The sequence below is a fragment of the Bactrocera tryoni genome, chromosome 5 (assembly GCF_016617805.1).
Source record: "Bactrocera tryoni isolate S06 chromosome 5, CSIRO_BtryS06_freeze2, whole genome shotgun sequence".
NCBI lineage: Eukaryota > Metazoa > Arthropoda > Insecta > Diptera > Tephritidae > Bactrocera > Bactrocera tryoni.
The window spans coordinates 6,383,410-6,455,498 of NC_052503.1; the positions used below are offsets into that span (position 1 = coordinate 6,383,410).

Genomic DNA, 72,089 nt, shown 5'->3' on the forward strand with positions numbered 1-72,089 from the left:
TATTTAAATGTATTTAATATCAAATAAAATATTTAGTACACCAACAGTTCTTTTTAAATACATATGTACTAGCTCAAACATAAAAAATAACGTGGTTATACGTATATACATACATACATACATACACAGTATATGATGACCATATAAGAAATTACATTTACTGGTGTAATTAGGCTGCTGCTGCTTTGGGACAACACTCCAGCGTAGCACGTAAAATATATTTACGTTCTCCGTCGACTCTTATACGTGCCGGAGTAAAAGCAGAGAATTTATAAAAAATTGTATATTCTCTCGCAACTTGTTCATTGTTGCCACACATACGCAACCGCAACATGCAACTAAATTTGTTGCAATCAAACAGACAACATGTTGCGAGTAGTTCTGGTTGTCTTCCGACTCACACCAGAGAACATAAAATGGTTCTCAAGTGCTCTCAGAGCAAGAAAAACTGCGCCGGCTGACTCATTCATTTGGTCTTCGGTGTTGGCCAAAGAAGTGAAGAAGTCAGCGCATATTCCTAATTGTAAATGTTGTCCGGCGGCGGCTCAGCTGCGAGCTCCAATATAAGCGTTTGTGTGGTTTTGGGGAATGTTCTTGTTGTTGTTGTTGAATTGGCTAAATCTTCATTGTTATGCAGCCGATGTAGCAGACTTTAGTATTGTTGTCGTTTTATTGTGGTGTTGCTCTTTGATTGCCAAACACTGGCACACGCACATACTCACTCACGCAAACTGCGCACACACATATTTAGAAACCTGCAATGTCTTTTACTTCCTCTTGGCCTTTCCGTTTTGCGGCAATGCGACTGTTATTTCACATATGTATGTGAGCAGCCCCTCGCCGCTGCGCTCGCTCCACACACTGGAGTGGCGTGGCGTGCCTTCGGTGGCGCAGTGCACCGCACGCTCGCCTGTTTGGTATTCCTTTTGTGCGCGTGCAGTAAAAATGCGATTCGAATACTTTGGCTTTGGCTTTGGCGATGTTTGCCGTTTGCAGCTGCTGCTCCTCCATCCGCTCGCTCGGCAACTGAAAACTATCGACCGATGGCTGAGCGAATGCACGACGCAGCGACGTTTCGAATCCGCATCCCCCAACCCTCCATGCAGCATGTGCACCGCGTCCACGTGTGTGTGTGTGTCTGCGTGCAACAAAGTGCCCACACATACAATCACACCTTTCATTGTTGTGGCTCCTCGTGTTCGCCTGCTGTTATTGTTGGACTTTCTTGTTTTGTTATTGTTTTTGCTTTTTTGTGCTCTTGCGTTCGGTTGCCTTCATATTCATGCACACGTCTTCATCGCCTCCTTTTGGGATTTCGTTTATTTACTGCTTGTTGTAATTCGATTATTGTTGGTGGTTTTTTGTTATTGGCCGTGCCGGATACTTCCGCTAAACTACTGTACTTGTGCGCTAAACACGAGACCTCAAAAGAGAATTAAGCAAAATCAACAACAACAACAACAGCGGCAGCGGCAGCAGCAGGAGTATTTGCAAAAAAGGCAACAACAATACACACTAATAATATTGCCAACAACAACGTCGTGAATACAATTAGTAGCAACAGCAAAAACAGTCATGAGCTGTAATATACGAGTTTGCAAGTGTGGATGTGTGTGTGTGTGTAAAAAACTAAAAATATTTTGCAAGGAAGCAAAACTCGAAAGCTGAAATTCGAGTAGGAAGGAAGCAAACAAGCAGAGGTGCATGCTAAAATCAAGAAGAAGAAGAAGAAGAGACACAACGCAAAAAGCTAGCGGTATATGAGTAGCAAAAGCAACAAAAGTTGCTGCCTCAAGGCGTCTACGAAAGTGCGTCTGTATGTGTAGGGATATATTTGCATTGACTTGCTCTAGAGGGGGATCTCGACCGGATTCGCAATTCAGAGACACACCTGGTGTGAATATTAAAAAAAAAATAATAATGTTTATTTTTTGTAAATTTCGATAGTCTTAATTTTTAAAAGTACCATACTAATATTTTCAATGAATATTTTAAATATTTTTTAGTTCAATCAGCCATATTAGTCTTTACACACTTGATCTCTTATTCATATCTTCTCAAAATTTCCGAAAAATTTCGATGGTTTCTAAATTTTGTGTACACGATAGAGTCGCAAGAAATTCATGAGAAAGACTTTAGCTCGCACCAAGAGTATCAACTCCGTTTCAATTATTCTAAGGGTTCTGGTTTCAACGATTTAATCACATACCGGTTTGCATAGTCGATTATTTACCATCTCCTACTTAGACTAAACTGGTTCCGAACCAGATCCTATTGCTGTTCCTAACAAATTTCGCAAAAACAGCATTGATGTTCAGAAGGCATGCATAGCTAAAAGTCGTTTGAGTGCTTTAACCCCTCCTTGTATGCGTCCATGTTTATGCACCTGTCTAGATATGCACAGCGACCGCTTCACTAAACCAGTCGCTCGTTTATGAGCGCAGTGCCTAACTATGTCCGCAAGGATATTTGCCAATTAAGTATGTATGTGTGCACTCATACACTGGCGAATTTGCATGTGCTGTTGCCTGGCAGCTTGTTTTTTTGCAAATGCTCCGTTAAACGCCACACGACGTGGCGCGAACTCCGGTTTGCCAGTCGTCTGCTCATATTTCATATTTGGCCATGGCGTGTGGACTATCAAATTTTTCACTTAGTGACTTTGGAGTTTTAAAAATTCGTTTGTGCAACATCTGTGCAGTGGTGGTGATTCGCATAATTCTGCATAAACACCAGCACTCTGCTCGTAAATATTTCGAAAAAATTGCGACAGATTAAAATGCGTTGGAATTGTGGTAGGTTTAAGGGGTTATAATTAGTGCAAAAAAAATTAAAATTATAACCCCTTAAACCTACCACAAATTTCTGATTTGCGTTAAAAAATATGAGGACTTAGAATACTAGTTTCTGTAAGTCCTCTGAATTTGTAGTGCCTTTAAGAAGTCATAAGGTCCACTTCTTCGATGTCTTCAATACATGTCCACATCTTCTAACGGATTTCTATTAAAATTTTCTTTATTGGTATGTCGAAAGGATCGAGAACCAAGTACCGTAGTTGATTCAAAGAAAGGGATTTAGAGACGTGTTTAGTAGTTTTCGACTTCTTCGGTTAAGATACAGGCGCTGCAATATTTAATGTGTTCATTCGACACTAAACATGGAGTATTTTGAAGCACTCCTAGGGGCTAAATATCGAGCTCTTTTGTGTTCTGCGTCCCTTTTCGGTTCTTTTGGGAATCAAGTTTCTAGTTTTTTTCGATTTTTTTCGCATCCTTACTGTCAATAATATTAATTAATATATTGATTAAAAATGTAAAATATTGAGAACATAAATATTAATATAAATTGCCGTTTTTCTTCCTTCCACACACAACTGATCCCCTGCGCTTTGTCCGCCGCAAATTGCTGCTTGCGGTACGAGCAATTAATTGCATTATCCTTTGGCCTCTTTCATTCCAATTAACTTCTTTATACTATTGTGTATACATAACTATTTATATAATGTTGTGTATGGGTATGTGTGTGTTAGTGACAAGGGTATTGTTGAGCCATCTGCCCATCTGCTGCCGACTGTTGGCGTCATCATTGCTGCTGTCGTTGCTTTGTTGCTCTTTAGCTGTTGTCGACATTAAAAGGATGCCACCCAAAAGGGTATCACATTGCAACTTTTCAAGCTGCTTTACTCTCTATTGACTTGGCGGCCTGTGTGTGCGTCCGTACACACACACACACGCGCTTGTGCAGCGTAAACACACAGTTGCGCAACACAAGATTCACCTGTTTACTCTGGCGCTGCCGGCTTGTAGTTGTTGTTGTGTTGTTCGTGTGCTTTTTTGCTGCCTGGTGGAGGCAAGCTGCTGTTTGCTTTGGCAAAACTCTGCGCTTAACAACGGCTGACGGCCTGCAGGCGGCTGCCGGCGCATTACTTAAGACCGGCTCCGGTCGGCCTGGATGCAGCTCGTTGCCAACACCTTTTGGAGCCGCCGCCAACCAGTTGTGACTGCATTCGCCAGCTTTTCGGGGCTTCGCCGCTTGGCAAGGCTTTCGATTTCGTTCGTCTGCCACTTGCCGTTGCTACGTGTAGGCAGCTTGCAATTTGCGATTCGGTGTTTTAAAGTAGAATTTCCTGATTCTGGGGCAAGTTTGTGCCGTTTCGAGCTGGCCGCTTGCCACGTTTGGCCAACGCCAACAATGCAATAACAGAATGTGCATTAGAATTTTGGCAGGAAGGCAAGGAAAATGGGCAAGTAAACGTTGAACAACAGAAACGACATAACAACGAAGTAGCGAAAGAGGCAACTAATGACTGCAAATGCAAATCGGCAAAACGGTAAAACGGCAACCAACTAACGGTCGTTGGTGTAGGGCCGGCGTGACGCACTGACTAACAACTCCGCTGACTGCAGCGCAGGTGGAAAATTTAGTAAATGTATAAAACTAACTGGTCGTTGAAAAAACGAGCTCAGTCGTGAACGGTACTTGGGAAAAGCGTGTCCGTCTGTCCGCGTTAAACAAAAACGAAACAAGTGAGTTAGTTTGAAAGAGGCAGAGGAAGAAGGGGAATGATGATGACGCGTAGCGAATAAATGCACTTTAAACGATCCCAGCTAAACGATTGACGAATTGAGCACATATCGGCAACTGAAACAAAATTGAAAACCCATTAAAAGAGAGAAAGAGAGAGACGAAAACTGCTTGTGGGCAATGCAATCGGAAAATCTGTAAATGAGAAACTAAGAGTTGTTGTGTTGTTGTATTGTTGTTGACGCCAACCGGTCTCGTGCTAAGCTCGACTTGGGTGCGTGCAGTCGCCAATCGCAGCGCCAGCGCTTGGAGCTTTGTGGTGCTCAACGGTCAGCAGTAAGTGTAAACAAATAAGTATGTACATATGTATGCAATGGCATGTTTGCATGTTGAACGGCTGACTTTAACAGCTGTGACACAATAAAGTGCAGTTATTGCCAAGTTGAAAATATGTAAATGCTTTGCCAAGGCAGCCGAGCCAACTTGTGCTTGCCTGCATGCAACGAGAACCGCAAATGTGCCGGCCTTTGGCACTCGGTGTGCGTAATGCTGAAGAAATGCGTTACTCGGCCGGGCAAAATTTAAAAAATTTCAACAAAACAAATAAATGAATTGAAATGAACACGAGGGAAGTGAAAAATTGCAATAAAATTAAGTGGATTAGAATGAAATGAAAAACGTGATTATAAAAATAATAAAAATTGAAAAAATAATGATAATAACATAATTGTAGAACAATGATATGTATATTCTATTTCTAAAGCAAAAATTAAGTAATATTTATATAAACAGTTATATGTTCATAATTTTTTTTACCTATTTTACTAAATACAAAAATTATATATTTATATACATATGTATATCTATTTACACACGTGGCCACGCAAACCTTACCACAACTTTTTTTGCAGTACTTTTGCAATTACAGCGATTTAACTTATCACACCTTTCTAAAAATTTAAATATATACGGAATAGGATATAATACTCAACTAATGAGAAGCTTCGTGAGGAAATAATTTTAATTTTTATACTATTTGTTATAAGAAAACTATGAACTTTTATATTTAAAAAAGAGTTTTTATTTTGTATTCTAGTTCTTTCATTTTTGAACAAGTTTTGCATTGTTTTTTTGATATGATAAATTAATAAATATTTAATTAAGTGGTTTAATATGCAGTTGAACCACCTTTGGCAACTATAACTGCTTGGACAAAGACGTTTTCAAGGCATTCCGTTGAACTTTCTTGCCCCCACATATTATTTAGTATTTTTTTAATTCAATCATTGCCCGAGTTGAGCTATTTTCTTTTTCATGGCATGCCAAAGATTCTCGATCGGGTTCAAATCAGCAGAATTTCCTGGTCATGTCATATGCAATATCCCAAAGTCTGCAAATGTTTTCTGAACCAGCAAAACAAGAAAATGTAGACAGATGACATTTTTCTAAATATAAACATGAGAATATATCGGTGATTAAAAGCATATAAAACTTACCGATTTAGTCCGATGACACGGTGCGGAGTAGTCTTGGAAGATGTTCTGCGAAGTATGACCATATTGCTCTTCTACGACGGGCAAGATAAAATGGATCCCAACTTTCGCTATACTTCACAGTATTTATCATTCCATCAATAAAGAGAAAGGGACCCCGGTTATAAAAAGGAAATCATGCGCACACCAGTTGGCTTTCAGGATGTTTAACCGTTCTCATCACACAATTTTTGGCGAAACGTTTACCCGGAAATCGACGGATATGCGGTAAATGGGCGTTGTAGTAGCAAATTAAATTTGCTTTCATCCGACCATATCACCGTTTTCCACTGCTACAAGGGCCAGTTGAGCTGTGTTCAGAAATATATATATAAATATTCCGATTTTAAACGAGCAAGTCTTATTTTCTTCATTAAAAGCGGTTTAGCCGCTGGTTTCCGCGTATTCAAACCATAGTCCTACAACCTCCTCCGTACTGTTGCCGCACTTATTGCCTCATTGTATTGCCCCTCTAAGTGGCGTCTTATCTCTATAAAGTTTTACAGCAATCTTTTAAAGAGATTCTATGGACAACACCATTATTCGAGGCGATGTCCTCGTCTCAACTCTACCGTAACGCTCCAAACGATCTTTAGTTAGTTTTTTTTTTACAAATTGATTCCTGTTGGATGTATTATTATTATTATTATTTTTCAAGCAAATAATTTAATTTTTTCGAGTTACACGTAATCTCTGATGACGCCAAAAAATAACTTTCTCATTTCTATAGCGATTTCGGACTTCTACATGGAAGAAACCTAAAAGCATTCTCGTGAAACTAGATATTGTCCTTACAATGATATATAGTACTTTCGAAAAAATCGAAAAAAAATTTAAAATTGACAAAAGAAAAGTTGATTTTTACACAAAATTTTGGTCATTCAAAATTTGATTTTTGATTAGATCAAAAAATTTAAAAAAAAATTATAGTTATTGAATCATTAGTTTTAACTATTAGAGCTGTTTGACTCAAGGAACTATATTATTTTTGATTGAAAATTTTAATATGTGTTTTCAAAGGGTTCGTCCCGTGTGACCGTTTAAAAAAATCGATTTTTTTCTTGTATAAATCAAATCTAGAAAGCTCGTAAAATTTGAAATGGAATGTTGTTGGAAGGTTACAGAACGGATAAAGTAAAGTTTTTGTTATTGTATCGGCAGAATTCCGCCGAGTTAATAAAAAACCCGCGTCAGTTCCGATTACGTAGACCCGACTGTCGTGGGAGCGGCAGGTATTTAAAGCGCCTCACCTACACAACTGCATCTTCAGACGTATTTTTCTCGAAAATAGGTTTTTTAACTGTCGTCCACGATTTCTCAAAAACGATTCCTTCGACTGCTTCAAAATTTTAACGGTAGAATCAACGCACATGTGCTTATCGTCTGAGCTCAGTTTTTTGAAAAGTAATGAGGCGTTTCTTTCATAAAAATGAGTCTTAAAAAAAGTAAATTTTGGGGTTTAATATTGAAAAGCATTCAAATATTCAATATTTGTAAAAGATGCTAGTTCTGGCGATATTTCTATATACGGCTGTTTTTGATTTAAGGTTAGCCAGTTGTTGCAGCGGAAGAAAACTTTCCTGTAGAAATTTCTAGGCCTGGTAGCGAGTTGAGAGTCCTTGGCCGGACTGTTGTGAGAACGCCAACTCGTTCTGTTGTAATTATGGACGCGATTTGTTTACTTTTTTTCTTAATTGGGTACCATTGGTGCGCTAAATTTTTTAATTAAAACATATGTTTACTTAAAAAATTTTTAATTACAGCTAAAGTGTTATTTAATATGTGGTACAAATTTGGAAGCTCTGTGGCTTTTCATCGCAATTTGAAAAATTCGGATTCATTCGAAATATCAAACAAATATTGGATTGTTTTAAATTTCACAATTTCATACTCTATGTGCAGCTGAAATAGGAAAAGCCCCAAAAATTGGAAAAAAATTTGGCTAAAAGTTAAATTAAAATAAAATACAAAATTAAATTTTTTAAATAAAATAAAATAAAATGGTAAACTGATATTCATTATTTTATACATAAATATGTATATAAAAAAAAGCAAGTTAAAAGTCGTGGGAGAAAAAAAATGTTGGTTAAGAAGATATGCCATTAAGCTCCTCATTAGACATATTCATTGAATTATGGTTGCGTGTGTGTGAAAAAGCGTTTCATTGTAGGTGTGTTGGTGAAATGTGCGCACCGAAAGCTCATACGCGCATCTGTCAACAACATCGCGTGATAACTGATAGATGCAGCATGCCAAATGCTCGCAAAATATGCTACATATGTATGTATTTAAATGAAAATATTCATACGAATGAACGTGTGTATGTATGTATGAATTCACAAGAGAGAAACACAACATTTATCTGGTAATCTATTTTTATCCACTTGTCACTCGTTAAAAACACTTTCTAGTTCAAACGTTTAAATGAATTAGTCAAAATATTTGCTTTACATATGCGCGCTACATGAAAAAATACAATATATACAACAGCAATAATAGCAACAAAAGCCCAAACAGTGTTCGGCGCACTTTTTCTAATGACAATGGCACGTTGTGGCACATCAGGCCACCATGAAAACGACGGCGGCGGCAACGTCATTTGGCAAGCATTGCCAAATTTGTGAAATGTGTGCGTACATGTGTGTGTGTGTGCATGTGCCGACAGTTGTGGGCAGTGAATTTAATAAAATAATGGGAATGAATAATTAAAACAATATACTATATTTATTTACTAACAAGGTGATGAAAATCTAGCAGTGGATAAACACAAGATCTGATCTAATCTAAGATTTGTTATTTTATAATTCAATCACTCGTGTTTGATTTTGTTTTTGTAGGCTAGGCACGTGTAAATTTTGCTAAACAAAAAATAATTAAACATTTCTTATGGAGAATAAGTGTTAGACAACTAAAGGTCTAAGGAAAATTAACAAAAAAAAAAGAAACCAGAAGCGAGCACAAAAACTCGCTTATAATATAAATAACGGTTAACAATTCACATGCGAATAAAAATGACGAAAGTGTTCAAAAAAAGTTTTAAAAGTAAGTAATGCAGCTTCTGGTGTGACTGAGCGAAAAACGGCTAATAACTTGATAGCCTATATATACATACATACATACTTATATATATTTGTACACACATATGTATGTGTACACGTAGGTGGTTAAGTGCATTACGCGGCGGTTTTATTTTGTGCAAATGAGCTGGCAGCTGGATCGTGAATTAGACCCCAATATGGGGTCTGTCTGAACTAGGTTGTTTTGTAAATAAATCTGTGTGCCTACGCATACATACATATTTATTTTTACATACATACATATTTCTATTTAATATTACACGCATGCATACATATTTTCATTAAAATCTAAAATATACATATGTATATACATATGTGCAAACGAAAAAGTATGAATGAATTTCATTTAGCTTTTGCAGAATAAGCGATTTGCTAATATGGTATAAGGAGAGCAGAGAAAAAAAAGAGAGAGGGTGATGGTTTGTGGGAGTTACTAAGTGTTAACTCAGTTAATAAATATTACTATTTTTTAATGCCATATATTAAACTTTTTTAAATATTATGTAAAATATTATATTAATCGATTCTCTCTGACGTTAGAGCTTTGAAATATTTTAAGATGTAACGATAGTTAGTCATTATCTTATATGTATGTCGTCTCATAGATCATTCAAAGATTCAATATATATAGATATATATACATATATATATATCGTGATCAAAATTAACCCGGACTGGTCCATATAAATTCCGTACCGAAAGAGAATCCATAAAATTTGTTTATACATATATATGTACATATGTATTTGAAGTTTGATCTTCATATGCCAACTAGATTTGTTCGAGGAGTGCCTAACCTCGCTAATCAATAGCATCGAGTGTCTTTGTGATAAGACTGGTACGGGTGCCGGGTCATAGCGGAATCGCAGGTGATGAGCCAGCAAGGAAAGGTATCCTAGAACCGCTATTGGTAGAATGGGAGTGGGTCGGTGCTCCTCTATCCTCTTATGTTCTACTACTAGATAGCTGGGTTTCGCGTTTTGCTAATCTATAAGTCGGAACACAGGAGTTCTTCTTTTCTATGGCTTCACAAAGGTCTTCATACTTGTATACCAGTCCACGTGCGATCTTCGATCAGCCATCTAACCTAACCTAACCTAAGTAGAACCCCCACGTTTCAACGAACACAATTAGTTGAGTTACACAAAGTATTCTGTGATGGTCGTAAAGTAATCCAAAACTTATCTAATTCAAATCGGCCATTTATCGTTAATAACGATAATATCGGAAAAGTTAAAAAAGCAGTACGTGAAAATCTTGGCGTTGGCATCAGATAAATAGCAAAGAAGCACCGCATCTCTTACATACAGGGTTTGTCCGGAAAGTAATAGGACTGATTTTCTTCCACCGCTACTTTACTTCGGAGCGTGCATCGACTGGATTCGGTAGAGGGTAGAGTTGTCTCCGAGCACCTGGAGAGTCAGGACAAATATTTTCGCGCGATGTGTTTCTGTGAGTGGTGCAAGTCGAAAATGCAGCAGAAGTACGCGATTAAATTCTGTGTGAAACTCAGTAAATCTGCGACAGAGACGTTTGATATAATCAAGCAGGCTTACCCAAATGTTGCTTTAGCAAGAAGTGGTGTGTATCGGTAGCACCAGGTCTTTTTGGAGAGCCGAGAAGAGTTCGCTGATGAAGACCGTTTTGGGAGACCTGCGACTTCGGCAAACACTGACAATGTGACTCGTGTGCGTAAAATTTTGAACTCAGACCGTCGACTAAGTATTCTTTTAATTGCCCAGATGTTAAATTTATCAAAATGTGTGGTTCATGATATTGTGACTTGCGTAAGGTTTGCGCGAAGGTGGTCCCAAAAGTGCTCACTGACGACCAGAAATTGCGGCGAGTGGAAGTTTGGCAAGAAAATTTTAACATGTGTGAAAGTGATTCCCAATTTTTGAATAACGTAATCACTGGTGACGAGTCATGGATCTTTTTGTTTCCTTGCCTAAAAAGGCTGATTTTGAGACGACAGAGGGGATCCGAGCAGCATGCACCTCGGCTCTCAAGGCTAATCCGGATAATGCCTTCCGTGACGCCTTCAATGCTTGGAAATCGCGCTGGCAGCGCTGCCCCGACGCAGAAGGAGCTTAAATTGAAAGTTTGTAAAGAACTGTAACGATTGGTTCAATAAATTTTTTTAAATGACACAATCCTATTACTTACATATGTACTCACTTAAAGCCTTCCAAGCCGAGCCTCATAAAAAGTGTATGGAAAATTTTATTAAGTGTTAGCATGCTTATAGTGTCCCAAAAGGGGGCTATTTTGAAGACAGTAGTAGTAGAAATTTGTATTAAAATAAGAGAAAATATAGTTCTTTTGGCCAGTCAGTGATATCATAATATCTTTTCTTAAGACTATCATGTAGAGAACCATGTATGCTGATTATACCTCTCACGAGCATACATATTCCGGTATTATTGGTTGCTACTTGGATGCGAGGTTTTAGTAGTATTACGAGAAGTTTTCCCAACCAGTCGCACAAAGTATCACTTATTTAAGTGTAAGGAATGTGTGCGTACTTGCACTTTCCAAAGCGATGCTGCCTGCTGTGTTGTTTTGGCACAGAGAGCTGCATCATTCACTTTATGAATGAACTCGTTGCTCTCTTGCGTCTCTTGTTGAATGAAATTGGTTAAGTTGTGTTTTATTATTATTGCAGCCATTGCTTTTGTTGCTGTTATTGCCGCCTTCAACATTGCTCACCGACATGTGCATTCATGTTTCATCTTGTCAGACACTTTTAGCTAAACTACTTTGTCTTTTGTGGCAATGAGTTCATGTAGCCAGCAAGCACCGGTGTTGTTATTATTTTGTTGTTGTCGTTGCTTGCATTTTATTTTGATTCCACCGCTTTATGGTGAACGCGACGCAGTGCTGCCCACAATCGCCGCGCTACTCTTCATCCTTGAGTTTCGCCGTTGCGCCTTTGTGATGGCAAGTGAACACTTTTTATTTCCACACACTTCCATACATATGTACATACATAGCTATGCACCGTTGTGCTTTTATGAATGTGTTTCCATGTGTTTACAGCCATGCTTCGCTTGCCCCTCTTCAAGTAGGCATGTGATATTATTGTTGTTGTTAGCGTACTATTTACCTTCCCATGCTTTTTGCTTGCTTTGCTTAATAAAGCAACAAAAAAACGAATAAAAAACAGCAACAACAGCTATAAAAATATTTTTAATGTGAGGTGCTCTTAATTTTGTAGGTTAAATGAGTTTGCTTTATGGATGTGAAACAATAAAACGCACCGCTTTGATAGCAGCATGTGTAATAACTACAACAGCATATCCATGAACACGTGCATGTAGGTATGTATGTGTGTGTGTGTACATGTATGCAATTACATTGCGAAAACTGTTGGCAAGACTTAAGTGATTTGGTTTTATGTAAAACATGTTTCTTTTTCGAGTTTGTTTGGGGTGCAAAATGTATGAGTGTGTATATGTTTACCGTTAGTAAGCCGTTAGAGCTATGAAAGCTAAAAATTTTAATTTATTCAATGCCTGAATCACAAGCCTTTATGTTGCTTCTTTAGATACCAATTCGCCATTTGTGGTGCGTGATGATGGGCAAATTTAGTGATAAATTAAAAAAAAAGATTTTCTAACATTTTTTAGGTTATACCTTAAAAAATAATAAATATTTCATAATATGGTATAGTATAGTATAATTTTCAAAACTACATTCTTCAAATTTGCTTGAAAATAATCCGAACTTTATCAATTTTTTTGTGCATGTTCTCCATTTAATAACCTGCCAGTTTTTAGATCTGAATAAAATCAAATTTTCGCAGGCTTTGCGTGGATTCAGACAAAACAATGAAATTTATTCGAAATCCGTAACTTATTACCGATTCACAAAACATATCTACTTGGACATGAACTCCTTGGGAGAAATTTTTTGTTTTGTTACATTCGGTTTTAGCTTATAACCGGTGATCCAAACAGAGGTACTTTTTTCAATAGCCTATTTTTGAAGGATCACGCGTGAGTGGTGTCAAGCGGTCGTGTTACATTTCATCGTGGAAAGACTTTCACCCGAACAACATTTACAAATCGTTCAAGTTTATTACGAAAATTCACGTTCTGTAGAGAAAGTGTTTCGCGCTTCGTTAAACTTATGGTCAACATAATTATTCTACTGACCGCTGAGCGTACTATTCGCAACACTATCACCAATCTTGAGACCCACACATTCATTATTGATTAATATTCGACAGAATAGACCACGTCCAGTATGCAGTGAAGAAAATATAGCAGTCGTAGTTGAGAGTGTACACGAAGACCGTGAAGAGTCGATTCGACGTCGTTCGGAATGACTTGGCTTATTTTACGTTGAGATATTAAATTGAAAGCGTACAAAATATAGCTTGTGTAAGGATAGAATCCACTCGACCTTCACAAGGGATATCGCTTATGAGCTCTGTTGCAAGAAGATCCGACGTTTTCGAGCCAAATTTTGTTCAGCGATGAGGCCCGTTTCTGGGTCAATGGGTATGTAAACAAACAAAATTGCCGCACTTGGGGCGAAGAGCAACCTGAAGAAATTCAAGAGCTGCCATTTTATCCAGAAAAAACAATGGTTTGGTGTTTGTTTGTGAGCCGGTGAAATCATTGGTCAGTATTTCTTCAAAAATGAGTACGTAACCGTCAATGACGACCCTTATCGCGCCATGCTTACTGATTATTTGATGCCTGAAATTGAAGCTCGTGATCTCGACGACATTTGGTTTCAACAAGAGGGCTAGATGACTGACATCGCATCAATCAATGGATTTGATGAGAACAATTCGGTGAGCAGATAATTTCACGTTTAGAGCTGGTCGATTGACCACCAAGATGGTACGATATCATACCTTTTTCCTGTAGGGATATGTAAAGTCTAAAGCCTATGCGAACAATCCCGTTTCGACTCAAGCCTTGGAGCAAAACATCAGGCGTGTCATTTACCAATAGAAATGATTGAATGAGTCATCGAAAATTGAATTCAACGGATGGACGATTTAAGACTTATTTTAAAAAATAAATGCCAATTAATGTTCTTTCGAATGATAATAAACATTCCCTATTAGATATGAAGTTTCTGTGTTTTTTCTTTAAAAATGCTGGGAGCCTCGAAATGGATCTCCCTTTAGAACATGGTAAATTTTTTTTTTTAATTTGCTGCCATTTGGTAATATTTTCATATATTCCAAAAATCTTATGTCTAGACATAACTGAACTCTATTCGGGGACATTATATAAACAAACAATTTTTGGTTTCAAGGTTCCGGGGGTGAAATCTATTGCCGAAAAGTCGACTACGTCGTGCGAGAGTACTGAGTGAATTTTAGGACGCGTTAAGGGTGGAGTTTTGAAAAAAAATATTGTTTTTTTATATGCAAATTTGAAAATTAATTTATCAAACAAAAGAAAAATTTCTATAATTAACATTTAAAGTATGTTTTGCAATCCATCGTCAAATATAAGTTCGAAATTTGAGCGCGAAGGTAGCCGATCCTTTTAAAAAGTTCGAAATGTTCCATATATAATAGCGCAAATATATACATATATATATATATATTGTACATATGTCAGCATATCAAGACTGATAGTGAAGGCAGTGGCGATTCTGCACTTTATCTGCCAGCTGGCAGACGCAATATCCGTGTAATGAAAAAAGAAACGGAACTACATGAACCTGTGTTTACCCAATTATTTATTTATTGTCATATTGTTGGCGCTTATATTTATGTATAAGCCAATTAATATGAAAGAATTGCGATCCGAACTGATTCATAGTGCGAGTGTCGACCTTTCGAATGGGTTTCCCAACGAACAGTCATATCTGGTTAACGTCATCCGCAATGCCACGACATACTTACACACATACTCATACATAAACATATGTATGCATATGGGTGTACGGACGTTTGGCGCAGCGTCGTTGATTTGTGCGTTTACATTTGCCATTTACCTCTAATAACTTAATGCTAATGTTTATTTATTTCGGCGTTGCGTTGTACTCGTTTATAAAAATTGTGGCTCATTTATCGGTAAATATTTATTTGCGCTGCTCCACATACACGCGCGCACACACACACATTAATGATGCATAAATTTTCGCTATTCATGCCAAGGTGTTCGGAGCGCGAAAGTGTTCACACGCCGCCTTTTGTGTTCGCCGGGTCAACTGTCAATATTACTAATACGCCCCGCACACGTCATCACCGAACCGGTTATCTGCTCACATTTGCATACGAGCGTTATTCGCTGTAAGCGTGCGGTATGCGCCCGGCCAATTGTTGTTGGCCATTCGATGGCTTATCTCTTGACGGATTGCACCTTACTCATAGGCCTCGCCATCGTCATCATCACCTTGCTCATCACGAGCATACATACGTCGCCGGCATTCCAAAGTGATTCATTTTGGGGTATGTGCGTGTGTGTGCAAATTTCATAATCGCTGGCGCAGGCGCCGACACCGGCACGAGCACAGAAGCAGGTGTGATTGCATTCCAATGTGAAATTCATTCAAGAATCAGGTATATTCTCGTATCACTCTCACGAAGCTGCTGTGAATAGGTTAGGCGTTTGTTGTTGTTGCTGCATGCCTGAACCCATCTGTATAGATCTCAATAATAAATGTTGTGAATGGCGTATATTTGTAACAGTAACATTGTATTGAAAGCGGGGTGATTTATGGGCGTTGTAAATCACTCAAATTTTGGGGAAAAACTTCCCTTTCAATAAAAACATAAAATTTGTATAATACTTAACCTAAAAGTAATTCGTTTGTAGTAATAGCAATGTTGTGTTTGTGGCTTGCAAAGGCATATTGTTCTGGAAATTTGAAATATTGCGCAAACCGATAACAAGCGCTGTTGGGATGGATTAAAATTTAAATCGAGCTTAAAGGTTTTAGCTGACTCAACCAAACTTGCTTGAGAGATGTGTTCTTGGCACTTCTACAAGCAGTAACATATAATGTAACGGTTATGTTGAAAATTACTAAAATTATGATAACTCACTGGACAATTTCTCCACAAGCATTAAATTTCACAACCAAGATTTTGGGGAGAGCTTTAAAGTGTAAAAGTAATGGGCGTCAGCTTTTAGGTAAAATACAATATCACAGGAACTACGCGACCAATTTTAACCAAATTTAGTATGTGAATATTCCTATAATGCACTGTTAAAAATCGGCCAACAATCACGCCTGCTTCCCATATAACACAACTTTCAACTCCAATCGATTCTTTCACTTACATTATACAAATCACCAATGAATATATCGGGAAAAAACTTTGCACAAGTAGTGGCAGTGGCCTCAAGATATTTAATTTTATAGGCAAGAAATGTTGAAATCGGTCTCTAAGTTTACAAAGTCCCAGACACCAAATATCTGGGCCTCGGTGCATTTGGCTGATTTTTTGCCGAACTCATCGGTCAATCTGTGAGTTGTAGTATTGAAATTCGTGGAGAATACTTTTGTGCAAAAAATGGTACATAAAATCGGGTCAATGTCTTTAGCCGCCATATACTTAATATGAATATTTTCAAACTTTCTCTTGACTTCTATCGGTCAGAAAGCATCTCTTTCTAATAATAGTGCATCTACTTTCTTGTCATTGGAAATAAGGAATGCAATGCTTCCTATTTGTAATTAAAATATTGGTAGTCTAAAAAGTATTTTCGTATTGCTAATCAAACTTTAACTTATTCTTTTTTATTTATGATTTCTTCATTATTATACCCTGAACAGGGTAAATTAAGTTTGTCACGAAGTTTGTAACACCCAGAAGGAAGCGTCGGAGACCCTATGAAGTGTATATAAAAATGATCAGTATGTTGAGCTGAATTGATTTAGCCATGTCCGTCTGTCTGTCCGTCCGTCCGTCCGTCTGTCTGTATATATACGAACTAGTCCCTCAGTTTTCAAGATATCGTTTTGAAATTTTGCAAACGTCACTTTCTCTTCAAGAACCTGCTCATTTGTCGGAACTGCCGAAATCGGACCACTATAACATTTAGCTACCCTACAAACTGAACGATCGGAATCAAGTTCTTGTATGGTAAACTTTTGCATTTGACATGATATATTCACGAAATTTGGTACATATTATTTTTTAAGGCAACAATGTAATCTCCGAAGAAATTGTTCAGATCGGTTTACTATAGCATATAGCTGTCATACAAACCGAACGATCGGAATCAAGCTCTTGTATGGAACTTTCGCATTTGACGTGGTATCTTCACGAAATTTGACCTGGATTACTGCTTAAGGTAATAATATAATCTCCGAAAAAATTGTTCAGATCGGATTACTATAGAATATAGCTTCCATATAAACTGAACACATAGTTACTAAAAGAAATGCACCTGTGAAGGGTATATCAGCTTCGGTGTAGCCGAAGTTAACGTTTTTTCTTGTTTTCACTCATTTTTGAACAGCTGAACTTTTTTTCAACTTCCCCGACATTAATTTGTTTTTGATTAAATGAAGCTTACATTTCCAACACTATATGGTATCACACAATGCGATTGGTAGCACTGTAGATATACGACTGCAACGACATCTATTGACAAAATACGAAAAGACTTTTTCTACCACCCAATATATACGAAAATCCGTTAGATTCCCTTGCGTAAGTATTAAATGTTCGGTTACACGAATTTAAGTTTACCTTACTTGTTTTATATATCTATAACACACTGGCCACTTTCAGCAATTGAAACCTTTCTAACATAAAGGATTAAAATGAAAATTACACGAACCAGGATTAATTGAAGCCAGTTCTTTTTATTTCCTCCACAATCAACTTCCAGATTGCCTACTTTAAAGTGAAACTTTTGTTGCATTACAAAAATTGAAAGCAGTTTTCGAGGCAGATAAACTTCATTGTAGCTTTTATGTAAGTAATTCCACCACACTTTGTATGAATACCTTTGCAGACTTAAGTGCATATATTTATACATACATATGTCTACACGAGTAGTTGCAGCTAGTAAATATTGGTGTTTGTTAATTTTCACTCGTCTTCCCACGATAACTCTCGGCGCAACTGCAATTGCCGCCGTCGCTTTTCCTTCTGCTGTTTTTGACCCAATCCAACCAGGCCGTGTGTACGAGGCATTTTTCGCATTGCTTTCTTGTAAACAGTTTCCCGTCTGTTTTGCTGCAGATTTATTATCATATTGTGGAATGCGTGGAATTTTCCCCTATCGCATGCAATGCTCTCAGACATCTTTCACAAATGTTTAATGCAAATCATTAACATGCATTCGCAACAAATGTTTTTTTGTCTATCAATGAATAGGAAACTAGAAAAAACTGTTTAGCTGTTCGACGATTTTACATAAAGAAATTTGTTGAAGACCGCGAAATGGTGAAAGAAAAGAAAATAATGTCTGTTGATGTTTCGGAAAATCATTTCGCAAAACCTTAGTTGAAGTTTCTGTTAATGTGTGTTTCGCTTAGAAGAATCTAAAAAAGTTCGTTCACGATTAAAAGGCAGCCAATCTTTGTCAAGAGAACAGATTCGTACCATAACTGTCATATATTTTGGAGGTGACGTCCTTCTTGTCTGTATGACCCATTTCTCAGCGTCTTCTAGAGGGTAATGTCAATGCAGTATTGGTTGAAACTTAACCACGGCATATTTCCGACCTTAACTTTAAAGTTTGTCGGCTTTGTGTCAAATCGATTTACCAAAATGCTGCAGAGACCTTTCTGCCTTGAGCTTGGAATCTCATTAAATATGCATAATTGCAAACAAAGCGCGAGTATTCGTATGTCAACGGCGTTGGAAAAGCGCTAAAGCGGAGGTCTGGCTGATGGTAAATCAATGCGCAATGAGTCAAGCAATTGCTACTTCCGCCTCCGTCTCCGTCAATGCCAAAGCTACACGCACATATACACATATATACGAGAGACTACGTAGCTTACACTGAAAGTTCGCATTGTTCTTGTATTTGCTTGTATACACAATTTATATATTACATAACTGAATAAATGTGCAAATAATTTGAAGTGGCAATGATTATAAATTCTTTGGCCACCTGTAAATGCAGCTAAGATATAGATATCCGTTTCGTGACGACGGCATTGCCGATTAAGACCAGCTCACCTTGCCAATGTGAATTGTGGGTGCAGTATCAGACAGACTTGGCTGCTATTGTTTGGCCCAGAGTGCTTTAAATCCGCTAAATACAATATTAATATGTGCGTATACAGAAACTGGTTTGGTGCTCGGTCAACTGCCGAACAGCTGTGAATGTTCCGTTTTGGTAAATACTTGTATGTAGGCGAATAGCTGTAAAGGGGTTTGCACTCTTTGGTATAGAGAAAAACAAATGTGGAATTAACGGCGGATAGAAATGTTATTATAGTAATCAAAATCTTTAAATTCTATTGATAGACATTGCAAAACTCATTGCTTGGTTGATAGAAGATGTTAAAAATGAAAGTAGCGGGTATGTTGGGGAAGGTTAATATGCTTTCAGAATTCTCATGGCTGAGTAAATACTTCGATACATTTATGCTATAAACACCAAAAAATATTTAGTATTAGCATTTTGACAATGGCTAAGATCCATGAATTTCGATTTGTTCGAAATGTTGGAGCATCCACCATATTCACCGCCAGCGGCTTCCATTTCTTTCCAGAACACCAAAAATTTATGCGTGGCAAACGTTTTTCATCAAATGAAGAGGTCATAACGGCTGTTGAAGCGTATTTTGCAGACTTTACGGATTCTCACTGCACGGATGGGATCCACAGATTGGACGATAGCTGGAACAAGTGTATTAATGCTTCGGGAGATTATACTGAATACTAAAGCGTATTTTGAATCATAAAATTGTGTTTTTCTTATCAAAGACAAAAATTATTGAACAACATGTTTTCTTCGTATTTAGTACGGTGTTAGGTTATTTTGCATTGTAGGTGACGACGGGTATAAATATATATTATCTCCTTTTTGATATAGCAAATATTTCAAGCAATCATGATATAAATTCATAATTTAATATTGTGGCATAATCATTTTTGTATTAAGCGCAATTTTTCTCGATACTGGAATGGTACTACTGGTTACTTAGTTATAAGCGAGAAGGACAAGGAACCTTGCACTCAGCCAGAATACGGTTAGTGCTTTTCTAGACGAGCTTACCTTACATATATGTATGTACCTATCAACATATCTTCCTGAGTTATGCGTATTAGTGCAGAAATATTTTATTAATTACTTTGGTATTTTGTATGTGAATGTGTGTTGTATATAGATAAATTTTCTACCTTGTGTGCACGATTCATACACCTGGGCATTTGGAATTCTACAGTAGCTAGCAATATAAAGGCAGTAGTAATATGGCAAATAAAAACATTAATCAGAAACGCCTTTCTATGCTTTACAAATGCGTAAAGAGATTCTGTTTGAGTTGGTACTACAAATATTTGGACGGTTCTCAGAAGTGATTTCTTCCAAAAACGACAAAATACTGTTCACTACCGTTTGGAAATGTGTTTAGGAGCTCTTAAATTTAGCATGATTATGGATATTAAAATTATTAAATCAGTTTTACTTAGAAGAACTCTCAGCATATACTTTACAATGTTTGAGATATGACGAATAATTGTGTTTTTTCGAAAAGAAAATGTTCTAAGCTTGTCCTATAATATTTTGAACCCTAAAACGCAAACATAAAAAAATAAAAGTTTCAGGTTATAGCTTCTTATAGATGCCAGCTTTCTGCACGCTACTGTATTCTAGTACACTTGTAAGTACATTTCGCTTTGAATGCTTGCACATGGCTCAACGTGCTCATGAGTGTGTACCTTGGCCAGCCGCAGATGGGCTTGCCTTTGTCTTTAGCGGTGAATGCTTGCAGGTTGGTGCCGTTGGCATGCCGCCGTCGCTGCGTTCGGTGATAGGATGTGCCGATGAATGAATGAAAGAGTGCAAAAGCACACTTTTAATAACGCGGCGTGCATGTGCGTGTGTGTTGCAAGTAGCGCACATTGAACTCGCCAATCGATCAGCTGGGCCGGTGCACGTTGGTTGCGATACGGTCACGCCGGGTGTCGCAGTTGGCACGTCGCTTACGATTAACAATTTTCTATTATGATTGCAACTGAGCCGCCGCCGAAGCGCTGAGACATAGTATCAGAGATACCGGTAGTATCTAGTCTCTGTGAGGCCATAAGTCTAAGCTTTAACCGTTCTAATGGTAGTTCAGCAATAACAAAAGTAGCCGTAGTTTCAATGACTTTTCGACTTTGACGCGCGAAGTTGGTGTAGTGGTTGCGGTATTGTTGCTCTGTAGTTGGTGTTGCTGTTGCTGTACATTGTTATTAGCGTGTGGCTAAACGCGAAGTTTGTACTCTAGTTTCTTGCGCCACTTATCAAGAGAAAAAGTTTGCGGAGTGTAAAACATGCTACACACATATACATTAACAAAAAATATATATGCTATGGATATATGTATGTATATTCAAGCTCGCTTACATTAAGCGCTAATTGCTGGTGGCATACCATTGTTCATTTACACATACATACACATTCACTGAGAAGCGAACATGCATACACCTGTACGTATGTCCAAGTCTGGGGCAAAGACGTGTATCTGCTAAACATTTCCAGTTACTATTTTTAGTCACTTGTAGTTAGTTGCGAATTAGCGTTGGCATTAGATGAGCTTAGCTCGACCACAGTCGTATTAAGCTATGTATGCTTACTTCGGATGCTGCAGCGCCGCTGACGGTTCTGCTGTTTAACAGTGCGTCAATTACTTACGCTCAGCTGATCATGAGCTCGAGCGAAATGGAGGCATTGGCGCTTAGAGACCGAAGACGGACAGCAGATAACCGTTGCACAAGCTTTGAAACATTAGCGACTAATGCAGATATTTTGCGAATTAATTGTACATACAAGAACGTGTGCTTTGTGTTAATGTTATTGACTGTGGGGCACTGAGAAAAACATTTAGTAGATCATTAAGTTGTTTCTCTAATATTTGCACAACAACACCAGAACGGTTATCTCACAAATGTTGGTGTGATTCGGAGTAACTGTTTAATAATTCGACTTTCTTATTCGATTATATCTCATAGAGTTACTGGAGATACTAATCTGAAAATCAGCCTGATTGAGACAGCGAGCGAAAAATCACTCATTCGCCATGTCGCCTGTTTAAACTGTCTATATCTCTTATAACCTAAGTTATAGATATAGTCCAAACAATGAGTTTGGAGATTTGTTAGAAGCTGACAATTGGAGCTTTATAAAATGATGGATCTTTAAAGTAAAATAAAACCAAAACAAATTAGAAGTTAACACACTGAAATCGTTGAGTTAAGGTATTGAAAAAAGAAAAGTTCCTCATACTATATAGGAAAAATGATTTACTGTCCAACTTAAGATTAAGTTTAAGTCTAAGGCTAAGTCTAAGTTTAAGTCTAAAATTAAGTTTAAGTGTAATTTTAAGTTTAAGTTTAAGTTTAAGTTTAAGTTTAAGTTTAAGTTTAAGTTTAAGTTCAAGTTTAAGTTTAAGTTTAAGTTTAAGTTTAAGTTTAAGTTTAAGTTTAATTAAGTTTAAGTTTAAGTTTAAGTTTAAGTTTAAGTTTAAGTTTAAGTTTAAGTTTAAGTTTAAGTTTAAGTTAAATTTTTTCCGTTACTTTAGCTTTAAGTTTAACTTTAACTTTTCCCTTAACTTGAACTTTAACTTTCATATTCACAACAGATATTCATAGTAATAACTTTTTCCGTGAATTTGCAAATGCCAATAGCTTTTGTGTTGGTTAATTGAGCTAACTGTGAATTACTAAAATTTCTGTTTAACCAATTTTCCCTCCTTCTAATTTTACGCTTTAGTTTTAATTGTTTGTGTCTGACCAAAATCGCAGCAAATGGACCATTCATTATACATACATACTAAATATTGTACATATGAGCAGAGTTGGAAGCACGCAAATTAGCTAATTCACCTTCGGGGCTTGTTTGGTTATCTAAATCTTGACACCTTCTAATTGCCCATTTAAGGAGTGTTAGTGAACTTTGCAGTGAAATACTCACCAAGTATGTTACACACCAAACGAGCGTTGTAGGTATTTTCGGATTTTTTTGCACAGATCCGACGGTCGCCACCGTAAAATTCCACGCTTTGTTTGCAAATTGTGGTACATTTTTCCGCTTCTCCGTTTACTCGTAATTCAAAAGTTGTATTCATTTTATTTAACATAATTAGTGATGTTGGTATTTAATTTCATATTTACTTTGCTTTAGTCGTTTGATATGCTTGTGTGTTCTCTTTTCGCACTTTTTCGCCGCTGGACGCGGTTCGGCTTAATTTCGTCTCGCCAATGAATTGGAGTGTGAAGTGCGCGCGGTCGGTCGGGCGGATGTATGTTTTAATGATTGCAAAATGATTGTGTAATAAGTACGTTCGAGTCGGTATGTAATTATGATGAACGGTATTTGTTATTAGTGTATTATTTACATATGCAGCGGCGATTTCGGTAAATAAATTGTGTCAATTCTTTTATTGCTTTTTCTGGTTTATCGCCAATGGCTGTGGGAAGTAATTAATTTCGCTATAATATTTTCATTAAAACGAGATTGGCAAAGCTCAAAAGCGCAAAAGCACTTCTCATATTCGCACTTCATTAGCAACATTTAACACCAGCGTCAGTAAATAAATATAGATTTAAATATAAATGCCAATTCAGCATACATACATATATATGTACATATGTACATACAAACATATGCCCTATATGCAAATGCTCTTCAACTGTATTTATATGGCATGTGCCAAAGTTTAAAACAATGAAATGTTAATTAAAATAATGGCGCAGTGAAATAAAAATGGATTAACGGTGACTAATATGATAATCAATCAACGGTACAAGTGAGGAAGCGTTCATATCAATTCTAAATCATTTTATGTACGATAACAAATAAACATACATACATATGTATATCTTCAAAATGCTGTAGGATTCTGGTCCAACGAGTGGAGAACAAGCAGATATAAAGCTGAAGACTCACAATTCCTCAAAAATTGAAAGCCAGTGCGTTCAGGAAAGGAAGATCCACACTTGCGTCAGTATTTCGAAAGTCACTGACATTTTTTAGGTTATGATGAACTGGGGTTTTACTGTCTAACTCGTTGTTCAATATTTTTACATGTTAAAAGGGCAAGTATTCATCCGATTCCATCCATTTCAGGCACAAAGATGCAGTCAACCGGAATTTCGAAAATTTTTCTGTTACGTTTATGGGTCTAAGGGAATTATTGATTCGATTCAACCCATTCTTGACATACAGGCATACTAACGTGTGATCGAAGTAGAGGTACTTTTTTCAATAGCCTTTGTTTCGCAGAATATGTGTAAGTAGTGTCAAGCTGGCATGTTATTTTTGTTGAGTATGTTTTAGCATTTTATCATGGAAATACTTACAAATCGTTCAACTTTATTACGAAAATTCAATTCATTCAAAGAATGTATTTCGCGCGCTTCGCTCAGCTTATAGTCAATATAATCGGTGTACTAAGCGTATCATTCGCAACATCTATCTTGAGATCCAGCTTTCATTACTGGATAATACGTTCAGTACGCAGTGAAGAAAATATAGGAGCCGTAGCTGAAAGTGTACACGAAGACCGTGTAGAGTCGGTTCGACGTGACACTGACGTATGGAACGATTTGACGAAGTTTAAAACATACAACACATTGTTTGTACAAGAATTGAAGCGCTCGACCCTCCCAAGCGATATCGCTTCACTCTATGAGCTCTTGAAAAGTTCCAAGAAGATCCGACGTGTTTGAGCCAAATTTTGTTCAACGATTTCTGGCTCAGTGGGTATGTAAACAAGCAAAATTGCCGAATTTGGGATGAAAAGCAATCTGCAGAGATTCAAGAGCGGCCATTTCATCTAGAAAAAACAACGGGTTGGGAGTTGGAGGAATCATTAGTCTATATTTCGTCAAAAATACTGCCCATGAGAGTGTAACCGTCAATGGCGACCATTAACGAGCCACGTTAACCAACTTTTTGATGCCTGAAATTGAGCTCGTGATCTCGGCGACATTTGGTTTCAACAAAACGGCACCACTTCCCACGCATCACATCAATCAATGGATTTATTTAGAGACCACTTCGGTGAACAGATAATTTCACGTTTTTTTCGTTTGTTTTCACACCGTTAGACTTTTTCCTGTGGGGATATGTAAAGTCTAAAATCTCTGGGGACAATTCCGCTTCGGTTCATGTCTTGGAGCAAAACATTTGCCAGTTACCAGTCGCAAATGACGAGCGTGATACTAGAAAGAGTCTCCAAAAATTGGACTCAATGGATGAACCACCTGATTCTTCGAATTATGAGAAAATTTCCAAATTAAATCTGAAGTTTCAGTGTTTTCTCTTAAAAAAACTAGGGAACCTCGAAATGGATACCCCTTTATTATTAGAAAAATATTATCTTTGAATTTCTATAATATATCTTACAGAGTGACCGATATTTTCGATAAAGAGTTCACATTAGAAACTAGGAACCACATATTCAGTAATGGGGGCTTGACTAGTTTTTGATTAAATTTTGGTGATAAGGTGACACCTCTCAAAGGCATTATTCTTGTGAAGTCCGGATGGATTGATTGGTTATTGATTTTTATACTGGAAAGGGAAGAAACAGATGGAAACTAAAATTGTGTTATGCGGGAATGTAGGAATGACAGGATGATATTACGGAACTATTACTGAATTTGGTTGAACTCGGTCAAGTAGGTCTCGAGATAGGGATTTCCCCCAAATGTAGGCGTTGCTACGCCCATCGTTCAAATTTAACACCAACTACTATAAAGTTCTTTTGTAGCATCTCGATTGAAATATTTTATTTTCTTGCACATTTAACTAAAGTTTTATCGCACTTTTAGTAATTTTTAACAAAGCCGTTATGTCAGAATGAAGAATGATATTGATATCATCGGCCTCAACACCCGCGCCGTTAGTTCTGCTTTCTTCAGGCTGGACAAGGAAGCACAGAAAATGGGTCTGGCAGTGAACGAGGGTAAGACGAAATATCTCCTGTCATCAAACAAACAGTCGTCGCACTCGCGACTTAGCACTCACGTCACTGTTGACAGTCATAACTTTGAAGTCGTAGATAATTTCGTCTATCTTGGAACCAGCGTAAACACCACCAACAATGTCAGCCTAGAAATCCAACGCAGGATAACTCTTGCCAACAGGTGCTATTTCTGGACTGAGTAGGCAATTGAGAAGCAAAGTCACTCTCTCGACAAACAAAAGCCAAACTCTATAAGTCACTCATAATTCCCGTCCTGCTGTATGGTGCAGAGTCTTGGACGATGTCAACAACGGATGAGTCGACGTTGCGAGTTTTCGAGAGAAAAGTTCTGCGAAAGATTTATGGTCCTTTGCGCGTTAGCCACGGCGAATACCGCATTCGATGGAACGATGAAGGCTGTACGAGATATACGACGACATCGACATAGTTCAGCGAATTAAAAGACAGCGGCTACGCTGGCTAGGTCATGTTGTCCGTATGGTTGAAAACACTCCAGCTCTGAAAGTATTCGACGCAGTACCCGCCGTGGGAAGCAGAGGAAGAGGAAGACCTCCACTCTGTGTGAAGGACCAAGTGGAGTAGGACCTGGCTTCGACGGGAATATCCAATTGGCGCCACGTAGCGAAAAGAAGAAACGACTGGAGCGCTGTTGTTAACTCGGCTATAATCGCGTAAGCGGTGTCTACGCCAATTAAGAAGAAGAAGAAGAAGTTATGTCAGAAGTAGGCAGGGTTATAATCTGAGCTCATCTACTTTTACAGGATGAGTAAGGTTGCCAAAAAATATATTTCCTAACGAATAATATGACTACGCCTTGAGTAGTTTAGGAGATATGTATATTAAATTTATTGGAGGGCGGGCCACGCCCACTTTTTAAAAATTGTTTGTATATTCGAATTTATCCGAGCTAAGCCTTTTCTTGTGAATCCAATGTTATCAATTATTGCGTTTCTCTTTCGGAAAACAACATACATATGTATGTATTTTATATTTTCCTTAATGCTCTGAGCATAATACGATCATCGGAAAAGCTGCATATCGTATTGTAAGAGCTCCAAATGTTTATGAGAATTATCTCAATATTAATGAGCCATTTCTTGTCAAAATAAAAATCATAACTGTTTAGCATTTTCAATTATAATTTTTTCACATTTATTTTCACTCATTTTGATTTGTGTATAAGCCATCAAATTCTCATTACTTATGCATATTTGCATGTATGTATGTATACATGGTCGTATGTAAGCGTGCGTATGTCTGCATAACATGCAAGACTGCTATTTCTTTATTGATTCGTTATAATTCTTCAATAAATTTTCACTTCAGCAATTCATATAAATTATAATGCGATTTCATTTCCAATTTACACACACGCACTCACATCCATATCTACACATACGAATGTGTGCATGTATGTGAAATCGCCCGGCAGACGATACAGCGAATTTTCAACAGCAACTCTGGCATTCATTTCGCCACTTATATCGGTCAAGTCACTTTTCTTCTTGAAGAAAATATATTCTCAGCTCGCTGGCATCGTCGGTGGAGTTTTTGCTTTCATTTCCATGCCTTGCGAATTATCCGCACACATACACATATGTGTAATGTGTATTTATGCATGTAGAAGTGGTAACCTCTGACTCTCTTTAATTCAATTAAATGCCTTTGTTTGCTGCACTTTCCTGCAACGGACTCGAGCTAGCATTAATAATCGCAAGCGTATAAATTTGCTTGGCTTTTGTTTTTGTTTTTGCGTTCGCATTCGTTTTTGCTCTTGTGCTTAGTGCAGTTAATAACCTTTAGTCGCTGGAAACAGGAGCACTTCATGCATGCGTGTATTTGTGCATGTGCGTGTGTGTGTATGTATAGGAACCCCTTCGCATACCTATGTAAATAAATAAATAACTTCCCATGGTTGTTGTAGCGCTCACCCGCTTGCGTGAATATAAAAATATCAAATGTTGCTACGGAAAAATCGTTGGGGCAATAAATTTGCAAATAATTTCCCACAACAAATCATAGAAGAGCGAAAATGTTTTAAACATTTATTGTTGTTGTTGCATTTTTTTCGACATGCATCGCCATTGTTACAAATATGCGCATTGAAAATATTACCAAGAAAGTGAAGTTATGTAATGCATAATGAAGGCATGAAGAGGGAAATATTTTCAGCTGAGTTTTCACATAAAAAAAATCTGTTGCATTGTTATTTTCTTAAACCGTTGTTAGGCACCAACAATGCCCTAAAAGGTCAGCCGCAGTTCAGTGCTTGCACGAAATTAATGGAAAACAAGTAAGTAAGGGCTAACTTCGGGTGCAACCGAAGAATTTATATTCTTGCACTTTTCAGAGATCGAAACCCGGAACACATTTTCATATGTTGGATGCGATTTTAATCTTCTTTTGGCCAATTTCACAGTGAATGAGGAGAAGCTAAAAAGTTTTGTTCTTAGCAAGTTTGGTCGTTTAGTCATACCATTTTATAAGCTTTCGATTCTTGATGTTTTCGGGAGTCGCACTTGTCGGATTCCGCTCATAGTTATGTTGTACCAATCTCCCTTATGCCAAGTGCCAAGGTGCCAAGCAACACGTATGCCAAGATATTAACATTTTTACTAAAATTATCGGTCCACTGACGGACCGACAGGCACAGCTATAGCCATCTTCTTTAGTTTTATTTGGTATAAAGTCAGAATGAGGTATAACCAATACATTTCCTGCCATTTTTTTCAAAACAGGGTTTGGAGATATTTGAAGTGTATGTAAAAAACTTTTAGGAGGAGTAGCTTTCAATTATCTTGGAGCGGATTAAGTTCAATATTGGCCGAAGGGTTACGTTAACTGAAAGGATAGAGGTCCGCAAAATCGCTACATTAGAGTTCGAGAGAGGTAAGAACCCATTTTTATAGCAGTAGTAGTGTAGCGCTAGGTCATGTTGTCCGAATGGACGAAAACACTCCAGCTCTTAAAGTATTCGACGCAGTACCCGCAGGGGGAAGCAGAGGAAGAGGAAGACCTCCACTCCTTTGGAAGGACCAAGTGGAGAAGGACCTGGCTTCGCTTGGAATAACCAATTGGCGCCACGTACCGAAGAGAAGAAACGACTGGCGCGCTGTTGTTAACTCGGCCATAATCGCGTAAGCGGTGTCTACTCTAATAAAGAAGAAGAAGAAGTAGTGTAGCGCCTGTGTTTTCAGCTAATACAACGGAATAAAGACCCAAGAATGTTAGATCTTTTATAACGCAATGCGACATTGAAATAATTTTTCTAGAACAGGCTTATATCGGGTCTTTTCATAGGGACGCTACAAAAGTAAACTGTTAGGGACAGCAGACTACGCCATATTTTTTCTCGCTCTTTTGACATTTTTCTTCAGTAAGGTTTGCCATTTCATCATGGAAAGACATACGAACCAACAACGAGTCGAAATTATTAAAATTTACTACCGAAATTCGGAGTCAGCGGCCTCAACTTTGAGAGCGCTACGTTCAATTTGTGGTCGTCATAATCTACCTGTCAGATCAACAATTGCGTCTAGTGAAAAATTTGAATATCGAAAATTATGTGCATCAATTGAGGAAGACCTAAATCAGTCCTTCACACGTCGTTCTAAAGCGATGGGGCATCAAGATCTTGGTCTGCATCCGCTGACAACCAGAATCGGCGCATGTTCCGGAATTGGGCTGAGAAACAACTTGAAAATGATCCGGATTTTCATCGAAAAATCCTCGTAAGCGATGGGGCTCATTTCTGGTTTCGTCAATAAGCGGCGTCATTAGGCCGTACTTCTGCCGTGATGATCAAGACCCGCACGTAACTGTGAATGGGAATCGCTACCACTCAATGATAACCGAATATTTTTGACCCGAGTTAGATGATATGGACTTGGACAGTTTGTGGTTCCAACAGGACGGCGCCACAAGCACAGAGCTAATGTCACAGTGGATTTGTTGAAAATCAAGTGTGGTGACCGTGTTATCTCATGAAATGGCCCAGACAATTGGCCGCCTCGGTCGTGCGATTTGACGCCGTTACACTATTTCCTGTGGGCCTACGTCAAGCCTATGGTCTATGCCAACAAGCCAGCGACGATTGATACTTCATACGAAGATCGAACGTGAAATTGCAGTAGTATCGGCCAATTTGTGCTTGAAAACCGCCGAAAATTGGGTTCAACGTCTAGACTTCTGCAAGCGTGCTCGTTATAGCCACGCAAAAGAAAACAAGTTCCATAATGGCATCGAAGGTACTTTCACAGGAATAAAGAAATTCATGGATATCCCAAACCGTTTTAACCGTTTATAAAAAAAAAAAAAAAAACTTGTGTAGGGCTCTTCTGGAAAATTCCGCTATATATATATATGTGTCTACATATAGTATATAAAAAATTTTCAAGAACAGACTCTCGTAAATCTCGTTTCAACAAATTCGGAACCGTTCTATAATTTATTTGCCATCTCCACAAAGTAAATAAATAGACATGAATGCTTTCACCACCTTCGATACTGGCAAAAAATTTTCAAGAACAGACTCTCGTAAATCTTGTTTCAATTCGGAACCGTTCTATAATTTATTTGCAGTTGTTATCATGAAATTAATGTATGTTGGAGATCGGCCTTAGTGTCGATAGATTTTATTAGTCGATCTTCTAATAAAATGTATAGTTTAGATGCATAAGAACGGCCTTAGTCTGCCACAGAGCTTGAAAAAATGGTAGCACGGACTTAAGAATGCAACGATTCCAACATTATAATATATTTTCTTACTAATTTACGTTGTATTCACACATACATATATATAAACATAAGTTCACGTTAAAGAATTCGCTTAACTTCGTTCTACTTCGACGCGCTCACATCGTTTTTTAGTTCTTTTATGTTTTCGCATTGCAATGCATAATTAAAATGATGAGTCTGTTAATTGCAGTTTAGTAGAAAATTACACAGGCGAGTATGTAGTTAGAAAGTAAAAGGGACTTGCAGCACGCAACAAACGAGAAAGCAAATGGGTGCAGCCACACGCATGCGCGTAGAGCAAACTTTTCAAATACGATAATTTCTATACAAGCACCTGTTCATAATACATATATACATATGTACTCTACATGCATACATATGAATGATTATTACAATGTATGACTGCTGTTATGCGTAAATTTATGCAGAAACACTTGTAGTTGGAATTAAAAAAGTTGGAACTAAAAGCGTGTTTGAGAGTGCGAAATGTGTGCAGAAGATAGTCTACAAAATTAAAAAAATCGCACGTACATGTGTACATCTATAGCTATGTGAGTTTCAACAAGAAATAGATGGACGCTCCAATAGCAGAGTTCGCACACAGGTCAAATTTGCTAAGGTTTGCTTGGAGTTGCCACGCAATTTTTTTAATCATTTCAATTTGCAATCTTCACAAATAAGGCTTTAACAAATTTGGGCTTAAATCCAATTAGAAGATTGCGAATGCTTATTGTTGTTGCTTTTTTCTCAAAGAGAGAGAGAAAATTTAATTTAAAAGAAAATTAAAGGAGCAGTTCTTCGGCGCCGTATTTCAATAGATCGGCCGGCAGTCCATCGGCCCCCGCCCTTTTGTTGTTCTTCAGACGGGTATACGAACTTCTTCATTGTCGGGAAATGGAATGTCTGCTCCATCGTCATCGATTGGGGAATCGGGTTCGCCTGCTTCTGGCGTTATATTTTCACTGCCATTCAGCAGGCTGGAGAAGTATTCCCTCCATAATTTTCGTATGTTCTGGTCAACAGTCACTAGATCATCTTTGGGGGTTCTACAAGCGTATACTGCTGGCTTGAAATCTTCTGTTAGTCCTCGCATCTTTTCGTAGAATTTTCGATCATTCCCCTTATCGGCCAGCTTGTCAAGCTCTCTCTTTTCTTGCCTGCAAATGCGTCCCGTACGTGTTGTGGTGAATTGTAACGTTGCAGTCTACTTTCTCTCCACTGCGACACGGAACTCCTTATCGTACCAGCTTTTACATTTTCCGAAAACCAATGGTTTTGGTTGCAGCTCTACGTAAAGAGCTTGAACTGCAGTCCCACAGTTCCCTTTTACTGAGTTGTTGACGAGTGCTCTCAGAAAGCAGGAGTGTAAGTCGAGTAGAAAATCGTTCGGCTGTCTATTGTGATTGCAGCTTTCCGACGCCGAACTTTCCTCGTGTTTGTTGATGTGCGTTTTTTGCTGCACAAAGGCGCGTGCGAATCTTGGCTGCAACAAGATAGTGATCCGTGCCAATGTTAGGATCTCGGAGCGTATGCACATCTAAAACATTAGAGGCATGTCTTCGGTCTATCAGAACATGATCGATCTGGGGCCATCAAGGTATTTCGATCCAGGTAGCTTGGTGAACTTTTTTATGTTGGAATCTAGTACTACAGATAGCTATATTTTGGGCCCCGACGAAGTTGATCAGGCTCAACCCATTTGGGAATGTTTCCACGTGGAGGTTGAATTTACCGACCGTAGTGCCAAATATACCTTTTTTACCCACCTTGGCGGTAAGGTCGCCAAGCACGATTTTGACATCGTGGCGGGGTCAATTCTCATAGGTGCGCTCCAAGTCTTCATAGAATTCATCTTTGGTCATATCGTCCTTCTCTTCCGTCGGGGCGTGGTAGCAAATCAACGATAAGTTAAAGAACTTCGCTTTGATGCGAATGGTGGCGAGACGTTAATCCACCGGGATAAATGCCAGTACTCGCTGACGGCGACATGTCTCCATCCTCCAATATATCCATAGAATACCCTTCATAAATACAAAATAATTCTTGCAAACACTTGATTTTATCGTCCATTTTGTATAGAATAAATATACTATTGTGACTCGATCTAAACAATTTCTTGGGAGATTGCATCATTGCCTTGGATAATAATTCATGGTGGATATCTCGCCGAATGAAAAAGTTTTCCATACAAACATTTTTTTTCCGATTGTTCCGTTCGTATGACAACTACATACATGCTATAGTGGCCCGATAACGGCGATTCCAACAAAATAGCATCTTCTTGGAAATAATACGACGTGTGCAAATATTGAGTTCGATATCTCAAAAAATGAGGGATTAGTTCGTGAGCAGACGGACATGTCTCAATCGACTCAGCTCGTTCCGTTGATCGTTTATTTAGCTACTTTTGGGATCTTCGATGCTTCCTTTGTTACAAACTACCCTTCTCAAGGTATAATAAGAGCTTACGAAATGCTTATATTCTAGCTAAAAGTTAGAGCTCACTCACAAAAGTTAACTTATAGCGAGTGTTCAGTGGCACCCAGCAGCTCGGAAATGCAATTCATTACACCTTAGCATGAGTGGTAAAGCTGATTAAACGCCATAAAAGCACTTAACTTAAACATAATAATGCTATTATCAGAGCTTTAAGGAGAGCGGTGTTGGCGCTGAACCCATGTGTAAGTACACATCCATGCATACAAAGGTGTGACTAAGCACATATTAACAAAGTAACCGAAATGCATGTGGCTTGCAACCCGCTGCGCGTTGGATGACTCCCAATTGCGTATGCCAATGGGGGTTGAGGGGGAAGTACGCGCCTGAAGAGCCAAAAGTTCTTAAAGAAATTTTTCGCAAAGTAACATCCGAGCACTAGCCACGCGTAAATGCATAAATGGGCGCTCGACTATTTCATAATTCTTAAAATGCAGCGAAATTGCTCACCAACACTAATGCGAGCTTGTATGCATGTGTGTAAGCCCGACTAGCAAGCCAAAGCCAAGTGATTGTTGTTGCGCTGCGCTTAGACTTGTGGGTGGCATTGTACGAAAGCGCTTGTGTTGTTGTGCATTGTTGTACAATTTCAATTCATTTCTTACTTTGCCTTTGTGTTTTTCTATTTCCATTCCGATTTTAATTGTTAACACTATTAAAGTGTTGATTTTTGCTTTTGTTGCACACTTATCGAAATGATGAGGGAGAAAAGTCGAGAAACAACAAAAACGCCAAGAAAAGGTAGAAAGTGCCACCCAACATTGCGCGTTGCGTTGTTGTTGTTTGCGTGCTGATGAAACATATATGCTTGGTGGACACACACACACACATGTAAACACAAGCGAAGCGCCAAACAAGTGCAGGTCGACAATTGCTGCTTCATCTGAGCGCTTCCACGTGTGCACGTTTGTGTGTGTGTGTCGCCATTGTTGTGCCGCCGAGTGTTGAGAAATTAAACTTTAATTATGTTCAGACGCACACACACAGACACATGTCGCTGCTCACATTGGCCGTTTGCTGGCGGCGGCACTTCTGCATTTTCGCTTAGCCACATACTTGTATGTGCATACATACAGACACTCGTGCACATGTTTGGCTGTTTATGCTTACATCAAGTTCCGTAGCTACAACTGTTGAGTTTGTACTTACCTTTGTGTAACGTGTGGCGGCACATGACGGCCCACACGCGCTGCGCAGCGTCCCACATTTGCACGTTTGTTTTCTCAGTTGTTTCGCCGTTGTCGTTGAACGCCAGCAGGGCCACGAGGGCCCGTGTGAGCTTAGCGCTCTGCGCATGCGTGCTTAAGCGTCGACCTGTGGAGCGGCGATACATGAACTTACATATGTGTACATATGTATGTACATAGGTAAGTAGGTATCAGCTATGTACTCTTATTTGTGTACTTAAATATTTAAATACTCGTAAGTTTGTTGTGGTTTCGTCATTTTCTTAAAGAAATTGGAGCAAAGTTGTTGAATATTTTTTGATATTAAATTCTTGCGCTCCCATTTCAAGTCATGTTTCACAAGTTGGTACAGTAATACATATGTACATATGTGTTTATAATCATGTTGTTATTTGTAGAATGCGTTGAAAAACAAACTTTGCGTATACATACGGACGGGTATTTAACCTTTGGCTTCCCACTTCTGACAAAAAAGAAATATTTATGATATGTCAAATGAGCTTCATAGCAACCCTTTTTTTAATATGATTGTATGCAAATACTGTGTGACAGTGTTGCCAAGAAGAATCAATGCAGTATGCGACGGAGCATTATCGTGGAGCAAAAACCAAGAGTTATCGGTCCATAATGCTGTGCTCTATTTACGAATAGCTTCACGCAAATAGTGTTCCTTGTTGACAGTTTGGATAGTCGAAAGGAGTTCGGAGTGCACCACTCCTCGATAATCGAAGGAAACTGTCAACATGACCTTGATTGGCCGACTGACCGTCTGTTTCCGGATTGTAAGCATAGACCCAAGACTCTTCGCTTTTTTAAGCATAAATGTTCTTTCATAATAGTTTTCACTGGTCCCGCCCATATTCCAACAATGTCAGTAAAATCTCAGACTATTAATCGTTGATTTTCAAGCACCATTTTTTTATTTTATTGACGTGTTGATCATCAGTTGATCTGGACCTGGTTCTCGACAAACAATTATCAACAAAGGCCTTCATTTTTCGGCACATTTGATTCCGCACACAACATTTAATGGACATTCCTTGTTGAATAATATCACTCATCGTAAAAATCGCCAAATACCCTTTATGTACTTCGGATAGACAAGCGTATACTATATGTCACTGATAGTCATACCAACCCAGAAAAGAAATTGTCGACGAATGTGGGTTCAAGCGAAATTTAAATTAAAAAGTCTTACTATTTTTTGTCCACAGCAGCATGTCTTCACCTAAAATGCAAAACAACGTACCATAAAAACATTGAAAATCGCTGACAGATATAATAACCAATATATAACCATTTTATAACCAAAATTGAAATTTTTCTTCAATATTAGTGGTTTTTATTATATCGTTTTTCTTTCGCCTGTAAACTTATGAGAGGTGATGTTACGTTGTAGCATAGGTAAGAATTTGTTCGAACTGTAAAGTATAGACATATATATAAATGATCAGCAAGACGAGATAAGTTGTCCGTCTGTTTGTCTGTCCGTCTGTCTGTATATATACGAACTAGTCCCTCAGTTTTTAAGATAACGATTTAAAATTTTGCACCCGGCCATTTCTCACCAAAAAGTCGCTCATTTGTCAAAACGGCCGATAACAGACCACTATAGCTAACTGAACGATCGAAATTAAATGCTCATGTGGAAACTTGTTCACTTATATATAGTTTTCGTCTTTGATTAGCGCTAAAGAATATAAAGCATGATTGGAAATACGATATCGTATCTTTCCTCCTCGTATCATTTTCTTTTAAGAAAGTATCGCCAAGTGAAGTTTTGATGCGAAAAAAGTTCCATTTGATAAAACAGAATCGAGCTTGCTGAATTCAGTACGTGTTGTAGGCTAAAAAAGTAGTCAATTCGTCGGGTTCGTAGAAAGAATGGCAAGCAATATGTTTCAACCTTAGGCTGCTGAAAGCTGGACAGTGGAACAGAAAGTATCTAGATGTTTCCACCTCATCTTCCTCATGCAAATTTGACAAGTTGCGTCCTATACAATTTTTAGCCTCACCGCGTGAATACCAGTGGATAGTATCCAGTTAGGACGTCTAGCATTGCAGTCATGTAAACCTTGCTAAGAGCAGATAGTTCCATGGACCTTTTGCATCCCACTCTGAGCCAGAAGGCTTTCGATACCCCCAAGTGCTATTTGCTGAAATCACGTCTAAGCTTTACTGGATTAAATTTTTTACTTTTCCTCACTATTCTAAGTTACGAAATCGCATCATTGTAACTTTTTCCTTCGTTTCGAATGAATGAGCGAAAAGCACAACAACAAAAAAAGCAGCTTTCTCCACACGTTCGCTTACAATTACGAAATCGGCATTATCTTATGGGAGCAAGAATGTTAAGAACCAGCGAAATTGAAAAAGTAGAAGAAGAAAAAAATAAATAAAATAAAAGGAAAAAATGCACACGAACACTTAAATTTACTTAGAGATAATTTAAGTGGGACTTTAGGCAACATTAATAAGCTTCGAAAGTGTGGAACTCAAGCATAATTTCGGTTTTTAGCGAAACATGGCGTTGAGAAAATGTTTTCACTTTTCCACAGAGTTAAGCCATGGCAATTGTCATTCTGTTTATAATTGTTTTCTCTTATTATTATTTTGTTGTTGTTGTTGCTACTAACACGCACTTAGGTTTCAATTGTGCCACTAAAAGAAATTTTTATAATTATTAACTTGCCTTTCTGGCGACAATTTAGTTCTGTATTCATTAAATGTTACCTCTGTTTGTTGTAGTTTGTTGTAGACGCAGCTTCTATACGTGCATAATAGTATATTCACACACACGTACACACACACACACATGCGCATGGCACATGGATGCGCACGCATTTTCGTAATTTCACGGTAATAAGAGCAGAAATTTTAATGGCCATAACGGTTCGGCCAAATAAAAAATAAAAGTCACACAATTAAAGACATTTGACAACAACAAACACAAAAACATTGTTGTAATAAAGTAAACAGTAATAAGTGCAGTAGCGATTGCGGCAAAGAGAATGTGAAGATAAAACACAAATAAAAGTAAAAAGTTTCTAAACAACAACAACAACAGCAATAAAATGTTTTGTAAAAACAGCTTTGACAATTTGAGCTTGAAGTTGTGGCCACAGTAGCAGAGCACAAAGGAGGAGGAAGGAGGTAGTGTGTAAAGGTGACGTTTTTGCCTTTTCAATATGTGTGTAAACATACATTAGGGTGAGCCAAAAACTAACCTATTCATGGGTTACAATTAAAAGAGAACTAAAATATTAGTGTAAACACGAATTTTTAACTGAATTTTAAAAGCAGTCGCTGAGCATTTAAAGTTTCGTAAGCAAAAAATCTGTTTCCGTTACAAAAACCATAATTTTTCAATCGTTTAATCATATAAAATTTTTACTTTGCGAATTTTTAAATTTTCTAAAAAATTTACCTCAGTGGAAAGTTTTTGAATTCAAATATTCTAATATTGGGTAGTCGAAAAAGCCTTAATTTTTGTATTTAAAATAAACCAAATGTGTACATCCAATTTGGTCGACCACTTTTTGCCTATTTTCCGCTAGGGACAAGTAATTTTCGCAGGTTTCTCTTAAAGCCAACTTCTACATTGTCCGAAACAAATGGTAGTCCAATGGTGCAAGGTCAGGGCTATATGGTGGATGCATCAGAACTTCTCAGCCAAGCTCTCCCAGTATTTGCCGGGTCATCAAAGATGTGTGTGGTCTAGGGTTGTCCTGATGGAAAACGAAGCCCTTTCTGTGGATCAGTTCTGGCCGTTTTTTTTCGTTCGCTTTCTTCAATCGCATCAGTTTTTGACAGTAAAATGTAGTATCAATCGTTCAACCAGGCTAGAGCAGCTCATAGTGGATGATTTTTTTCCAATCCCACCAAACACTCAGTATAACCTTTCGAGGCGTCAATCCTGGCTGTGCGACCATCTGTTGAGCTTCACCACGCTTGGACCATGATCATTTTCGCACATTATTGTCGTGTTTGATCGACTTTTCGTTTCCTGTTACCATTCGCTTCAGAAATGGTTCGATTTCATTTCGTTTCAGCAAAGAATCGCAGTTATTAATTCTTTCCATTAAATTTTTCACAGACAATTCATGTGCTACCCAAGCTTCTTTTCGAAGCCAGCCCTTTTTAAATTGTTCATAAACGTTTGATGATGAATGTTAAGTTAGTTAGTGATGTCATGGCTGCTTATGTGATGGTCCTGGTCTATATTTTTCATAATTTCATCGACTTTTTCAACGATAGGTCGACCAGAGCGAGGTGCAACTTTCACATTGAAATTTCCAAAACGGCAGCTAGCGAACCATTGTTGTGCTGCACGAGCTGATACAGCATCGTCTCCGTAAACTTCACAAATTTCATTGGAGGCTTGCGTGGCATTCTACCCATATTTATACAAAAATTTCAAAATATAGCGAATTTATTCATTATTTTCACTCATTTTTGAACAGCTGTAACTTTTTTTCAACTTCCCCGAATTTTTTTTTTGGATAAATGAAGCTTAAAATCTGCATCGACATCTATTGACAAAATACGAAAAAACTTTTTCGACTACACAATATTTTCGAATGTGTTCATATCAACCGATGCATACGATAGTCTAGCTTTCGACTCACCCTAACATGCATGTAAGTATGTATAAAGTTTTCCTATTTCGTTATTACCAAGGCATTCGTCTTTGTTTGATGGCAAGCGAATTAAGCTAAATGCGATTATAATATGACATGAATGAAAAACGGCCAAAGGATAAGTCAAGTCAAGTCATATGTGCAGTTTCCCATATGCTTAGAGGTGGGCAAAGGAACTACTAATAAAAGTTTAAAACACAAAATCTTAATTTTGAAATTATGAATGAAATTTAAAAATAAACCAAAATAGGTCATCTTATACCTAGTACATACCCTTCACAAAAAAAAAAATTAAACAATCACCTGATTTTGATCGGTCAGTTTGTAAGGTAGCTAGAAGCTATAGTTGTCCGATAAGAAACATTTTTTCGGATTTTGCAGCGTTGCTTGGACAATAATCAGATCAAACTTCCTGAAGATATCTTGTCAAATAAGAAAGGTTTCTCTTCAAGAACTTGCTTTCGAGCGGTCACTTTAGGAATCGATCTTACCCCACACATTAATTTATAGACATTAGCAAGTATGTGCGGCACGTAAGAGTATGCAACAATGCGTGCCGTCATCAATGCAACCAACAGTTAACAACAACTAAGCAGCGCTGAGCAGTAGCAGCCATCATCATTAACAGTGTCAACGTAACGCGATCGGCACATCATCTACCGCAGCAGAATACACCATAAATGCCAGTAATATGCTTGCAACAATATATGTGTGTGTCCGCATGTGAAGCGACAGACGTTGCAATAGTTATCACTTAGCAGCGCTTCGCTCGTTCACAGCATTGTCGCCATTGTCGCAGCGGCGTGTTCTTAAGTAACAGAAGTGGCACATCGCTGATTGCCTGCTACTGCTACATGCCACACGCAGCCCCAAGCCCCAACGGCAGCAATGCACGCTCAGTCGGCAACAGCCGGCTCAAGCAGTTCGCCAGCGCAATGCCCCATCAGCAGTGTCATCAAAGTCGCGGTTCAACTGGAGCATTTATTCCGCATATTTCTCATTTGATGGATTTCTTTGTGCCTCCGTTTCGCGCGCCCGCTCTTTGTTGCTGCCCCCCACACCCGCTGCAGCGGTCTTGCTTGACATTTTAATACGCTCAATTTCGAGTAATTTCTTTAATGGTAATTTTTAATTTCATTAAGCGACTGCCAAGCCGCCGTCAAAGTGAGGTGCCGAGAGGCAAGTGGCAAGTGGCAGGCAGTGAGCGGGTTGTTGTGCAGCTGCTGTTGTTTATGCGGCGAATGCCAGTGACTTCGGCTGCTACATACATACATATAAGCAGGCAATATATATGTGAGCTTTTGTGAGGAGACCACTCTTGCCGTAGTCTTTTGTGAATGAGCAAGGTGGGGAAGATGAAATAGATTTTGAAGAAAAATGTTTGAAGCTTGCTGCCGCTGCGATTGAAAAGGAAAAGCGTTGCTAATTGCTGAACTTTATAGCAAGGTGCCCAAACATACATACATACATATGTCTTGAATGTGTATATGTTGTTGTTGTGGGCAGCAAAAGCGCACAATCAAATAATCACATTCACAATGATGCCAATAAAGCATTAAGCTGCCACATCGTGCGGCACGAATGAGTTTTGCACGCAACATGCGTGTGAAATTTCCAGCATTTTTCGCATTTTATTGTACAATATCATTGTTTTACTTTGTATTTTCAAGCATTCAATTGTGCACTTAATGCAGCAGAAATGAAGCAATGAAGCGTCTTAGGAAGAAGCAAACAATAGAAATACAGGGCACACACGAGCACATATTTAAAATGCATTTGTAGGTTATCCATACATAGGTATATGGTATAATTATTTACACATCACATATATATATATACATATGTATATTTATCACTTGTTTATACGTATATTTAACTTTTACTTCATGTATCTGTTTACCAACTTCTTTCTACCTCCTACTCACTCCTTTTATATCCTGAATGCCACGAAGTTTGTTACATGAAAAAGAAACGCCGTAGACCCTATAAAGTACTGGGTAGTCGAAAAAGTCTTTTCGTATTTTGCCAATAGATGTCGTTGTAGTCGTATATCTCCAGTACCAATCACATTGTGTCATATCATATGGTGTTGGAAAGGTGAAATTTCAAGCTCTGGTCGACTTATCGTTGAAAAAGTGTGAAAAAACGAAATGAAATTGAACCATTTCGGATGCGAATGGTAACAGGAGACGAAAAGTGGATCAAATACGACAATAATGCGCGAAAACGATCATGATCCAAGCGTGGTAAAGCTCAAGAAATGGTCGCAAAGTCAGGATTGACGCCTCAAAATTTAATGCTGAGTGTTTGGTGGGATTGGAAAGGTATCATCCACTATGAGCTGCTCCAGCCTGGTCGAACGCTTGATTCTACATTTTACTGTCAACAACTGATGATGATGAGGCCAGAACTGATCTACAGATAGGGCTTCGTCTGCCATCAGGACAACGCTAGACCACACACATCTTTGATGACTCAGCAAATACTGGGAGAGCTTGGCTGGGAAGTTTTCATGCATCCTACATATAGCCCTGACCTTGTACCATTGGACTACCATTTGTTTCGGTCAATGTAGAACTCCCTTAATGGAATAAAGTTGGCTTTAAGAGAAGCCTGGGAAAATTACTTGTCGCATTTTTTCGCCAATTTAACCATGTCCGTCTGTCTGTATATACGCGAACGAGTCCCTCAGTTTTTGAGATATCGATCTGAAATTTTGAATACGTCTTTCGACGGAACCACCAATTTCGAATCACTATAGCATATACCGGGTTTTCTTCAAAATCAGTACTTTTTACAATTTTATTATGGAAAGATATACTCAAAAACAACGTTTAAGAAGTATTTAATTTTATTATCAAAAAAATCGTTCTTCAATTGCAACTTTCGTGCGCGTGCCAATAAGACAAAGAACCGCTCGAATTTGTGAAAATGTTGCTGCCGTTCAGGCAAGTGTTGCCGAGAGCCTGCAGTTGCCGATTCCAAGAAGTTCTCAAGAATTGGGACTGTCTTAAACCAGGCAGATTTTGAGAAAGGTTTAGGGCTTGCATCCATATAAAATTTTTCTCACTCAAAAGCTGAAGCCATTGGACCACCGTAAACGTCGTGAATTTGCTCATTTTGCCTTGGAGCAACTTGAAAACGATGACGACAGAAAAAATCATCTTCTCCGATGAGGCTCACTTTCATCTGAGTGGTGTGGTAAAACAAAACAAAACTATCGATTCTGGTGCGAAGAAAATCCACAAATTATTCATGAAAAACCATTGCATTCACCTAAACTGACAGTTTGGTGTGGGTCTTGGTCTGTTGGAATCATCGCTTCGCACTTCTTTCGAAATGAAGCTGGTGTCGCCGTTACTCTCAATGGAGAGCGTTATAGATCGATGACAACCAACTTTTTATGGCTGCAATCGTTAGAAGTTGATGCTTCCTACCTCTGGTTCCAACAAGATGGGGCTACGTGCCGCGCAGTACGTGCAACCACCGAATTAATGTGAGACAAGTTTGGAGATTTGATTATTTTCAGGAATTGTGACATTGAATGGCCTCCAAGAAGTTGTGATTTAACACCCTTGGACTACTTCTTATGGCTTTATTTGAAGTCATTGGTCTTAAGCAATAAACCAGACTCTCTTTAAGCTTAAGAAGTCAATATCGATCTTGCTGTATATGACTTCATTTAGTGGAAAAAGTACTCGAAAATAGGGTTCATTGAACTCGTTCCTGCAAAGGAAGTAGTGTAGGGAATTTGAATGATGTTGTATTCGGAACTTAATTATATCGATTATACTTCACATTAAAAAAAAAACATTTGAATTCCTTAGCCAGTTTGAAATATGTATATATGTAGGTACGTCTTCAGCGCAATACGTAATTTCTCTAGGCTGTGTTCCTATACAGAGAAATACTTGTATAAAGCCAGAGGTATCCGTAAGACAACAAAGTTGGTTTCGACTTGAAAACAAAAATTATTCTATGACATTCTCGAATATCTATGGGAAAAATTAATACCTTCTTTCAGATTGACTCTTAGCAACCGATATTTGAGGATCAAATTGGACTTTAAGGCACACCATCAAGGAATTGTAGCTATCAAAAAAAAAAGGACTAAGGCTATTACTACTAAGTTTTTCTAGTAATCAGCAGATCCCGAGTGTACCAATATTATCAACTCAAAATTTTGAAAGCCTTTGAGGATCATATTAAATTCCACTTGCCTTCAACATGTCATAATTTCCTCTCTCTTTTAATAATGATTTCCTCAAACACGAATTAAGCCACCCGTTCAAACTCACACGCAGCCCAATCGATTTAGATGCAATAACGGCATGTTTATAGAACATACAATGTCAAATATGTGTGTATGCATTCAGATTTTTCCAGTGCTGGTAATTGACAAAATCGATTTGGCATTAAAATTCAACGTTTTCTTGAATAAGTCAACAGTCATTGGCATAAAACAACTAAAAGCCAAACAAACAAACAAAGGTTGAGGGTTATTGCAGTAGTCATGTGATGAGTGGTGTGCATGCATGTGTGTGTGTATGTGTGTGTGTATTTCGACATAACTGTCTGCGGCGCTGCAGAAGGGCTAATATTTCAGTCGACCACATTTGCTTGCTGCCGCAGGACGCAGATATTTACAACGGTGCATTGCCAGCTAACAAAGGTACAATGGTATATACGGTCAACACACACCCACAAGCTAACAAACAGTGAGTGCATAGTGAAGTGCAAACAACAAAAAAAGAGAAAAACAAAAATCCGTTTGTGTGGCACGTGGAAGGGGCAGACAGTGCTTTAAATGCCGAAAAAGTAAAATAAATATGTCCAAGTGAAGGTGAAGTGAACGGTTTTGTAAGTGTACGGTTGTTTGTTACTAAATGCGCTACAGAGGCAGAAACAGCAGTGCAAGTGGTGGCAACAAAACCAGCCAAAGCAGCAACATCGCAAACACCTGTCCACTTGTCCGCACACACACACACCACACACAAACACTATAACCACTTAAATATATTGAAATCCACCTCGTTCCTTTTTCCACTTCGCGCACTTTTCGTTTCCTTTTGTTATTGTTGCCGGTTTCGTGCAGCGCTTCTGCTTTTATTCCTTCGCTGCGCCGCTCTTGTTTGCCTGAGCTTTCAGCTCCTTATTGCTGACGTCCATTGTGTCCCTAATCAGCGAGACAACTGCGCCATTACCGGTTTGGCGTCTGGGAACTTAACCTATAAGGAAATTACCGTAATGTACAGGACACGTTTGTCAGCGCCTACACGCAAATACAGTTACCTGCATTGGCTCAGCAGTATTAGCGGTGCGAGTTTCCAGCCGATAGTGAGTCCTGGATAATAAAAGTGCTTGTGTTGCCCTGTTCTTTTTAGCAGAGTTTTAGCAATAGTCATTTTTCTTTCTCTAACTTTTTTTTAAATTCACCATAAACAGTTGCAGAAGTCATTTGGCGAGCGTTTGCTTAAACTTTTATAGCCGTCATTTTGCTTGATGGCGCACGTGTATTTGTGCATATGTAAACAAATGTGTGCTTCAAATTGCTTTTTTATTTCGCTAAAGCAGTTTAAACTTTGTTACGCTGTTTTCCGGCTGTTTAAGCTGTTGTGTAATAAGATAAACCCGCTGGTGTGCAATCATCATTACAAGTGCTTACGAAGGTCCTGAGGACACCTTTTTGTACGAATAATTTAAAAGAACGTCACTCACAAGCCGCAGTGCATATAGCTGACAGCATTTGTGGTGGATAAGTTACTTTTATTAATAAGTTTTAAGTTTATAAATATGACAATACGAGGGTTGCCTTTTATATTTCGGTATTTGAGTACAAAAACGAATCTTATTTGTGTCGAAAATCGCTGTATTGTTTTTCAAAATATTCTCCATTAAGATCTATACACTTTAGGATGGGTTAGAACCATTTGTCGAAACAGGCTTACCGCTCGGATTGAGGTATCTCCAAAACGCATGTTCTGAACGCAGCAACCGCGTCTTCAGGTGTCGAAACATCGAAAAACCTTGACTTCTTAGTTAATTTTTCTTTTACGTACAGGCATAAAGGGAAGTCATACTATCACTATGTTATAGACGTATTCCAAGATAGCGCTATCGTGTTTTTTTTACATTTCTCTCGACCAATCGACACGAGCCTTTTTTGAGCGATTGACAAATTGTGTGGAATCCTAAGTGAAAAAAAAAAATCTACAATATTGACTGTACGCTGATTTCGCTATAGCCTATAGTTGTCACCACAATGTCAATAATAATTTCTCGAACAACAATGGATTTTAGACTTGTTCTTCTACTTTACTGGCGTAGACATCGCTTACGCGGTTATAGCCGAAAACACACAACAGCCTTGGATGAGATCAAAAGGGGGTTTCTCTTCCGAGGTTGTTGTTTCCTTTTCATTGGAAGCATTTTTTATGTGGCGGGTCCCTAACCCAGCTCATCTTCAAACTGATGTTCTTTGGCTTGGATACTTGGATACTTGGTCTAAGATCGGCAGTCGTGAGCTACTTGAGCCAATTATAGAAATATCGTTTCTTGCCACTCCCAAGTGAATGGCAATACAAGAGCTTTCCTCACTTGCGTGAGCTTCTACACATCCATCCATCCTCCATTTAGGCGACCTTCTCGAAATTCGTTTTGTAATGATCTACATCCTCGATATTCTTCAGCATACCATTGATGAAGACTGGTCCTTAATTGAGCGTCATTGCAAAAATTGAAGTAAGTTCATCGATGCACTATTGCTTAATTAATTTATGTCGAGAGTAGTAAAAAAAAATTACAGAAAATGCTCGTGATTTGATTCAATTTTTTGTTCACGATGAATATTTGAAGTTACTGTAAACAACATAAATAACGCTCATATGTCAAATAGTTCTGAGTACGAAAAATATTGAAAATTTCAAACTTTTCGATAAAGTTGTGGTTGCTAGATTGTAACAGTAGGGTTGCCAAATGCCGGCAAATAAAAAGCAGTCCTCGTATATAAAGTAGCATGAGAAGAAAGCATAGTACATAATTTCATTCGTAAGCGTGTGTATGTATTATAAAAGTTAATCGTGTTAATCGTGTTTTATAAAAGTTAATCCCATAGCTTGATATTAGTTAGGTTTCCTTCAACGATAGTCCCGCTCTTTCGATAAGTGGATGTATTTTTGGAAAAGTGACAGTGGAGCTCAATTTTAAATGGCTACATAATGTTTCTGAGAAAGCAAAAGTAAGTCTATTTTAAATCCGATAGTCTCTGGGACCGGTGATTTTTATATATAATACTATAAGTAGCTCAAAGATATCCATATTTCCTGATTATAATTTCGATTACGGCTTCAAATGGCAGCTATGGAAGTCTACAAATACGCGTTTTACTGGAAATCCTCCATTTTCAGAATGCAGTTCTCATATAAACTCATGACCTCATAATAAATTAACTAAACATTTTCCACAAACAACTTAAGTACAGAAATCAGTTATTAAATCCTTCTGCTATCGTCCACCCCCTGCTCATGAGTGAAATTTAATTACGCTGAAGGATAACAAATTTGGCAATGGCGCAGTTAAGGTTGACCGGTTACGGTCACAACAACCCTCGTTAGCCAAAACGAGTGTTGCCAAATCGTTGAGAACGCACCCTGCAAGAAATCGGTTGGTATGCAAGCAGTCAGATTTTTGATTTTTTTGAGCCGTTGTGGCAAAGTGCTTCTAAAAAATACTAGTCACTAAGTTGTTTCCAGATTTCGTTCACTTATTCTTATTGGCGGTAAAGTTCACCTCGAATCTTAAACTCCGTAGTGTGTTTTATCTGGATTCACCTCGAATCTTAACCCCTGTTGTGTGTTTCATATGGATGGGGCTCCAACTTGAATTTGACTAAATTATTTTAGTTTGTTGGGTTTCTGCTACGAATTACGTATGGTATGTTATTAAGTGTATGTGTATGTGCTGTGTCTGGCAAAAGAAATGCAGTCCTTTTCGCTTGCCAAAAGCATTTTTCTATGTCAGTTCCTGCACTTGTTTTTTCCTTGTCAAAATTTACTTGAATTTAGTTTTTTATACCCTCAACAGGTATATTAAGTTTGTCACGAAGTTTGTAACACCCAGAAGGAAGCGTCGGAGACCCTATAAAGTACTTATATATATAAATGATCAGTGTGTTGAGCTGAGTCGATTTAGCCATGTCCGTCTGTCTGTCTGTCCGTCTGTTAGTCTGTCCGTCTGTCCGTCCGTCCGTCTGCCTGATTGTATATATACGAACTAGTCCCTCAGTTTTTAAGATATCGTTTTGAATTTTTGTAAAAGTCATTGCCGAATATCGGACCACTATAACATATAGCAGCTATACAAACTGAACGATCGGAATCAAGTTCTTGTATGAAAAACTTTCGCGTTTGACGTGGTATCTTCACTAAGTTTGGTATGAGTTATTGTTAATAGAAATAATGTAATATCAGAAGAAATCGTTCAGATCGGTTAACTATAGCATGTAGCTGCCATACAAACTGAACGATCGGAATCAAGTATGTACAAGAAGTATGGAAAACTTTCGCGTTTGACGTGGTATCTTCACAAAGTTTGTCATGGATTACTGCTTAGGTAATACCATAATCTCCGAAAAAATTTATCAGATCGGATTAGTATAGCATACAGCTTCCATACAAACTCGACATATAGTTACTAAAACCTGCACCTGTAAAGGGTATATTAGCTTCGGTGCAGCCGAAGTTAACGTTTTTTCTTGTTTATCACAGTTTTCGTTGCTGGCGCCAGCCTGTGTTGCCATGTGCGTTCTTGAGTTTTTGTATGCGATTATTGGCGGAGCATGGATTCTTTCTCATTTTTAGACTTAGTAACAGCACTAATGCGGTGTACTGTGGTCTGTTGCTGGCGAGAATGTCGTAGTTTAATATTATTGATTTGAAGTTTCCATCACTGCGGTCTTCAGCGAATAAGATCATGGAAACATGTAAATAAAAGGCTTCCTCTTCATGGTTAGATCAAGTTTTTAAAAGCTTTGGAATTTATAATGGTATCAGGTAAATTCTATTATTTTGCTATATTAGTTGTTCCAAGTTTTGAAGAATTTCCTTGCCTACTGTTCCATCGGTCGTTCCAACTCGCTGCAGTTCGCGAATACGCTAAGTCTAGCCGCGCCGCATACGCGCACAAAGTAACTATTTGGCTGGCTGACTGCCTGTCTGCTCCAAGGCGGTCTGGAGCGCGTCTACAACGCTGGCGTGTCTATTATTGGCAGCCGTCTTGACACCATTGCCGCCGTCCGCTTCGTTGGCGTTTCGCGCGGCATGGCATTCAAGACATTCAAGCCCTTGGCGACAGCGACGACGGTGCGGTTGACACTCTTTACATTTGGATTGTCGCAAATAAAATAGAACTAGATAGAACTTTTACATTTCCAGACGTTCACAGTGATTTGCACATACAAATACACAAGCATACATATAATACAAGGTGAAGCGCAGTGCATGAGGTGGCGTCTGATGAGTGTTGACTGTGTCACTGCGACTAATGCTGATCTGAATCTGAGTGAGCAAGTGAGCTCCGAGTGCGTGTGATATTTTGTGCGCACATTGTGCCAACGCGAATTCCACGGGGCATGACGGCGCGTCTTGGCGCTGCATTACATGTTATTTTCGTACGGAAATAACCTTGAGCCAAATAAACTAAGTAATTTCCTTTTTTTCTTGTGCCTTATTTTGGCTTTCTTTGCAGTTACTTCAAGCGGACACGAATAAATTGTTGCCAACTTCATTCACATCAGTAGAGCGCGGCACGTCGGTGTGACAGTGCATTAGTGGCACTGCAAAGGACGCAGGTGCGCACATTCACGCTCACACAACATTTGTGACAAATAATCAGCGTCTGACAGTCAGGCACCAGGTAGTCGATGTGTAAGCGCACGCTCCTTAGTGGCTGGCGCGGAGTGGGTCGGATGCCAAACTGCAACACACATGCAAGGCGCGCAAAATGAATGCAGGGGGTTTACGCAGCACATGCATACGCTTGTAAGCGCTTTGCCACCGCGAGCGGAAGCACGCCACATGGAAGCAGCGCTGATGTCAGCGGCAGCAGAGGCAATGTCGGTTTCAGTTGCATCACAAGAACAGCTGCAACCTCATCAACACTATCAACCAGAAGAACCAGAAGCAAAGCCAAAATCACAGCCAAAGAAGTTGAATGTAACGAGTCCCTATATAATAGAAATCGCTGATGATGACGTGAATGCAAATTATCCGCCCAAAGCGCACAGAGATGGAAACACAGACACGACAACAACACAACCGGCGCAGCAGCGGCTCTGCACATGTGTGCGTAGCACAAACGATGCGGCAATTGTGCTGCGCGTCCGCTTGAATTTATGCAACGCCAGCGAGGGTCCCTGCACGCTTTCCACCCAATGCCAGGCGCTGTCACCGTCAGCGTGTCTGACTAGCGCTGCTCCTGTTGCAACACCGGGCGCTACAGTTAGACCGGAAACGTTGGCGACAAATCAGAGCACATACTGCACTGTCTGTTGCTCGTTGGTGGCGCGGGGTAGGGCGCGGCACGACGAGCAGGAAGAGAAAAAGTATTTGGCAGACTGCAAGCGTTGCTGGCCGCCGCCACTGTTCATTACGCTGGTGTCGCTTCTGGAGGTGAGTTAGTAAAAATTTCGTTTTAATTTGATGCTGAGACTATTTGTAGACGATTGTTGGTTCGTGGAAAGCGCATACACAGCTGCACGAGCGCAGTTTTTGTGCCGCAATCGCTTTAAAAATTCATTTATTCCGACGCGTCTGACTAAGTCACTTGCGCGCGCGTATACAAAAAGTAAAAAATAAACAATTAATGCAAAAGCGCTAGCGAACAGAAAAGCAAATGTCCAAAATTTAAGTTGCTCACTATGGCTCGGACCGTAGTTTAGGGAAATCGGCTGTACAAAGCTTTATTATGATTTTTACTTGTGTAGTGAGACATAAAGTGGGGTCCATTTACTGCATGGAGCCAGCTCAGCTTGTTATATCTTTTAGCTACCTGGGTGGTTTTAGTTATGACAGCGGATGAGTTTTTACTTCTAATAATTAAAGCTTGCCACGACAGCATTTTCGACGCAGCATTGTATTAAATTTTCCAAAAGCAGGACCGTAGTTAATTTTTTATAAAGCAATCCATAAAATGTTGCTTCATTAATTTAAGATCACTGAATTTAAACAAGGAAAAGTACAATAGAACAAACTGGTATTGCGAAAGACTCGAAAGAAAGGCGGTTGCAGGAACCTTAAAAGAAGGCCAGAGGATCTGGTGAAATAATGAGTAGAGGAGAAAAGTGATTGAATTTAGCTAACCAGATACGGGTTACAGATATTTTTGTTATACAGAGTTTGCTATACAACGTCCGAAGTGTTTAACGTGGGTACCTGCTGACGGCAGCCTTACCCCACGGCGCTCAAAAGCACAGCGGATCAAATCAATGCGTTGATCAGCGCCTAGCATTTTCAGTACCAATTGGCAGTGCGGAATGGACAAACTAACCACCTTGGTGGGTTTCGAGGCCCATCTAAAACCTCTGCCGTGCTTTGGGTCCGGCACCCGGTTCCAATGCAACTCCACATTCACCCGACAAAGTCAGTTCTTCCCGCATTTGGGTTTTAACCATAACCACCACGTTACTTCCCGAGGGGCCAGCCCGCATGAACTCCAAGGGCTCTTGCTCCCCGTGGTACCAGAATTAAGTCACCGGTGACACCTCGTAGCCAAAGGTGCTACAGACCGATTCGGAGCTTACAAACCGGAGATATTAAGCCTGATGAGGAAAAGAGTTTGCAACTGACGAATACCTTATTCGACTTGGCTTGAGTCCATAATAAGGATTGAGTAACCGTATATTTACCTTTACCCTGTACAAAAAAATCCACAAAAATCCACAAAAAATTTTTGGTTCAATTGGATGAATAGTCTCTTCAGTCACTCTCTACGCCTCACAACTTTACCTCTTTGGGTATAAAAATGGTTATTTGAAAATGCGGTCGTTTAACGTACACCTTTTATCCGAATATACGCAAAAGTTTACAGTTAGTCAAAACTAACTTCCATCAATGAAAAATGCCAAGTCCCAACAGCGTCATTGAACTTCACGGCGTCAATCGCTGCAGAGCTGCCTTTTTGGGGCGGCATAGGGCGTGAATGTAGAAGAGAAGGGCAACCAGCAGACTGCTGCGTTACGTTTCAAATGAACTTTCAAAGTTGTTGTACCAGTCCAAGCAGTAAAAACAAACCAAAAACTGCAAATAATAAAGTAAAAAGACAACAATAACAACACAAGAGTTGGCAGCTAGGTCGAATATGCTCATATTTCATCAGAGCCATTGTGCAAAAATGGGTAAAGTAAAGTAAATAAAAGAAAACTCTACGACTGCAAACACAAAGCGGAGGGGCTGGCGGCAACTACAGCATACCAAGCGGTGTCTGCGCTGGCACAGTCTACGAGTGTGTAACTTGTGACCCACAATGGCTTGGTAACTGCCGGTATAGTGGCAATAATACACGTAGTGCGTACAATTTTCCAGGGCCATTCAAATGCACTGTGCCTTGCAGTCCCAACTACTTACATACATCCAAACATTCGTCCGCCCTTCCGACCGACAGTTCGCCCGCCCGGCTGGCCGCTTGTACTGCTTGAAAGGGGCGCAAATGTCTATGTTTATGCGAGTTAATATTACATTTCATAGTCTGGCACTTGTCTGTGCTTATGTTCGGGCGTAATCGTGCGGATGTCTGTGGAGTGTGTAAAATATTTAGTTGCGCTGTTATTGTGCGGCTGCGCCGGAGTGGGGGCTGCTGTTGGCCCAACTACTGTCTGCCGAATCGACTACATTTACATGGTGTAAATGAAATTTGAAATTGACCCGAACGCGCTTGTGTGCGCATGTGTGTGTGCTGGTGTGCGATAAAAGCAAATTTGCTTAAGCAATAAAAATTGTTTCGAGCTTCGCGCCAAAGGCACACCCTCCCTGGGCGCAACTGTCGGTTCGGAAATCATGCAAAATATCCCCAATGCGCCGCCAAAGTCACTGCTGCACAGACACATGAGCGTCCCTCACAACTACTGCGGCGTAAACGTATCGACAATGTCTGACGCGGTGTCTCGCCAAGTCGCAATCTTCTCAAACTCCAACTCTGATTCCGCAGACAAACCGTCTTGCGTGCACTCGCTCGCCGTAATACTTGGCGTGTTTACAGTGGTGTGTTCGTTATGGTGGGCCGATGACGTGATGACACGCCGCTTTACGACTTCTTCCGAGAGGAACGCGACTGGCGTTGTGGCGCGCCTGGGCAGCGCTCAACCCTTGTCACTGCTTTTATGATGCGCTCTTCATTTTTCATGGGTTTTCTGCGCTTTATTTCCTCATCAAGAGACAACACGATTCCGAATTCCATGTATACTTAATGGCATCCACTGCGCAAAATATTCGCATTTGATAAATTCATTCGCCTTTTATGCTCGTATCTGGCACTTTCGACTCAATCTAATAGCTGTTGACTGCAGAAACTCAGAGGGCTGCGGGGGTACAACCATATTAATGTATCAATGAATTGGTGTATAAATAAGAAAGTAATTGGAATTCTGCTGCAGGCGCTTATTCTTGTTGCAGATCGTTAATCACAAGTGATTAATTTGATGGCAAACTGTATCTAATACGAGCAGGGTTTGATAAATCATTGACTATTTCTTCTTCTTTTGTACTGGCATAGAGTTAACAACAGCGGGCTGTTTTTGACTGTTCATTTGAGGCGTTTTTAACGTGGCGGGTCCTAAACCCAGCGCACAACCCTGTGGAGGAGATTTTTCGCCTTCTTACTTTAGCTCACCTTCAAACGGATGTTCTTAGGCTACCCAGAGGATACTTGCTCAAAGACCGGAAGTCGTGAGCTTGAGCCATATGTAAAAGAATCGTTTCTGACCACTCCCAAGTGAATGGCGATCAGAGAGCTTGCCTCACTTGCGTGAACTTCTACACATGACTCCATCCTCCATTGACTATTTGCTATCTTGTCTCTATTGCCAAAAAACTGGGACACTCGATTTACATGGGATTCCCTCAAGACAAACCAGCAAAATTATTTGCCATAAACAGACATGACTACTGTTAGTAGATGACGGTTCAAACTATTAAGTGGATGCTTAATGGCACGTCACTATCGAGATTTGAAACACAATCATATTGGCCAAAGATGAACATTTCTAGGTGATTGTTTTCTTTAGTTGGTCCAATTATTGGCAGTACAGATCCGAATCAAGAGTCTGGTCGTAGGAGAGTAAATAATTTCCTGCCAATCCCATCAAACACACAGCAAATCCTTGACCCACTTTTCCTCACCCTTAACCAAGCGTTTCGGGAATGTATCAATTTCGTTGCGATTCAGCAGCAATTCGCAACTGGAAATTCGGTTAATTTACTTTTTTGCGTTAACTCTTGTCCACCATGAATTTGTCTCTCCTGGACAAACTGTCAACGTCAAGTTTTATGTCAAGATATCGTAGCCGATTAGAAGTTCCACCACCATAACGCCCCGGCTTACATCGCCTTTCTTGTGAACAGCTACCTAAGCAAGGCCGGCATCTCAACGTTTTTGCAGCCGCCCTACAGATCAGATGGGGCCCCCTGGACTTTTTTGTTTCCTTGCCTGAAAAGGCCGATGAAAGGGGATCCAAGTAGCATGTACCTCGGCTCTCAATGCTTTTAAATTGGCTCATTCTATTAGTTTCCGGACAAACCCTGTACATATGTATCTATGAGACTCAAGTTGGTTAAAAAAAATTGAAGAAATGGTTGAAAGTTTTCATGGAAGCTTTTGTAAAATAGACTCATAGATTGTCGAATACCTGTTCTTTTAAAAAGAGTGAATAATGGAGATAATTTAAAGATTCAAGAATATATATGGATTTCTTGCTGCGAATACCAACTGTAATAAACTTCTATGCAACCTTTTCACAAAAAGCTACAAAATGCGGAGGTGAACGCTTGGTTCTCCATTGCGAAGTTGAAATTGTCACTCACCCACCTAACGCTCCAGCTCTATGCTCTAGTACATGTCAAATGGAGTTTCGTAATTGTATAACTGTACTTAACAATTAGACAATGGACAATAAGCGCGCACTTTGCGTAACAAAACGAATTTCCCACATTCATCGGAGATTTCCCAACGATATTGCAATGCAAACAAACAACAATCGTCTTCAATTTCAACATCTTTGAAGCATCTTCGTTTCCTTCTACCACTCATTTGTGCGTTTCTTCTCCTTTTTCTGTAACTTACAGATTGCCGTCTTCGTCTACGATTACATGACAGTCAAAATGTCTGTGACAGCGTTGCCGTTTACGAGGGCCACAGACATCAGTGCGAACAAACCGTTCGCAGCGAGTGAGTCGTCGCTTATCTATCGGCCAGATCGTCGTCTGGAGATTTGGCGTTTTGTCTCCTACATGCTGTTGCACGCGAATTGGTTCCACCTGAGCTTCAATGTGGCCACGCAGCTGGTGTACGGGCTGCCCTTGGAGTGGGTGCACGGTTCGGCGCGCATTGCCCTCATCTATTTGGCTGGCGTATTTGCCGGCTCGCTGGGCACCAGTGTCGTCGACTCGGATGTCTATTTGGTGGGCGCCAGCGGGGGCGTGTATGCGCTACTGGCCGCATATTTTGCGAATAATCTGCTGAATTTCGGTCAAATGCGCTACGGTATGGGGCAACTGGTGCGCGTCGTCGTATTCGGTAAGCGATTGTGTTTCGGTTTCGGTTTCGTTTTGTTAAGGTCGTCATCAACGATTTATGCACACATAATACATAATTACCATAATTCCAATTTAATTGTGAGAAGAGCATAGTAATTTACAAATTTTCGAAATTAACCGCAGTCGCACATATACGCAAACATATGTATATACACTCTGCCACACACACACTCATGAAATTGCAGGTCTTCATGCAACACGGAAGCGTCATAAATCTTTCTAACACAATTTTTAATTAATTTATTTGCTTTTGTTTTTCACTTTCATTCCAAATAATTTCAACAGTTTCCTGTGATCTCTGCTATGCACTCTACAATAAGTATTACAACAGCAACAACAATAACAATGCTGCCCATGCAATAGTTAAGAGCATACCAACAATTTCGTATGTGGCTCACCTGAGTGGCGCGTTGGCGGGCTTCACAATGGGTCTGCTGGTGCTGAAGAATTTCGACGGTCCTCACGCGCCATCATCGAAAACGTTGTGGTGGCTGGCGCTGGGCGTCTATGCGGCTTTTATGACATTCGCGATTGCGTTCAACCTCGTCAACACGGTCACTGCACAAATGCTCGAGGCGGAGGGTGAGCTGGTCGAGCAGCGCTTACTTCGTAATTTGTGCATTACATAAGTGCCCATTACAGCATGGGCGAAAATTAGTTAACATCTAGCTTGAACATTAATTTATGGCTGGTTAAGTAGGTTAGAAAATATTTGAAATTGAATAAAAAATTGTGTTACTGCGATTTTAAGTATTTGTATGTCTTGATTTTTGGAAATGATAGCATAACTCAAAATTAATTTCAGATTTCAGAAGTTAAAAGCTTTATTCTAGTAATTAAAATTTTATAAAAGCATGTATGGAACGACTTGGCGCATTTTACGTAGAGATCTTGAATTGAAAGCGTACAAAATACAGCTTGTGCAAGAACTGAAGCCGCTCAACTTTCCCAAGCAACAACGCTTGGGCGCTTGAAAAGTTCCAAGAAGATCCCATGTTTTCGAACTAACTTCTGTTCAGCGATGAGACCCATTTCCGGCTCAAGCGGTATATGAACAATCAAAATTGCCACATTTGAGGCGAAGAGCAACCTGACGACATTTAAGAGCTGCATTTCATCCAGAAAAATAAGGGTTTGGTGTGGTTTGTGGATCGGTGGAATCATCGGCTCATATTTTTTCAAAAATGCTGCCGCTGAGAATGTAACCGTCAATGGCGACCGCTATCGCGCCATGGTAACCGACTATTGAAGCTCGTGATCTCGGCGATATTTGATTTTAACAAGACGGTGCCACTTCCCACACATCGAATCAATCAATGGAGTAAACTTTAGCATGCAGACAATTTCACGTTTTGGGTTGGCCGATAAGTCACCAAGATAGTGTGATATCACACCGTTAGACTTTTTCCTGTGGGGATATGTAAAATACAGAAACTATGCGGATAGTTCCGCTTCGTTTCAGACCTTGGAGCAATACGTCACGCGTGTCATTCGCTAGTTAGCGGTCAAAATGCTTGAACGAGTCATCGAAAATTGAACTCAACGGAAGGATCATCCGAGACGTAGCCGCGGCCAACATTTGAAAGAGATAATCTTCAGAAAATAAGTGCCAAAGAATGTTTTTGACGAACAATAATAAACAGTCCGAATTTCCCACATTCATCGGAGATTTCCCAACGATATTGCAATGCAAACAAACAACAATCGTCTTTAATTTCAACATCTTTGAAGCAACTTCATTTCCTTCTACCACTCATTTGTGCGTTTCTTCTCCTTTTTCTGTAACTTACAGATTGCCGTCTTCGTCTACGATTACATGACAGTCAAAATGTCTGTGACAGCGTTGCCGTTTACGAGGGCCACAGACGTCAGTGCGAACAAACCGTTCGCAGCGAGTGAGTGAACAATAATAAACAGTCCGCTTTAAATTTGAAGTTTCTGTGTTTTTTCTTTAAAAAAGTAGGAAATGAAGCGCTCTTTACATATCAACATTGTAGATACCTTTTTTCAAAACTCCGCGCCTACTTTTGAGACAAAAGTATTCAAGATGTCATAAGTCCAAAAGCTTCGATAATAAACCAATTGTCGAAGGATAGATCAGTATTTGGGGTTAGTGGAAATGGCGAAAGAATATTGAACTCGGAAAAAATCAGAATGAGTTTTTAATCTCTGGCAGCATCTCAACGATCTAAAATATGCTCAGTGTTTTTGTGTGGCTGGAATTTGGTTAAATTTCAACTGCGATTTAAGCTGTTGCAATACATACCCTTCACTACCCCCTATTACTACTACTCTAATCGAATATACACATGTATGCTTGATTGTAAAACTTGAAATGAGTGCTGTACTTGCAGCTGCATCCTAATGCATTGACAGCTTTTAAGCTCCAAATGCTTCAATAGTATTTTGCGTGCTATAATTTCGCACTGCCTTGCTTCGCAATCGAAATAAATTAATTTAATTCAAAAACTAAAATGTGGAGTAAACGAGTTTTCTATGATTGAAATGAAATCCATAAAAATGAGCAATTTAATTGAAATGCAAATGAGAAAAGTGAATGTAAGTGAAGTATTTAGAGTAAAACACACAAACACACATACATAAGTAATAATCGGTTTTCAGCACGATATTATGTAAGAACTGCTGAAAGTATCAAATAACAATTCTATGCGAAATGGAAATATTTCGTTTTATATTTTAAGTGAAGGATTCAAGATGTGCTTGTTTGAATAATAATAATTATTTCAAATTTATAAAGGGTGAAATAAACGAATATCGGTAAACTTGAAACGTTTTCAATTAAAATTGTGATCAATAAACCTCCGTTCATAGTGATTTGATTTTTTAACATTTTGTTTTAATTTGAATTCAACTACAGTAAAACCCGCTTAAATGCCTCACGAAAAATGCCAGTTTTTTGAGGCCGATTAAGTCCTTTGATGCGAGGTCAAAGGTCAAACATTTTGGTTATTTAAGCGGATTCTGCACTTTAGCGGGTTTTACTTTAATTATAGTGTCACTCTGTAAGGTACTGAGAGGAAGGCATTATACTAATTTTTTCTTTGAGTATTGCACCGTTGCCTTAAACTATAATCTGTGTCAAATTCAGTGAAGAAATTTCGTCAAATTAAACAGTTTTCCACCAAGGACCAGTTTTTGATCGTGTAGTTTGTATGACAGCCATATGGTTAAAGGGCTTCAGCTCATCATACTGTATAGGGTATAAATCGAATTTAGTGTTCAAAAATATAGTTAAACAAAAATCTGCTATCTAAAAGCATTTGAGTCTCTTTCAAATGTTGGCCGCAGCTACGTCTCAGATGGTCCATCCGTTGAGTCCAATTTTCAATGACTCGTTCGACTATTTCGACTGCCGGGATTGTCCGCATAGACTTTAGACTTTACATATCTTCACAGGAAAAAGTTTAACGGTGAGATATCACACGATCTGTATGCCCAATCAACCGTTCCAACACATGAAATTATCTGCGCATCGAAGTGTTCTCTCAATAAATCCATTGAATGATGCGATGTGTGGGAAATGGTGCCGTCTTGCTGAAACCAAATGTCGCCGAGATCACGAGCTTCAATATGAGGCATCAAATAGTGGGCAGGCATCAAATCATGGCGCGATAACTGTCGCCACTGACGGTTACAGTCTCACGCGCATCGCTTTTGAAGAAATATGAGCCGATGATTCCACCGCCCACATACGAAACCGTTGCTCATCGCTAAACAAATTTTGGCTCGCAAACGTCGGGACTTCTTGGAACTTTTCAAGAGCCCATAAAGCGACTTCAGTTCTTGCACACGCTGTATTTTGTACGCTTTCAATTTAAGATCTCGGCAGAAAAAGAGCCAAGCCGTCCATACGTCAGTGCGAGTTGCTTCGAACGGCGCCGAATCGACACCGCGCAGTCTTCGTGTGCACTCTCAGCTATCGCTGCTAAATTTTCTTCACTGCGAGCTGGTTGTGGTCTATTCGGTCGAATATTATCCAATGATGAATGCTGGGGCTCAAAATGGTTGATGGTGTTGCGAATACTACGCTCAGTAGGCCGATTATGATGACCATAAGTTGACGTTCTTTAGGCGTAAGACCTTCTATGATGAAATGTCAAAGAATAATTAAAAAACTAACATGACAGCTTAACACGACTCCCGCGTTATATGTCAAAAAAAGACTATTGAAAGAATACCTCTACTTGGATTACCCGTTATATGAACTTTTGTCGGATACAAAAGCCCAGTTTTATAATCGATTTCTAGCAAATATGTCGTTGGTTGAGGGGAACGCACTAGGGTTTGGTGCAGGATAATCAGACATTACCAGAAATTTTCAAATCTTTCTGAAATTGAATGCAACTATAATTAACTATATAGCTAATATTTTTTGAAAATTACAGCAAAAACGTTGTCAACTCTATTTAGCACTTTATTAAAGTTAACGAAATGGTTATGAACATCAAAATGTATTTACATTATTACATTTTCATTAACACTTCGCATTCCAGTTTGCCAGCGGAAATCGCAGTCGCATGCCCAGCACTTGTAATGTGAAATTCCAGTTCTTGCAACAGTTATGTAATTGTACAAACGATATTCGATTAACAGTAAAAGTTAACGGTATATTTTAAAATGAGTAAATAATTGATGGACAAATGAAATATTCTGCAAATATATACGTAGTATATACCTGTGATTGTTCTTACTGTTTGTCGTTGCACATATTTGCTGCCATTTAATAAACAAAGCATAACTCGTAATTACTGCATTTAATTTCAAAAGTATGGCAAACATGGCATATATGTATGTATGTATGTATGTATGTAGTGTGGCTCTGTTAACGTGTGCTGCTGAGTGAATTTCAATAATTGATGAACGACTTTTTAGTTAACAGAAGGAATTTTCGCCTGCATTTTCAGCTTCATATACTTGCAAGTGCACACACACACACTACAAACATACACATTATAGTATATATGTGTATATATCATATATGAGAGTAAATGAATATGCATAGTGGTTATCACAGGCACTTAAATTCCATATAAAATATGGGATATGATACGGAATTCGCAATAAATCATAAACTAGCTTGGCTCTTAAATGTCCTGCCACATCTGGCTGGGAGGCAGGCTGTAAGTCGAGTACTGGGCGGTCGAGTTAATTAAAAATTCAATTGTTGTTGAACTTACATAAGTACGCAATTTTAAAAGTGAAAAGGTCCATTCTATTTGTGTGGTAGAGGTCATGCACAATGTGACAGTGCAATAAAATGATTTTGTGAAGGTCATTTAATTGAGTTCGTTACAGTTCTCTAAGTCTGAGAAAATAGTTGAGAAGAATTTCTGAATTAATTTTTTACAAAGTCAAATTGCTTAGGGTTTCGTTTACTTTTTCTCGAATCATAAACATATTCGGAGTGTACTGAGTTATATGAATTTTTAGAGGGAAAATACTTTTAAAATAGAAAATTGCATAAGTAAAAATGTTTCACGCGGCTCCATGGCAAATCGAAGTGTTAATTAAAATCTTCCTGAAAAATATTGGGTGTAGAACCACTGACCAAATATTTACCTTGCTCTAGTCTTTGTAACAGTAAAATAAAATCTTCGTCTATATTATATTTGGAAAATATAATCTTAGGAAATATTGACATTTATATTAACGCGAGCAAAACCTTCAGATAATGCACTTAAAGCTAGCATTGGCAGTGACATACAGGGGTGGTCCAGAAAGTGATAGGACTGATTTGCTTCCTCCACGATTGTACATCGGAGCTAGCACTGACTGGATTCGGTAGAGGGCATTTCTAGCCAACGAACGAGCGGCTGGTCAGTTATCTCCGAGCACCTGAAGAGTCAGAACAAATATTTTCGCGCGATGTGTTTCTGTGAGTGGTGCAAGTCGAAAATGCAGCAGAAGTACGCGATTAAATTCTGTGTGAAACTCGGTAAATTTGCGACAGAGACGTTCGTTATGATCAAGCTTGCTTACCCAGACTTGCTTTCGCAAGAAGTAGTGTGTTTCGGTGGCACCAGGTCTTTATGAAGGGCCGGAAAGAGGTCGCATTGTCTTTATTGACATCAAAGGCATCGTCCACCATAAATTTGTTCCTCCTGGACGAACCGTCAACGCCAAGTTTTACGTGGAAGGCCTCAAGAGACTCAAACGAAGGGTCAATCGGGTCCGATAAGACATCGCAGCCGATTGGAAGTTGTACCACGACAACCCCCCGGCTCACACCGATTATCTTGTGAACAGCTACCTAAATAAGGCCAAGACTTTTTTTATTTCCTTGCCTGAAAAGGCCCAATGAAAGGCAAGCATTTTGAGACGATAGTGGGGATCCAAACAGCATGCACGTGGACTCTCAAGGCTATTCCGGAGAATGCTTCCGTGACGCCTTCAATGCTTGGCAGCGCTGCATCGACGCAGAAGGAGCCTATTTTTTGAATGAATAAATTTTTTCAATTCGTCTCAGTCCTTCCACAAAGTTGATCTAAATGTATTTTTCTCCAGTTTCTCATTGAAATTCAAACATCATTTTATCTAAATACAGTAGAGACCCGCTAATCCGGATCAATTAAAACCGGCCCCTATCCGGAATATAAGGAAATACGGATTACCAAAGACATATCAGAACTATGTATTATGAAAAAATATTTATAAATTTCTGTTTGTTTATTATAACAAATAATACAAATGTTCCAAAAAAAACAAAAAAAGCTTAAACCAATAAAGCATAAAAGCGAATGTAGTGAATAAGAAACATGTGATCCGGATTAGAGAATACGGATAGAGAATGTCGGTCCGGATTACAAGGGACATAATAGAAATTTTGAGTTTTTTAACACTGTCCGGATTACAGTGGAATCCGGATTAGGCCATGTCCGGATTAGCGGGCCTCTTACTGTATGAAGCATAATTCAATCAAGGAAAAAGTGTAAATATAATTTGTGAAAGCTTTCCAATGTTTAAATGTTAGGGCTTTCACTCATTACATTTAAATATGATCGTATTTTGTATGAAAACTGCTCTCCAATTCCAAAAATATGCTTGTAAAGATAATCATGCGAATATATTTTGTTTTAATTACGTTTACATAATTTCCATGTTAAACAGTTTTTTATATTTTTTGTCTTTGTTTAATGTTGTTTTATTCGCTTTTCGCTTCTGTTTGCTTTTGGTGTTTTGTTGTTTTCCACTCTGATAATGTAAATTTATGCTTAATGTGTGTAAAATTTATGTACTCTTGCGTTAAGTATGGCGTATCATTTTTATTATGCCACAAATAAAACATTTCGACCACAATCATTATCATAATAATTAAATAAATTAAAATTATTTACGCAAAGTGTTTGTGAAAGCACTTTTTTGCTTATTAATGCTAGCAATTTACAGAAATATTTTTGTTTATTTATGTGGGAGTGCATTTGGGAGCAAAATTAAACATATGAATACAGAAAATGACAGTTTTTTATATTGTCTGTCAACTGACAAGCCAACGTTCCTGAAACCGTTAGGCTGGGAACATACTGCTATGAGCAACAAATAGTAAGACTTTGTTTTAAAATTAATTACAAGTTTTTTAATCTTAAAATTTCAATTTATTCTTCAAAATCTATTGTCGTACCCTCATAGTATCCCCCTTGGCCACGACACACTCGTGCCAACATTTTTTCCAATCTCGAAACAGTTGTTAAAGTAAATTTCTGGAATAACCTTCAATGCGTCTAGTGATTCACGTTTAATGTCTTCAATTGACTCAAAAAAGTTTCCCCGGAGCAGCCTTTTGAGTTTGCTGAATAGCCAGAAGTCACACGAAGCTTAATGAGCCGAATACGGTGAAAAATTGGCGTAAAACTCACTAAGAATCAATGCGGTATGCGACGGTGCATTATCGTGGTGCAAAAACCAAGAGTTGTCGGTTCATAACTCCATTTTATTTTTAGGAATAGCTTAGTGTATTAGTATTCCGAGTGCATCATACCTCGATAATCGAAGAAAGCTGTCAACATACCTTGATTTTTGACCTGCTTTGACGCTTTTTTTGTTTTTGTTTTTTTTCGGGTCTTTAGCATAGTTCCAAGACTCATCGCTAATAATAATAAGTTTCATGACATCCTGAAACGGAAAACTTTGTTTCACAGGCGTTAACGCAACGCTATTTTTCGAAAAAAATTTGTGATTATGGCACCAATTCACTTTCCGTAGACCCAAATGAACTTTAAAATAGTTTTCAACGATCCTTCCGATATTCCAACAATACCAGTAAAATGTCTCACTGTCAATCGTCGATTCTGAAGCACCAATTTTTTTATTTCATTGACGTGTTGATCATCAGTTGATGTTGATGGCTGTCCTGGACGTGGTTCGTCGTCAACGCGTTCTCTAACCTCTTTGAATAATATGCACCAATCAACTGTATGAGGTCTTCAGAGACAAAGATATAGTTAAGCGCATAAAAATTCAACGAATGACATGGTTCGGCCATGTCGTTGGCATGGAAGATTATAAGGACCAAGTACATAGCGATCTGTCTGGGGGGCGTGTCCCCGCAAAGGATAACGGCAACGATCCATCACTGTACTGTCAAAGAAGAATAGAAAGAAGACTTTTTTCTGCTATCTTGTATCTGTTCCCAGAATATTCCTCAGCAACATGTTTCTTTAATGTACTTAGCCTTGTGAATGTTGTCTATTGTAATTTGAATAAAAGAGTTGAAAGGAGAATATAATCCATTTTTGGGTGAAACGAAAAAAATTTGGCAGAATTATTTAATATTTAATTTAAGCAATCGATGATGCAAATTGACAACTCTCCGATTCAAAGCCTTACTGCTAAGGGTTCTAACTCCACTAAGAAATAATTAAATAGTCGAGGAAAAAATCTGTGAACTTAACTGTGAAAGTAATCTTCTCTAAACTGGTGAATATGGTCTGAAAGGAACTAGACCGTAACCAGTTGTAGATTTACAAATGGATTAATTTTTATTATAGGGTTAAAGTACACAAAACTAAAACTTAATTAGAATTTACTAATGGGTTGGCAAATATGTGTGGAAAAGTACGCTATCTATAGCCAATTGTCCAGCTGGTTTTCAATAAATTTTGCTGATTTCGATGTACGAAATTAATTCATTAGTGGTAATAAATAAATATCAATAAAAGCGGCTAACCAATGCGCTCTGAATGCATTAGTGTTTCATAATAAATATGAATGCTTGACAGCCAAAATATGCCGCCGGCTGTGGTGGCGCGCTTGCATTGCCAAAGCAAAGTATTCAGGTTGCAATGCTGAAAGAGGATCGCGCTGTAATTTGAATTAATGGTTCCTAATTTTACTCCATGCATACCCATCCATGCATACATATTTATATAAGTGCGTACTTCAGTTCGTGTTTGAAGCGCATTTCATTGGAGTCAATATTTGGTAATGAGAATTGCAACAAAATGCATACCCACACACACGTACACACAAGTGCAATAATCGCCCAATTTGTTTGGTTGCAAATAAGCAAAAACGCCACTGTAATTCGGCAGAAATAAAGCATATTGAAAGTGTGGTGTAAAAGAATCGCGCAGATAATGAAATGAAGTTGATTGCGCACCCCAAAAGTCGATCAGCCGCATTCATTTTCGGCACGAAATGGGTCGTGTGCATATGAATGAGGCGAAAAAAGAAGTGCATTGAACGCTTAAGCCATCATTAGTAGCGCAGGGCGAAACGTCTGCCAGCCGCGTGCTAAGCGGACTTCAGCAGCCACTCGAGCACCACAAAAAGAGAACGCCGTCGAATTCAAAATAAATAAAGCCAACGATAGCTGACTTCGGTTTGGCATGCAGAGCGCTGCCGTGCGGCGAGGAACACGGCCATTTTCAGCTCAACACTGAATTAGCCAAATTATCAGTTGCACTTGTGGCCGGCTGCAACAGCGGCAAGCGGCGGTTAACTGTTGAGCATTTCAAGTGAAAAAATTTATGTGGCGTGTAAAAAAATTACGTAAAAATTCCAGTGGAAAAAATGTACAGTGACTGCCACGGAATTGGAAACAAGTCTGTGTGATGAGAATCAATTTTACTTTCATAAAATGCCAAGTTGGAGGTAAGTTCATACTTATTTCATATACACCGGCGTTGAACTTATCACTATTCTTCTTCTTTTCTGTCGTGGGCACCGCTTTCGCGATTATAGCCGAGTTAACAACAGCGCGCCAGTCGTTTCTTCTTCTTCGCAAGGTGGTGCCAATTGGAGATTCCAAGCGAATCCAAGTACTTCTCCACCTGGTCTTTCCAACGGATTAGAGGTCTCCCTCTTTCTCTGCTTCCCCAGGCTACTGCGTCGTATACTTTCAGAGCTGAAGCGTTTTCATCCATTCGGACGACATGACCTAGCCGGCTTAGCCGCTGTATCAAAATTCGCAGAACTATCAATGTCGTCGTATAACTCGTACAGCTCATCGTTCCATCGAATGCGATATTCGCCGTTGTCCAGTGGCAAAAGACCATAAGTATTCCGCATAACCTTTCTCTCTAAAACTCGTAACGTCGACACATCAAATGTTGTCATCGCCCATGCCTTTGCACCATAAAGCAAGACGGTGATGATGAATGGTCTTTGTTCGTCGAGAGAGGACTTTACTTATCAACTACACCTACTCAGTCCGAAGTAGCACCTGTTGGCAAGAGTTATTCGAGGCTGACATTGTTGTTGCTCTTAATATTGGTTCTAAGGTAGACGAAATTATCTACGACTTCGAAGTTATGACTGTCAACAGTGACGTGGGAGCCAAGTCGCGATTGCGACGACTGTTTGTTTTATGACAGGAGATATTTAATTTTGCCTTAGTTCATTACCGGACCCATTTGCTTCGTTTCTTTGTCCAGTCTGGAGAAAGCATAGAATAGAGAACTTGAAATAAGAGTCAGCCATTTGAAAGATCTTTAGAAAAAAATCAAACATGGGATAACGAAATTATCTGCGACTTTGAAGTTATGACTGTCAACAATGACGTTTGAGCCATTTGCTTTGTTTCTTTGTCCAATCTGGAGAAAGCAGAACTAAGAGCGCGGTCGTTATAGCCAATGATATCGATGTAAATTAAGAAGTCCCAGAGGGATTGTTAAATGATAGAACAACACTATTTTCTATGTAAGGCTTGGTGCAATTAATCAGTTCTTCCCTGCCATATACCAAATGAATACTCCTAGGATAGTGTATGAGGCCTCTTAGTATTTCAGTATATCTCCTAGTCTCCTTTTAGAAAATCATTTATATCATAACTTAAGTACACTTGGTACATTAAGGGCCAGATCGCTTTTTCCTATAATAATTTGGAATAATGGAACTTTATTTGAATTACTTGGTTTTCCCTTGAGTAAGCTAGAGGACTTCATATCTTATTGAACCAATCATTCACAAATTAAAGCTATTTCCAAGAAAGATAGTAATGCAAATGAGGAAAACTTTTGAGAGAAAATCTCTTCTGAAGATACATAGAATACCTGTCTTCAGGAGGCAGGATGAGTGGAGCTATCGTTAAAGTTTTATCTATCAAAGTTGCATAAGTATCGTGCTCCAAAAAGCTGCGGTCATTTCAATTAAATACTGACTTCTTCCGAGCTTTTGAGCTATTAAGAGCAAATTGCCGATCCTTTTCGGCCGAAAAGTGAGTTTGCTGACTTCGCAGCTTGTAAAACACACATTCTCAGTCTTAGCACGTTACGTAACGAACTCGTACACCCTTACATACACATTTCACTTATGTTTTAAAGAATTTCAGAGAGAAAAAATATTTGCGTTAGCATTTTGTTGCACAAATTGCTCCTATTGCCACTTTAGACTGAAGTGGCTTTCGAGCCCTAAACTCGACTGCAGCATTTGCATTCGCTTGAAGAGTCAATTAAATGGCAAACAAATGCCGAGTCGCAACAAATCAAATGAAAGCAAAATTGCGTACCAAAATGGCAAGAGATAAAGTTTGTTGTTGCTGTTGTGGTGTTTTAAATGGCGGCAGGAGCAGATGGTTAGCCGATAAACCGGCTGCTGGGCGTATTGCTGCTGATGCTGCAGCTACTGCTGGAACGGCTGACGGCTGACTTTGGTGGTGGTCAATTATTTTGAGCGGACACAAATTATTGATGTATAAGCTGCAGGAATGCGTTTTCCGCTTGTTATACCCTTAATGGGTAGGCTTTGAGGCAGATTCGTAGAAGAAGTTGTTTTCTGTGTTTATGATTATTCAACCATGGACCGGTTGAGTATTCACTTTGAGCACGGTTTCATGAAAGAATCTACTGAATAATGTTAGGTGTTACCTTTGAGGAACATATCCATGAGGCGACCTCCGGTTTATTCATCATATTCTGTAAGGTCAAATTGGAGTATACACAGCCACTTAGAGTTGCGGTCACAAATGGTATAGTTTAATTTTCGGGCTTGAACATTAGTGTTATTTCAAATCATTTTCGATTCCAGTTTAGTCCAATACGTATACTATATCCTTTGTAGTATGGCAAACTTTAGTGGATACTTGTTTCGTTGGTCTTCAACGAAAAGTCTTTAAAGCTCACCTACAGGATTCTTTAAGGTCAATCGAAACAAAAGTGGTAATGTTACACTGTTTTCGAAAGCTGTGGCATCCTTGCTTCATATGCCTATACGACATTCACGACAATTCGGCCATGATATATACGCACTTAGGTTTGTGCAGTTTTTTTCTCGTTACTCCATTCTTTTATAACTGAGAACGCACATTACGACCAGTAGTTAATCATCATACAAACAGAAACAGAGACGCATACTCGCGCCAGCCGACTAACAGATTACAGCATATGCTCTTCGGCTCTGGCTCTGGCGGACAAAAGTCTTCATTAAATTAATGGTTTCGAAGGCGGTTATTGTGTTTTGCGTTTTCGATACAACAACAAGCAACAACAACGGCTACTAAATTCAATCATTTAGCCATTGAAAAAAGCCAGCACTTAGTCAGCCAGCCAGCGTCCAGCGAGCCATCGAGCCATCGGGCCAACGAAGTAGACATTCAAAGCGCGCCAACTAGCGAGAGCAGTGAGCGCACGCAAAGCCAACAACCAGCAGCCACGAAACACAGGCGCAACAAGAACAACTACCAATCAACCGAAAAAACTGCATAAAAACCGATCGAAAGCCAAGGAGTTCAAGTTGAGTTTGTCTGCTTGCCGCTTTTACTGTCACACAAAATATTGTCAAATGTAGTTCACAATGTGGCATGGTCACGGACGTGTATACTGCATGACGTTAACGCTGGCTTAATGATGATTTAACGAGGATTTAAGCGATTGCGATAAGCAACAACACACAAATGACTGCATTCCATTTCATTTCGCTTTTGCTCGGCTTGCAACGGCATCGACGGCGAGTATTTGGTGTATAACTCTGCTTGCAACACAACAGTACTACAGCTGTTTGTATGTTTGGGCGTTTGTCACATATCGCATCTTGGTAAATTGTCTGGATTAAATCATCAATGTCGCATCAAACGTGCAAAATTGCCATGTCTCGTCCTCGAAGGGCTTCCCAGTCGCCCGGTGGCAGTAGCCATGCCACCATGCCACACAGCATCTCAGCCATAAAGGACAACTTAATATCATTGAACCACGTTGTTTACATATACTCTTGGGATATCGATGTTGGACAAATGTAGGTATATATGCTCTCATATGATAGCAATTCTGTGCCCAACCAACCAAAATTTGGGAGCGCTCTAAGAAGGTACAAGGGTCGCCAAGTGAAACTTTTGTTATAAGTTAGATCAGGTCTTAGCTATATTTCCGGGTATACCCGTTGAACTTAATTATGACGTTTCTTCTTCGCTTATTCTGACAAAAGACGGCCTTCAACTCATGTGACTTTTCGTAACCGCAATGTGTTCGGGCTAACTTAACGCAATTTTTGGGTAACGGTGAAATAATTAGATAGAGTAGGTTCGAACTGATGGTTCTAAGTACCATATTTTTTCTTTTGTCAAAGTTAATTTACAGATCCTCACAGACCAAAATAGTTGCCGCATCATCTTTGCTTAACTGGGTAAATGGAAGCGCCAGTGTGTGTCTTTTACATATGTCGATGCGTGCTGCTTTGACATTGCAGAATTCTACTTCCAAGTTCCATACTTCCTTCCTTCGGCGTCGAAGTTGTACTCAATGCTTTTATGCGCCTCACCCACTTCTGAGTGACTGCTTAACTGCCTGATTGCCTCACTACACTGATTGATGTATTTTTCTTTGTTTGACTTTTCAATTTGAAGAAACTCATTGACTTGGGTCAATACATGCGATGACGTCGGCCGCGACGTCCACGTCTCTCTGCCAATAATGCTGAATGGCTCCTACACACAAGTGCATATCTTCAGTCATACTCCCTCTAGCATGTGTATCTCATATACATATGTACTTGTGTGATTCTGGACGCACTTATATTCCTCCATTTGTAGCGTTTTCCACTGCTTAGTGCATTCAATTTATCTTCAAAACTTTTTGATACGCGTACGAGTCTCCTGTGTGGTTTAGCAATTTTGCGCAAATCACTTTAAACTTGTGTGTATTTAAGAAATTCAGTAGCAGTCTGGTTGAGTCTTGAAACTTTTGCACTTGCTTAACTGCATAGTTGCATAAGTGACTTAGGCCATGGAGAGAGTTTTCTCAAAATAGATAGGTAGGTAGGAGTGCAGCCCTGTTATATTTCGGGCTAGTTGTGCCATTTTGATGCACTAGTTGTAGACTTTTTATTATTGCTATCACGTTTCATCATCTCGTTCGAACCATTTTGTGGTTTCGATGAAGCTACTAATGTCCGATATGCTTTTTGTAGATGCCCATTCAAAGTTTGACGCTTGATGGATTACAAGTGTTCTGCCATAGGTCTGGGCATTCACAGAGAAAGTAAAATTGTTTCCTTATTCCCTACTAGTTTGCAGCGTCGGCAGATGCTATCGTAGGGCATACCCATTTTGGACGCATTTTCTCCAAATGACCAATGCCCTGTTATGGTATCAGTTAGTTTGAAGATAATTTTCCTGGATGTATTTAATAAGTCGTTAGTTCTTGCCATAATTTGGCCATATCTTTTTAGTTATATTGCATTTTGTTGTGCTTTCCCATCTGTTTTTTGCTAATTGTTGAAATTGTATATTGAGCTCTCTTCTGATCGATCCTAGCGGGCTTTGTATTAATTCTGCTTCGGATTCGTTTAGAAAAGCTCCTGCCTTTGCCAACTTGTCTGCTTTTTCGTTGCCGAATTTGTTCCTATGGCCGGAAACCCAGATCAAGTCTAGGTGGAGCTTGCTTTCTAGTGAGCTCAGTGTTTTCTTGCAGTTAAGGAAAATGCTGGAACTAGTTCGTGCATATTGTTGCTTTATGTATCCTCTCGTTCTTATTATACTTCGCATGGCTTCTCTATATCCAGTACTTCCGCTTGGAAGGTGCTAAGCGAGTTCGTTAGACGGATAGGGAGACAAATGTCCAGATCATCGGAATATACTCCCGTACCTACTCCGCAGTCCATTTTGGACCCCTCGGTATAGACTGAGATGGTATCTTCCTCCCCAATTATGGCCCTTTCCATTCTCGTTTAGAAGGTATCCTCACCTGGAAGTAACTATTGAAATTCAACTTTGGGAGAATGCATTTCTCAAAATAGTTAAAAGGCTGCTAAATATGGAACAGTTTCTATTCAAATACGGTCCTCAATATAAATAACTTATAATTTTGTGAACTATTATACTTAGAGAAGGTTATATAAAGTTTGTGGTATTAAAAAGTAAACGTCGGAGCGAATTAGTCCCTCAGTTTCAGAAATATCCATTTGATATTTTGTAGACGGCTTTTCTTCCCAAGAAGCTGCTTTTTTGTCGAAACTACTGATATAGGTTACACTGGTCGGCTGTTATACCATAAATAGAACAACTGGAACTTGAAGTGAAGTATTTGTTGTACTGGATATCGATGATTTTTGTGAACTATAAAATCGATTCTATACCTAAGTTTTCAGCGTCTCTCTCATGCCTACTTCTCTCCACTTTCGACATGTATCGTCGTTACTTATGCCCTTCCGGCTTGCCAGTATGTTGTGACTTGCCAAGAAGCCCACAACTGTCCGGCAGTTCGCGAACGTGTGGGTAAAAAGCATGCCAGGTTTCTTTCGGGGTTCTTGAACATGATGGTGTATGCACTTAAGCCATTCCATTTCATTATACGTGTATCGTTTTTAGTGTCTTCCGTATTCCTGTACTAGTTTGGTAGCCAGAAGGATTGGCAGTTATTTCGTTTTCCGGAATTCCTTTGTGCCTTAGAACCCAGTACATTTGCCGCTTGCCTATCGACGTATACCATATATTTAGGCTTTTTATATTGTTTCCATTAATGGTTGCTACCTCAGCCGCTTTCCTTTTTTAACTTTGGAGATAACGTTTCTATATACAGATATGTATGGTACATAAAGTTCCATAAAAAGTCTTCAATTCAAAATGAATACTTAATAATATACTTTACCTAAATGAATACTCAAATACATTAAGATTTAGGTGTGGTCTTGATTGGAAGTAATAATTAACTGGCAGTTAGTGATGCCTTCAATTCAGTTGCCTACCGAAGTCTCCATGTCTCTTTTCATTCAATTAACGATCACTGAAAAGATCATATGGACGATCGATAATTCCAAAAATATGAACAGAGGAAGTCAGAGGCCTAAAACGTTTACCTTTCTGTTATATAGATCTGAAACTTGGTTCGTGAAGAATTATCCTTAGACTAACGATTGGGTCCTTAGTGACGTGAACATAAAGAACTTAGCTGCGATCCGATATACTATATTACCACTATAACATTGCAGACTAACCGTGGCCTACAAAAATTCTTGAGAGGTTAACAATCTTATGTTATTTTATATAAACCCGAACTTTTCTATGATATTTGTTATCTAACAAAAACAAGGCTTGGCTTATTATAATAGTCACCTAAAGTAA

At 39.0% G+C, this 72,089-nt stretch overlaps 1 protein-coding gene across 4 annotated transcripts; it reads left to right on the forward strand.

Moving 5' to 3' along the window:
• Window positions 1-4,481: 4,481 nt before the first annotated feature.
• LOC120778846 (protein rhomboid-like) lies at window positions 4,482-55,831 on the forward strand. 4 transcript variants are annotated; one of them, XM_040110871.1, is made up of 4 exons: window positions 4,482-4,878; window positions 49,023-49,945; window positions 54,611-55,061; window positions 55,367-55,710. In XM_040110871.1, the coding sequence occupies exons 2-4, from the start codon at window positions 49,262-49,264 to the stop codon at window positions 55,708-55,710; spliced, it is 1,479 nt and encodes a 492-aa protein (XP_039966805.1). In that variant the 5' UTR covers window positions 4,482-4,878; window positions 49,023-49,261. The 4 variants fall into 4 exon arrangements, with proteins under 4 accessions (XP_039966805.1, XP_039966804.1, XP_039966807.1 ...); XM_040110870.1 differs by having other exon boundaries at window positions 4,482-4,860; XM_040110873.1 differs by lacking the exon at window positions 4,482-4,878 and adding an exon at window positions 43,893-43,950 and having other exon boundaries at window positions 55,367-55,831.
• The last annotated feature ends 16,258 nt before the right edge of the window (window positions 55,832-72,089 follow it).

Coding starts and splice junctions, on each gene's coding strand:
- LOC120778846 (XM_040110871.1), top strand. CDS start 49,262: ATGCAAGGCGCGCAAAATGAATGCAGGGGGTTTACGCAGCACATGCAT. Junction 49,946..54,610: donor CGCTGGTGTCGCTTCTGGAG/GTGAGTTAGTAA, acceptor TGTAACTTACAG/ATTGCCGTCTTCGTCTACGA. Junction 55,062..55,366: donor GGTGCGCGTCGTCGTATTCG/GTAAGCGATTGT, acceptor TAATTTCAACAG/TTTCCTGTGATCTCTGCTAT.